General features: G+C 40.8%; 3 protein-coding genes across 4 annotated transcripts; all 3 read left to right on the plus strand.

Annotated features, from left to right (window-relative positions):
* Positions 1-3,706: 3,706 nt before the first annotated feature.
* Positions 3,707-7,604, plus strand: LOC124289965 (beta-porphyranase A-like). The gene is made up of 3 exons (XM_046726630.1): positions 3,707-3,940; positions 4,435-4,579; positions 6,145-7,604. The coding sequence occupies exons 1-3, from the start codon at positions 3,707-3,709 to the stop codon at positions 7,602-7,604; spliced, it is 1,839 nt and encodes a 612-aa protein (XP_046582586.1).
* A 43,927-nt stretch (positions 7,605-51,531) lies between these two features.
* Positions 51,532-60,573, plus strand: LOC124289976. 2 transcript variants are annotated; one of them, XR_006901806.1, is made up of 3 exons: positions 51,532-51,796; positions 53,744-53,785; positions 54,238-54,257. XR_006901806.1 is itself a non-coding variant. In XM_046726637.1 (3 exons), the coding sequence occupies exon 3, from the start codon at positions 59,167-59,169 to the stop codon at positions 60,553-60,555; it is 1,389 nt and encodes a 462-aa protein (XP_046582593.1). In that variant the 5' UTR covers positions 51,540-51,796; positions 58,661-58,805; positions 59,090-59,166; the 3' UTR covers positions 60,556-60,573. The 2 variants fall into 2 exon arrangements, 1 of the variants encoding a protein (XP_046582593.1); XM_046726637.1 differs by lacking the exons at positions 53,744-53,785; positions 54,238-54,257 and adding exons at positions 58,661-58,805; positions 59,090-60,573 and having other exon boundaries at positions 51,540-51,796.
* Positions 60,574-64,740: 4,167 nt separating this feature from the next.
* Positions 64,741-68,196, plus strand: LOC124289963. The gene is made up of 3 exons (XM_046726628.1): positions 64,741-64,986; positions 65,918-66,062; positions 66,713-68,196. Exons 1-3 carry the CDS (start codon positions 64,756-64,758, stop codon positions 68,176-68,178), a joined length of 1,842 nt encoding a protein of 613 aa, XP_046582584.1. The 5' UTR covers positions 64,741-64,755; the 3' UTR covers positions 68,179-68,196.
* Positions 68,197-72,089: the final 3,893 nt, after the last annotated feature.

Here is a 72,089-nt window from a genome sequence, read left to right on the forward strand (position 1 = left end):
AGACATATCTAAGTGTCATGGCTGGCCAGACCAACATCCTCACCAGTGGTCTTGAATCTCGCCTCACATTTTCATCTGTCAGCTCTTAGTTAACAGACTAACTGGATTTGGTGGTCAGACTCGCTGGCTTGGTTGACAAATGTCATCGGTTCTCAATTGCGCAGATTGATGCTCATGCTGTTGATCCCTGAATTGTCTGATCCAGACTCGATTATTTACAGACCTCTGCCATATAGTTGTAATATTGCTGAGTGCGGCGTAAAACTAAACTCACTCACTCACTCATTTAATTAAGACGGGGTGACACAAGCTATAGTGGAGGCCTTGTGCACAGTTTCTGATGTTTAGAGACAAATCAAGCAAAAACACATCAAGCATGTCACATTCAAGGAAGCCCTGTTCAAGAATAAAACTTTCAAACACCAAATGAACATGCTGAGAAGCGACGGACAGGATATACGGACTGAGAATCAACAAGACGTCGCTGTCTCCCATGGACACGAAGCGATGGATCGCCATCAACGGAGTCACCACTTACACGTACGGACACACGCGCATATTAAACAATTAAAAAACGCACAATATATATACATCATGGAGAAAATTTATTACAGCCCACGCGGGTACTGGAAAGGCACGGACACCCTCCCGAAACTCGCCAAAGCCGCTAGAGTCTCAGAAGACGTCACCAAATCTTGGCTTAGAAAACAAGCTATCTGGCAAGTTAACCTGCCGGCGCCTCGGTACATCCCGAGAAGAAAATTCGACATTTCGACGTCGAATTGCATTCATCAAGCCGACCTCCTGTTTCTACCTCACGACAGGGTGAGGCGCAAAACCTACAAGTATGCCTTGACAATCGTCGATGTTGCCAGTCGCTACAAGGAAGCCGAACCGTTGATGAAGAAAGATTCGAACGAAGTCGCCAAAGCCTTAGAACCCATTTACAAACGCAGTTGCTTAACCTGGCCTGCCATATTGCAAATCGATCCTGGACGCGAGTTCATGGGAGCCTTGTAGCAGCTGCTGGCCAAGCACAGAGTCCAGGTGAGACGAGACGTGGCCGAAGCACACCACAGCCAAGCCATAGTCGAGAGATTCAATCGCACCTTAGCCGAACGCCTGTTCTCACACCAGTACTCGCAGGAATCCCAGAAACAGAAACACAGAATGGGTCGAAAGCTTGCCTCGAGTGGTGGCTGCCATCAACAACGAAGTCACCAGACTCGTGGGTAAGAGACCCGTCGAAGCCATCAAAATGAAATCTGTCGCCGCAAAATCAGCAGCGGCATGTCGCGATAAAACAGAAAACAAATTACCGGACAATGTCAGCATTAGGTACTTGTACCGGTCGAAGGAATAGGAGGGAGACAGCAGAAAATGCACCACCGATTTGATATGGTCCATGAAAACAGACAACATAGACCTGGTCGACATCAAGGACGGCGAACCGAACTTGTACTACTTAAAAGACGGACCGCCGAGAGCATTTGTCCGAGAGGAGTTGATGATCGTACCTCACGACACAGTACCTTACAGATCGTCCGCTTTTGAATAATTCTCATGATTGTGTGTGTGTGTGCTATTAGTTGTAGTATGATATGTTACTGTGACTGCAAAAGCAAAGTATTTTCGCTGAGCCAAGACACACACACACACTGTGACTCGCTCACCGCACTCGTTCAACCTAGGAAAACGACAACTGTGAACTGTGACCTCTGAACTGTGACGTGACAACTCTGACACCTCGCTCGTTCGCTAGCTCAACATAGACTAGGAAAATCAATTACCAAGACCAACGGGAGCCGTGGTGGCTCAGTCCGCTAAGCTGCTGGGGTCAGCTTGCTTTTGTCCAACTGTGTGATTTGTGAGTTCGTATCCTGTCTAGCCTCTATGAGTTCCTTGCAACTTCCGGAGTAAGGTTATCTAGAACAGGGCACCGTCGTCGAGAATAAGCAGCTGGATGCAATCCCACGAGCGAGGAAGCCTTGCACATCACATCTATCTCATTTTTTCTCCCTCGTTGGGGTTGTGACAGCAGCAGACATTTTGCTAAAACATTTCAGCCTCGCTACTTTATAACAAGTACAGCAATACGTTGAACATTTAGCCTTTTGACAGACGGACCCCCATGCTCGGTAAAAGTGCTTATTTCAGAAACTATTCGACCGATTTTCGTGAAATTTTGCATACACCTCCTGTAGTAGTACACACAATAGGGGTTCCACACAATTGGAAATTAAGGCCTTGGGAAGGACCTGGTCCAGAATCCCTTTTGTGTATACTACTACTTACAAGACGATATTAAATATCATATTTCGTTACAGTCAAAATCATGTCACATTACTCCAGTCCTCACATCACTTCACTGGTTCCCCATTGAATCACGTTTAAACTTTCTCTGCACTGTCCTAATTGCACAGATTTATGCTCATGTTGTTGATCACTGGATTGTCTGGTCCAGACTCGATTATTTACAGACCGCCGCCATATGGCTGGAATATTGCTGAGTGCGGCGTGAAATTAAACTCACTCACTCACTCTTATTGATAATGATCCCAGCAGGTGTAGCCCCAAATGCAGATTCCATTAGTCTCTGAATCTTTGGTCTCCCTGGGGCTCCTGTTCAATTTATATGGGTTATTTTCTCCTCGCATAGCAAAGAGTATGCCAAATATATTAGACTAAAGCATAGTCTCTCAATATATATAATTTCGATAGTAACAAACAATAAAACATCAACATTTCAGACTCACCATTCATTGGATGTTGCTTGAGGAAAAATCTTGAGGTTTAGGCTGACACATGTTTACTTTTCATATGCTAGTTCTTCTCTTATCTCGAATGTGTTTTATAAATTACCTAAGAACTGGCACATGCTGCTTTCACATGTAGATTATAGTCTTGATTCAAACATTAAACTCACATGCTGGTGTAAACAAGTGTTATATCATCCCCAACAATGTTGCTTCTTGCTCTGAACACCTTGTTGCTGTGGGGATCGGCGTTCTCTGACACAACAGGGGATACATTCAGTTTTTGAGGCCAAGTGGGATAGCCAAGTAGATATATCATTCGGCCGTGTTCGGTTCCCCTTACAGCTTCAATATTTGAAGCCCATTTCTAGTGTTATATTGAAATATTGTTAAAATCCAGACTTATTCACATTGGGTTTGTTGTACAGATGCAAGGAACAGTGAATACCTACACCCCAAAGCCATGCAGTCTTTCTAGAGCTGATAGAAAGGGAAAATATAGCATTATACAATATGAACCCTTATGATATATCAAGTATTCTTGATGACGATATATCATTTACTTGAGTAAGTGAGTTTGGTTTTAAGGCGCGTGTAGCAATATTTCAGCAATGTTACGGTGGGGAACACCAGAAATGAGCTTCATTACACTCTATTCATGTAGGAAATCGAACCCGAGACTTTGGCGCAACGAGCGAACGCTTTCACCACTGGGCTACTCCACTGTTCCTTTACATCTAGAAGCTGAAACAAACTAAATGTCTAAAGGCTGCCCAGTCAGTTTAAATTGTACAGTGAGTTACCGGCTTACTTTGTTTACTCTTATCTCGTTTACGTTCTATTTTCTACCTGACGAATGTCACATGCTGCTTCCACTGTAGATTCCAACCTTGAATCAAATATTTATAAGCCCATGTTTGCCAACAGAATGATTAAAATACCTCAGCAGAATGTTCTTAGCAGTTCTGTGCGCCTTGTTTCTGTTGGGATCAGCGTTCTCCGACACAACCGTCACAATCTACAACGAGTGGCTTTCCCAGGGTGGACGTGTCCATTATGAAACTGAACGATGGAACAAAATTAATGGTCTCACCCACTTGAACTTAATTCCAAAGATGAAATCCATCGGGACTGCTCCTGGGCGTTGGCTTCATCCGGATCTGAGCAATGATCTCTTTCAAAATGTACGTATGGGATAAAAAAAAATACCCAAACATTTCGGAAATGATTTGAGGGACATGATACAACCCATGCATGATTTTAATGTCCTTGTACGTCTCTGAGTCGATGTATTGGTAGGTATGCTGTAATATACCATATGTTTGGCTTTCTCAAAACGAGAATTGGGGAGACCAACTTTGCTGCTACAGATTATATTTTCCATAATCAGCTCAATGTTCTTTTCTATAATCATATTGCATCGGTGTATTCTTACTAAAAGAAAAATGTCTGAAGTATAACTATGTTAATGAACATCATATAACATGATCATGTATTGTTACAGCTACCTACATATATTACTGTGTAATACCTCCTTTGTTATTCCCATATTTCAGTTACTCTATTCGGAGAACCCACATTTTCATTGTTCCTGACAATAAGGTTATGCCAATATGAACCTTTATTTTTTCATAGAGAAAACTTACAAACTTGATTTGTATTATTTCATTGTATACAGTGGCCCCAGAGCCACAGCCACCATGGTTATCCAGATCCTTCCTATCTCCAAAACCATGCACTCCAGTCAAAGACATGGGCGTCGTACATGATACAACTAAATGGCTACGGAAGTGTCATCGACAACATGATATGGGAATTAAAAGGTTGCGTAAAGACATCAAATCAGTACAAAAGTATACCCAGCTAACAAGTTGTCCCAGCGTCATGCTTTCGACTGTGGACTCCCATTTATCATTTATTTTTACGTCGTCACAATGTTAAAGTTACTTGATGCTAACGTATTCACGTTGTCATATTGTTATATTTAACGTTAATATTTGAATAGATGTCTCAGTAGTGAACGGTTCATAAGAATCAAAGCAGAAATTCACTTCAATGTTTATTCGTCAATTTGCACGTTGTTTTGTGTGTTTTCTGAAGCTGTTACTGAATAGTGAAGAAAGAATCTCAAAGTGAAAAGTGAAATCCCTATTGTGACACCAAGTTTTAGTGTAATAGTTGATCCGCAACATGTTGACAATGTATATATGTAACGTTGCTGTAACGTTGTGACATAACGTTATAAGGTGTCGTAATACTAACGTTGTGATAACTTTGTGTCAGGACGTTAACAATCTACAACTTTCCCACAACGTTGCGAAAACAGTGTGTGTTAGCTGGGTATACCAATTATTATAGACAACAAATATGTGAAATGGGTGTCCAAGTGTCCTGCGGCTTGTTCATCTTGACCTGATAAAGTGAATACTTATGCATTGCGTGACCGTGTCACAACTGGTCGAGTCCATTATTGTGAGGGGGTGCACCCTTGTCAGTTGCAAAATTGTAAAAAGGACTACTTGGACAGAAATATTGCGGTTTAACATGAAATATAAAATTTGGTATTTGAACTGGGTGTAGAGAGTGATAGCGACTGTGAATCGGATCGTGAAGGTAACTGACGCTGGTACGTTGTTAAGTTAGGAAACCAAGCCAGATAGCATATGACTGTATAAACAATTCAATTAAAACATGAAATGATTGTTCTTTCAGAAGTGTTGTTTTCCGGGACAAGTTCTTCTATGAATTAGGGGCGGTGGAGTAGCCTAGTGGTTAAAGCGTTGGCTCGTCACGCCGAAGACCCGGGTTCGAATCCCCACATGGGTACAATGTGTGAAGCCCATTTCTGGTGTCCCCCGCCGTGATGTTGCTGGAATATTGCTAAAAGCGGCGTAAAACCAAACTCAGTCAGTCAGTCAGTTCTATGAATTAATGTATGCATGCTTCGCAGGAGCGCAACATTAAAAACATTCTCTGCTCCCCTATTTAATGAAGTTAACTCGGGTCAGGCATATATAGAGTAGCTCAAGTCAAGCTGAACAAGCTCTAGCCTCCACAACAATGTCAAATTACGTGAATGGCAAGTACTTTTGGTAGGGCAACACATACTTAACCTTTTCCGGAACACCTAGCTTCATCAACGATTTTCAGTGGCCCATCAATTTACTTTTCGCCCTATACTCGTCGGTTTCTGAGGATGGTCAAGACGGTGTATTCTTTCTAACAGGCATTTTATATTCTTGGTGCCATTTCACCCAAAATATCCATGTCAGCACAATGTCAGTTATCTCGCCAACAGTCCCACCAAACACTTATTTTCTTACGAGTTTAACACTGGGTGAATGACTTTGCCATATATCTTTAAAATGTGCATGTACTTTCTTTTCAGGGCTGAACTGGCCAAGCTGGATAGATAAGTCTCATCATCAAGGCGGATTCCCCAACAACGTTGACGCTGCATCAGAGTTTGTGTCGCTGATGGTTCAGAGTTGCAAAGACTTCACAGGAGGAAGAATTCCCCACATATTTGAAGTCATAAATGAACCTGATTGGGCAGAGAAGATTATTGATCAACAAACAAATATAAACTACCACAAGGTCGTTGCCCAAAAGTTGAAATCAAGATTTGGAATGAAAATTGCCGGCCCAACCTACACCAGTATGGCCCTAAGAAGAGCGGACGAAAATAATTTCAGCTACTGGAACAGAACTGCTAAGTTTATGGACATGTCTCTCGATCATTTGGACTTTTTCTCTTTCCATGCCTACAATTACGTACGTGTATCTGGTGGAAGTCACAACTACTTTGGCATCAACGAAGCTCGTCTGGTCGCTTCTATTGACATGGTGGAGAATTACTCTCATCTCAAGAAAGGAAAGACAGTGCAATTAATTATTAGTGAATTTGGAAGGGGTAACATTTTTGGAGTTGCTCCTGATCTTGTAAATGGAATGACAGATTTTGAGCTCATTTATCAACCAAACGGCTTCATGTTTACTTTTCTCAACCTGAGAGAGTTTATCGAAAGAGTTGTTGTGTTTCTACACGACAATGAGCAACGTCCTGGCCACGATTACCTTCGAACCTCCTTGTTTACCACAGATGGTCATTCGCTTCACGCGACCAAATTTATCAATTTTTGGCATAAACTTAGTTATGCACAAAAGTTTCTTCGTGTTTCTAGTCAATACGATGGGCAGGAAAGAACGGTTGTACCTCTTGTCCTTGCAAACCCTCTCAGTAAAGAGATGGTAGTTCTTCTTCACAACTATGGCAGTAAATCTGAGAATGTGAAACTAAATTTTCCAAACAGCTGGATCAACCCTTCTACGGGTGAACAGACATGTATTGTTTTCGAAAATGGTAACCCAGCTGTTCATCCCAATAACCGTTTCAGCATATCTAAGGTTCATGGCACCGTTGGTCTGCCCGGATCATCAACCTGCTTGTACACGTTCAAAACAACCTTCAACTTTGGCAAAATACGCGCCGACAACCAGAACACATACTACGGTAAAGACATGGTCATTCCAATCAACAATGGACATGCACAGACCACCATCCATCTTCCCAGCTCTGGCTACCACTCAGCGCATCTCAGAGTGGGAGTCAGTAGAGACACGAATGTCAATACAAAGCCCAATCGAGTTGCGTTCAATGGCAACACGTTGTCCTCAAGCTACATGCTGTTTGATGCTATGAAGACTGAAGGGAAAACATCATGGACCGTATGGGAGTTCCTAGTCCCAGCATCACAGGTCCGCGCAACAAACACAATCAGCATGACATTCGGTGGGAACGGTGGTCATGTGTCATCCGTTGCGCTTGTTGTTGGTAAACTTCAGTAAATAAAGTTGTCTTGAGAAGAGATTTGTTCCGTTGATGCAGAAGGCGGTTGGGTAGCCTGGTGGTTAAAGCGTTTGTTCGTCACGCTGAAGACCCCGGTTCGATTCCCCACATGGGTAAAATGTGTGAAGTCCATTTCTGGTGTTCCCCGCCGGGATATTGCTGGAATATTTCTAGAAGCGGCGTAAAAGCCTACTCACTCCCTCACTCATTTGACGCAAGACCCACATGGCGAATCATGTTCCCAGGGATGGTCACAAGTTATCAAAGTTTGATCTACTACAGTAGTAATAAAGTATGTTTGTGTCCCTAACAATTATAGTAAACGCACAGACATGCTTCAGTCGGGCTGCTTTGACCAATTCAGGATAATAACATAACTCGTAGCTCTATTAAATGCCATCGTTATGGTGACAGCGTGAGTGAGTACATATTTACCTTCACATTGGCAATAGTTCAGCCATATCGTGACGATTCTGAAATTCATTAGTTCCCGATTTCATGGATGTGGTCAACGTAAGGTCAACATGTGGCCTCAGTAATTGCTAAGGAGGAGAAGAAAGCAGGCGGGAAGAAGATATATTTTGTAGCTAAATGCCAGAAAGGAAATGTTTGATTCTTTTTCCTAAAGGCGGAATAAGAGCATACTTCTTGCTGTACACATCATCATTGAGGGGTTAGGACATAGTTATGTACAGGGTTGGAGACAGGTGTAATGAAGGGATGGACATCCAATGTAATAAGGGTGACCAAAATAAAGATATTGGGCGTATATAACCTGTAGATGTAATGTGAAAGTATTTGCTTGTGTATGAGGACATAGAGATGCATAATGCATACAGTTAAGACATGGTGTGTAAGAATTAATTACTAAATTATACCTTGGTCCATACTCAAAAAGAGGAAATGTTTAAACTAAATTCATGTCCTGTTCAATTGGAACCAGTTGTATATGTAACAATATTACAGAAAGCAGAACAGAAAATACCCACCTAAAGGCCTGGCCATGTACACCCGTTAGACGTTACATTAATCATGGTGAGGTCTCCATCTTGAAAGCTGTCTTGTTAATAAAGTGAGTGTGTGAGTGACATCGGCAATATTTCAGCCATATCGTGACTAAAACTAGTTCTAAATTCATAATACATACATATAATATATAAAACCCTGTCAATGAAGGACAGTAAAATTACTAGATTATCACAAAATGAGTTAAAACTAGCTAGATTCTAGCATATATCTTTTAAAGTAGAAAACTATTTTGAACAATACAATGTAAAAATGGGCTATAGATCGCCAACAACTGAAGGTAGAACACCATACTACGGAGGATTGGGGACTTATAGTGCCTTTGCTACCTGCATGGACCCTAGCTGGATTTACACCATCCCTTCAAGCCATTGGCGTTTATGCTGAGATTTAGCCGTACATTATAATGACAAAAATCCTAGTATTAAAAACCTGGTAGACTTAAATTTACTTGAAATGTTTTTTGACTTACGTACCCTCTCAGGAGGACAATATTTTTACGCTACGTCAACCCCCTTCGAAGGCACAGCCACATACAAATTAAGTTTTTCATTTAAATCACCAATACTAAAAATGCATGTAAGTACAAAACATATGAATCAAAATTCATCAATCAGTTCTATTTCTTTTAAACATTCGATAATGAAATGATAATGGACATTATTTAAAAGATCCTTAACAGTTTTTACTTCGAAATATTTATCCCTTATGATGGAAAATTCAACACAGTCAAGCAGGGCATTGTTAATAAAGTGTTTCCTGTCTGGATGCAAGCTGGTTCTCTATTTCACATTCTACTGAAAGAACAGATCCGGGTTAGAATTGGTCTTCAGCAAACCATGCTTGTCGACTTATGGGATCAGGTGGTCAGGCTCGCTGACTTGTGACACATGCCATCGTATCCCAATTGCGTAGATCGATGCTCATGCTGTTGATCACTTTATTGACTGGTCCAGACTCAATGTGAAATAATTGCTTGGCTTTTTTATTTGTCTATCGCTACATTCACCAGAATGTAGTCAGCTACATCAGCAACCATCCAATGTAGTCGCCTCTTAGGTGAGGAATAGGCTTCTGTAGAGCAATTCTTGCAAATCAAAATCTCAAAGAACAACATTGTTTTGAAAGGAACTTGATAGGCCACTACGCCTGATATCAACGTATACTGTCAGACAACAGACTGTACACATCACGTTTAATAGGGTCTAAACTGAAACGCATAATCAGCTTGGGGCGCTCTTTGAAACGACAAAGGCAATGATGGTTATGTTTTAAATATGTGTTCTGTGTTTCAATAAATGAATTCTGCTTGTAAATAAATTTAAATGTTTCATCAACTGGTACATTTTTGGTGGACTGTTTATGTCAAATCCCGAACAAAGATACTCAATAACCCGTTGCACCTGTACGGTCAAACACCTGTTGCCTGACACTTGATAGCATGTGACTTGCAATTTGAGTTGTACTTCTCTCACGATCTATCTACACAAGGTCGGCAGATAAGCGTAATGTACTGTTAACAGTGGAGTTCATGGTGGTCGTATAGTGAGTGAGTGAGTATGATTTTACGCCGCCTTTTGCAATATTCCAGCAATATCACGGCGGGGAACATCAGAAATGCGCTTCACACAGTGTGTCAATGTGGGGAACCGAACCCAGGTTTTCAGCGTGACGAGTGGACGCTTTAGCCATTAGGCTACCCCACCACCCCGTTTGTCGTACAAACTAGGCTACGACTCACCGATTCAGACTGCTACACGTTGCCTGATTGTATCGTTCATACGTTTTATATATCCTCATATTTACACACTTATCAAAGTAACTCATAAACTGAAATTCATTTTCTTTTTTGAACGTCCTAATTTCTGCCTTCTCACTATGTAAACTCACAGATGGAACATCAAGGATTGGCTGTATCCTATTTTCGTTTTAGATAAACGCTATAGGTAGTCTTATGACTTTTATGAACTCCTGTTGTTGTATGAAAGTGCTACAAAAATAAGCATTTCCAAACATATCGGTAAGTCTGAAATCAGATGTAATCTTCTAATGGTCTGGGGATGCATTTTTACCTTATTACACACCAGAAATGGGTTTCTCACAATGCGACCACGTGGGGAATGAACCTGGGTATTCAGCGTGACGAGCGAACGCTTTAACCACAAGGATGCCCCTTCTGGTCAGTTTACTTCCCGTGAACATCTGGATTAGACGTGCTCTTCAGCGACCCTTACTTATCTTAAGAGTCGACTAGCGGGATCGGGTGGTCAGGCTCGTCGACCTTGTATATACATGTCACTATATCCCAAATGTGTAGATCGATGCTCATGCTGTTGATCACTGGATTGTCTGGTGCAGACTCGATTATTTACAGACCGCCGTCATATAGATCATGTTAGTCGCCTCTTATGACAAGCATCCGTTACTGAAGATCAATTCTAACCCCGATCTTCATGGGTAGATTTCGCAGTAAATATATCATGCTGAAGATCAATGCAAGAATTAATCTACAGAAGCCTATTCCTCACCTAACAGGCGACTACATTGGAGGGTTGTCATGATTGCTGGTGTACCTGACGCATTTCATCGTATCCCAGTTGACACATAGACACGGCCGGGATAGTACTGAATGAAGCGCTAAACAAGTACAAAAAGCAAACAATTATTTTTACATATATTAACAAAAATATTAACAAATTTTCTTAACTGTATGAAAGCATAATGGTAAAGAGTTTCCCACATAGATCATCAAGTTTCATTTTTTGGAGTTCCCGAGTCGTATACTCGTAAACAAAAAAAGAAGCTTCACATGTGTTACCTGCAGAACAAAGTCTGTTGCTGGTGGATAAGTCTGGTTTGTGAACATAATGAGCTTACACAGAAATGGGATTGGGCATTCAGTGTTGTAAGGGGGCTGGAATAGACAAATATCCGTCATTTTGATTTTATGACGTCATCACCACATGTGTGACCTCATTAGGCATAGCCTAGAAGCATGACCTCACAATGACCTTGGAGAACACAGTCCCAAATCCGCCATCTTGGTGACCTAATTGAACACCTGGCTGACCTCATTTCACAGGGGGCAATGACCTTGCACCCCTGTGGGAAAACGGATCTGGCGTGACATCATAGCATCACACCATGACATTACGCCATTATTTTTGACCAATCAGCATAGAGCAACTATCGAACTCACTCCGGTGTGACTCAGGTCAATGACCGCGTACCCCGTTGGAAACGGATGACACATCCAACGTGACATCATAGCATCACACAATGACATCACGCCATTATTTTGGACCAATCAGCGTAGGGCAACTATCGAACTCACTTGACCACTGACCACAAACTAGTTTCATCCGGTTTCAATTTTAACTATAAAAGGCCCTCGGAGAATGAGTTGAGGTTATCACTCGCTACATATGTTTTTTACAAAATGTTTATATTTTCCACACTCCCTAACCTTTCCTGCCGCGTGTAGAGAAAATCTGTTATCTCAAATGTCAAAGCGAGCGCCGTTGAGGCTTGGTGAATTAAACTCACTGCCTCCACTCCACAATTCCCTCGTCTCACTCAGCCAAGGTGCAATATGATACCTCCTCAAGTTGTACTCAACATCGTTGGTCCAACATTAGCCTGTCTCACGTTCCCTGAACCATATTATTTTCCCTACAGCCTAGCCCTCCCTGCAGTGCTAAGGCTCTAAATGAAGTCTAGATTCCCCACAGGTCTTCCATGACTCCTTTTCCATTTAAATAGATTAAATTACTATCAAAATTATATATTCAGAGACTAAACATTAGTCTAGTCTAACATGTGCACACATGTGTGTAAAAGAAATTATACGGGTTCAGTTCAAGGGTTTTATAACACATTTGTTCAATGCAATCAGCGTTCATTGCCACATGAAAATGGTTTGAGTTTGTCTTGACCATCACCAAATAAACCCAACTAAATAGAATTTCAAATGTATTTCAAACTTACCGGTATTCACATTCAATATTTGAATATCCAATCCATATTTCCATTGTACTACTAGCCCAGTGTATCCAATGGGGGTGGGGTGTGTGTGTGTGTGTGTTTCAAGGATGATATTGAGATGTTATACCCAAATCCCATATTTCTGTGATTGTATTGAATGAATCAACCACCAAAAACATGAGACTGATATACACTTCCATGTAAATATAACATATATGTTATATTTGGGATTGTGTGGTACAAACCGCTCTCTCACAGTACTAGCAGAGACGCGACCTGGTGACCCACATTAGCGTGTGTGGGACTATGCTGTGGCGGGGGGGGAGGGAGGGAAGAGGCGGGGGGCACTGCTGTGGCAGAGGGAGGGAAGTTTCTCGCGAGTGTAAACAACTATGTTATGGTGGAATTAGCAGCCCATGAATTACTCCCTACTCTCAAACTAAATAGTATGAATTTGTATTGATTGAATGCATCATAATAAGACAATACTTGGTGTATTTTAAAACCAAAGACATCCATAAATAAAATGCTACATGCTCGTTAGAATCAACACTAGCTAGGGCGTGTCAGCTTTGACTGTAGAAATGTGCGTTCTCGAGATTGTACGTGCGCTTCCATCATATTTAGGAATGCCACTTTCATGGAATTCATCTAATATTCCATCAGGAATGGGGTGTTTATCTCCTAATTCCAGCCCCCTTACAACAATTCAGTATATGTGTGCTTGGTGCACTATTCATAGACAACAATAGAACAATGGGATAACTTAAGAGATAAACATACTGTGTTGGAAAATCAGAGGAATATAACGTGATTATATACCTCTTAATGGTTTTAATTAACCAATCACAGTCCAGTATTAACTGAAGTCATGGTAGAATTAGGAGATAAACATAATATGTTGGAAAATCAGAGGTATATAACGTGATTATATACCTCTTAATGGCTTTAATTAACCAATCACAGTCCAGTATTAACTGAAGTCATGGTAGAATTATTGATATACTACCTACATTGGAGCTTTGTTTGGGTCCGCGTATGCAACCTGTGCCATTGCTATGGCAACATGGCGCCCAGCTCTTGAAAGTTCTAGGGATGATGTCTCAGGCAAGAAGATCTCTTCCAAGAGCATCCCATACATGTTCGATGTTTCTGAATTGGTGATCTCGATGGCCACTCCATGGCTTCAACAGACACATTTTGCAGGCATTTAGTGATCTGCAGGTGCAATTGTGCCCAGGGTAGACGTTTGTTACGGTTAAAATGTGTCGGCTCAACGGAAGGACGTTAGGCACGAAGATGGGAAGCGCACAAGCAGTTTCGTTTAGTGTGGGCACTTATGCGACCCCTGAACAGCGCGTTACTGTTTGAAATCGTGGTCACGTAGCATGTGCTGGGTCGCATTTTCACAAAAATGGGGAGAGTGTATGAGCAGATTCTAAGGAATGATCAGATTTAATCCGAAATGTCAGGTGCCACGAACGGATCACATGTTTGAACAGATACGTGCAAGGTTAAATTCATATAGTAATCTGCAGAGAAAATAGCAGTGATTACCCCATACTTCCAATTGGAGCCGAATATTCTGACTTTGATGAAATATGAGAGTCCCAAGAGTTTTTTTAACAGCTTTTAAATTCCTTGTTTGAATGGGGTTTTTTCGTGATGCATGACTTTGTACCACAGAGTATTCATATTGTCATCAAGCCAAATTTTATTTCATCCAAGAAGAGCTCTGTTTTGGCTCACAAAAAAGACACGTTCAATGCAGTGTATCATCTGCCCGGATATTGGACATAAAGACCCAGGCTGCGTTACAAGCTAAAGTAAACGCTATCTAAGTCCATCACTTTCTTTTTCAATAATAACAGAAACATACAATGTCACATGTGGAGAATCTCACCCAAATGTCTACTGATATCAACACGACTTGATAAAGTTACACAAATCATTCTTCATTAGTTTTCAGTTAAATATGTACATCTCGGTACTGCCATTAAGCGGCCTTCACATCGCAAACTAAAGTTTGGCAACATCCGGGATCGAACCCACACCCTCAGAGCCAGGCACCTAATAGCCAGCAAACAAAGTCAGCCGCCTAACCCACTCGGCCTCTGCGGCTTCCAGGCAAATGGAAGTCAGACAACTGGAAGTCTTAAACGTAGTGTATCTGTGATTTGTAAATTATCTGCTTATTCTTGTTCCTTCACTCCGTTGAACCGGAAGCTGGCAGGGGTAATGGAGGCGAATAACGATTTGTTGTGGCACGAGTGGCGCTTACAATGTTGAATTAAATATGTTTTACGTGAGTAATTATTAAATATGAGGTTGGAGATCTGAGAGCACAACCCTGTGACGAAATTGGTGTATATATTTGATGGTGGCGAAAATATTTTTTGAACCGAAGCGACGGAAGTACGTTGCAAACCTTTGTTCGCATGTAGGAAGACTGGTCATTCCTTATTGTTGCGCAACCCTATTTGCGCTACAGTTTGCCTGTGGTCAAACACTTGCTGTCAAACTTTTGTGTTATTTGAGCGCCATGTCTGTATCAGTGCGGTCACGTGATAAATTCGTTGACTGCGACTGGTTGTTTCTAAACAAAGACGTATATATATATATAGAGAGAGAGAGAGAGGTTGATAACACCGAAAGTTTGATGGAAAAGTTGGTGAGAATAGAGACCGATCCTATTTCTCGACAACAGTTTGACAACTATGAAATGGCGAGTTGTTGGAATGTTCAGTCTCAAACTCGAGTTTGACAACATGTGTTGTCAAACTTTAGTTTGCCGTGTGAAGGCCGCTTTAGACTTACAGTGCAGCGATGTCATACCATTGTGACGTCATCAGGTTCATGACGTCATATTATCATGGCATTGTACAAAATCTACTGTCCTAAGAGTTAACGTTTGATCTCACACAAGCAATATCTCCTGTGGAACAGTTTTGGGTGATAAAAATATCGTTTCTGCAGGGGATTCATGGTGCAAAGAATGAGTGAGTTAAAAATTTAAGTCACATCGGCAGTATATCGGCCATATCGTGACTATATGAAGTTATGTATTTATAAGTATAGGTAAATTATAAAAACCTGTCAACGAAGGACAGTAAAACAACTAGTTTATCACAGATATAATTTTAAAACTTTTAATTTAATTTAAAACATTTTAACTATACGTAGTGCAAAGAATACTTACTAATGTCCAACGGATACAAATGACAAATAATCTGCTACAGTTCAGAATTGACCTTGATCTGTTTCACTCTAAACTTGTCCTTGCTGATTATTCAAAGAGGCCATGGCTAAGACGTTTTCATGAGAAAAACTCTGTGAGGTCAAATATTCACTTCGCGATTTATAACTATCCAGGTCAGGGCTGCCAGGTCATATTGAAGCGGTACCGAGTACTAATAGGGCCACTGTATGCACGTGGCTAACGTGGAACTCACTCATGTTATACCATATATTCATAGCCCAATGAGTATATAATGAAGCCAAGTGGGTGAGAGGGTTAAGCTTTAAGTCACATCGGCAATATTTAAGCCATATCGTGACTAAATCAAGTTATAAATAGTTATTAACAATTAAAGGTAAATTATAAAATTCCGTCAACGAAGGACAGTAAAACAACTAGATTATCACAGATATAAGTTTAAAGCTAGCAATAAAATCTAAAATATTTGAACTATACATAACAATACAATATAGAAACAGGCTATAGATAGCCAACAACTGAAGGTAGATCACCATACTAGGGACCATGGGGACTTAAGTTAATGAAGCCAAGGATAATCTCAGTTGATAATCATCCTATACTGCATGGTTATAAGATACTTCACTTTGAATATCAAAATGTATGAATTTTTCACTAAACACAAATTTTGAGTAATTCTCCATCAAGACATTATAACTGATTCCTCATGTGTTTGTTTGTTCACCTGTGTTAGCTCACCTTATCATACTTACCCAACATGTTTAAGTGCCACCCGAAGTCATGAAAGTTCTCATCATCAAGTTAAGTTCATTATTAGTTACAACATATAGACATTTCATTGTTCGCTTTGTTAAGTACACCCGTGAAGGTCCGGGTTAGAATACTGATCTTCAGTAACCCATGATTGTCGTAAGAGGCGACTAACGGGATCGGGTGGCCATGCTCGCTGTCTTGGTTGACACATGTCATCGTTTCCCATTTGCGCAGATCGATGCTCATGCTGTTGATCACTGGATTGTCTGGTCCAGACTCGATTATTTGCAGACCACCTCCATATAGCTGGAATATTGCTGAGTGTGGCATAAAACTAAACTCGCTTACATCAAGAAGCAGTGTATCATTGGATATACAGACCCGAGCTGTGTTACAAGTCAAAGTAAACGGACTCAAAGTCTAGGACATGGAAACATACCGTATCACATGATGACGTTCCTGCCACAGGCCTTAGTGTCTTTGCGAAGATTAAAGATTTGCCAGGATTAAAGATTTAAAATAATAACTAGAAATGCTTCACAGTGCAATAAACCATGACGTATTGAACTGCGAAACATTTTGAGTTGGGGGTGATCTCAAATTTTCATATATACTTTCTCTTAATCTTTAATCCTGGCAAAGACACGAGGGCCTGTGGTTCCTGCATGTGATTCTTGCAAAGAATACTCATTATTGGCACACGGATACAAATAACTTGCTAACTGATATTCAAAACTAGACCTTTATTTGTTTCACGCCAAAAATTGTCCTTGCTGATTGTTCCAACGTGGCCATGACTAAGACGTTATCATAGGGAAGAACATTATCCTTTCTTTGACCTCAAATAGTCACGATTCAAAACTTTCCAGGTCATGGCTGCCAGATCATGTAGACGTGGTAACAAATAAGAATAATTCCACTGTCTACACGTGGAAACCTCTCATGATATAAGATTCATAGCTCAGTGACAGAATCGCGTTTTTCTAGAATTCCTGACATTATCAACAAATATTATCTAGAAGAGGTCCCTTGTGACCTCCTTACTTCGTGGGCTTTTCGCATAGCCTCAAAATACGTTGTGGCCTGTAACATCGAAGTTATTGTACATTCTATCAATTTCAGCATTATCTTACAGAAGCTTAAAGTAACAATTTACAGGGAATAGTAGTTGTATACTGTGGATGAACAACAGGCACCGTGCAGTATGACCCCTGGCCATTATTATTAGTTTATTACCAAAATGGGAAGGGGGGCACAGGGTAGTATTTTTCCTGTAATACCCCAGGGAGGTTACACCTTTTGGTGAACGTTGATTGGCTGTTTCAGAAAAGAAAACAGCCAATCACGCGTAGGGATATGGGGATTGCCCACATCGCGGGTTTCCTGATGGAGAATACTGTTTTCATTTTAGCGATTTTTAGATTGTAAAATGATATTATAAGGCAGGGACCAACAAGTACCATATTCTAACATTTTTTTTACTATGACGCGGTCAGGGATCGAACCCGCGACCTTCCGCTCTCCGGGCGGACGCTCTAACCACTACACCACAGAGGCGGTCCGTCCACGAAGGAGAGTAAAATAATTAGATTATCACAGATAGAAAATTGAAACTAGCATGTAACTTAAACATCTAGGTTTAACATCTATTACAGATAATATTATTGGAGTTCAACAAGTTCAGAGGAGAATATTCTGATGAGTTTGAGACACCTGGTCTTATCATCCACTTTGTCTACTCTTATCTGAAATACTTGGAATATCTAAAAGTGTCACCTGCTGCTCTCCCATGTTTGAAAAAACATTTAAAGCTACTGCTGGTGAACCGACGTATCATACTTTCACAACAGAATGTTGTTACTGCTTCTGTGCTCCTTGTTTCTGTGTGGAGCGGCGTTCGCTGACACAACTGTCACAATCTACAATGAGTGGCTCTCCCAAGGTGGACGTGCTCACTATGAACCTGAAAGATGGAATAAAATAAACGGCCTCACCCAACAGAATCTAATCCCAAAGTGTAAATCTATCGGGGCGGCTGCCGGACGGTGGGTGAACAGAGACCTGAGGGATGGTCTTTTTGCCAATGTACGTATGAAGTAAAAATTGTTATGCATACATGACATGAATTTAGGAAATATTATCATTCATGTATGCTTTCAACGTCCTGGTTCATGTGTCCCTACCGAATTTATACCCTTGAGGTGTTGACGTAGTTTCATAATCAAAGGGAAGATCGTTGTTAATATTACAACCATTAAATTAATGGGTTTTTTTGCTTCAAGTGTTTGTTAGCTCCAGACTTAAATGAAGAACCATGTGCACAGGAAACAAGGGTGTCACTTTCTTTGACACTGGTACAAAATATCGCCCAATGGCACCAATAAGCCAAAATCCACGCCTAAGACTCTAAAGTTTTAAAGTTTATACCTTTGCTCACTTAGATTTTGTTTGTATATTTGTTTGTTGTTTTTTTCAGCCGAATGTGGGGGGAATCTGTGAATAATTGAATATATGATAATAATATAGTCGTGCAGTGACACATGTCTGATCTAATCATTTTCTATCCGTTTACAAATTTAAGTGGACCCCTGAAGAACCAGGTTAGAATTTGTCTTCTGCAACCCATGTTTGTTGTAAGAGGCGACTAGCGGGATTGGATGGTCAGCCTTGCTGACTTGTTTGACACATGCCGTTGTATCCTACTTGCGTAGAACGACACTGAAGATGTTCATCACTGCAATGTCTGGTCTAGCCTTGATTATTTCAAGACCTATAGTTGATTACGGGAACCAACAAACAATACTTCATGGAATTTGACTTTACAATTAAATATTAGCAACAATTTTTACATGTACAGAATGGTATTGACTGACTGACTGAGTTTGGTTTTACGCCGCTTTTAGCAAGATTCCAGCAATATCACGGCGGGGGACACCAGAAATGGGCTTCACTCATTGTACCCATGTGGGGATTCGAACCCGGGTCTTTGGCGTGACGAGCCAACGCTTTAACCACTAGACTACCCCACCGCCCCATAATGGTATTGAAGTACAACTACCTGAACATATCAGGGTGTAATAGTGTATTTGGTATTTCAGATTTTGTCACCCTATCAAAGCCGTTTCCAAATACTGTCCTGGGACAAGCTATGTTTATGTAATCCTCCCATGAAAGTTATGCACATATTAACATCCTATTTCATTCAGTGGCCACAAAGCCCTAGTCACCCTGGTTACCCAGACCCGACGTACCTCCAGGACCATGCACGCCAGACAACGACATGGGCGAACTACATGATGGAACTGAATGGCTATGGGGATAACATCTCTAACATTGTCTGGAACATACAGGGTAAGTCATTAAGTGTTTGAGTGAGTGAGTGAGTTAAGATTTTAAGTCACATCGGCAGTATTTCAGCCATATCGTGACAAAATCAAGTTACAAATGTGTTAACAATTAAAGCTAAATTAAAAAGTTCTGTCAACGAAGGACAGTAAAACAACTAGATGATCACAGATATAAATTTAAAACTAGTACTTAAATCTAAAATATTTTAACTATACATAACAATACAATAAAAAAAACAGGCTATACATTGCTAACAACAGAAGGTAGATCACCATACTAGGAACTATGTTAAAGTGTTTGAGGTATAAAAAAAAGAAACGTAGATAAGGCAAGTTGGAGTTGTTTAGATTATATAACTCTCTAGAAAATATGTGCAGGATTCTTTATTTGACCAAGAGTTGTAAATATTTGCATCGATCACCCATCCAGACACTATTTTACATAGACGCCAGAGAGTGTGGGGTTTGAATCTAAAATCTATAGTTTACTGAGAAAGTGGAATCCCAAAAATATCATACACCACACAGAAGTTAGCTTAAAGCAGAATGAATGAGAATGACCTACTTGTCTCTTATTCTCATTTCCAGGTTTGACCTGGCCAGATTGGATGAATACGTCACAACATGAAGGCAAATTCCCCAATAACGTTGATGCTGCAGCAGAGTTTGTGTCACTGATGGTTCAGAGTGCAAAAGCCTACATAGGCGAACGAATTCCCTATATATTTGAAGTCATCAATGAACCTGATTGGATGGGAAAACAAATTGACCCACAAACGAATATAGACTTCCACAGGGCCGTCGCTGACAAACTGAAATCAAGAATTGGAATTAAAGTTGCTGGACCATCATACACAAGTATGGCTTTACGACAAGCGGACGAAAATAACTTCAACTACTGGAAGAGAACTGCTCAGTTTCTGGATATGTCTCTTGATCACTTGGACTTTTTCTCTTTCCATTCCTACAACTATCTCCGTATATCAGCTGGAAATTATTCTTACTTTGGCATAAATGAAGCTCGTCTAGTTGCTTCTCTAGACATGGTGGAGAATTACTCTTACCTCAAGAAAGGGAAAAATGTTCAGTTAGTTAACACAGAATTTGGAAGAGGTAACGTTTTCGGGGTCAGTCCCAATTTGGAAAATGGACTCATAGAGTTTGAAACCATTTATCAACCAAACGGCTTCATGTTTACTTTCCTTAATATGAGAGAGTTCATAGACAGAGTTACCATATTTCTCCTCTCAAATGAACAATTCCCGGGTCATCCTTCCATCCGGAATTCCCTATTTACCGTTGATGGTCATCCTCTTCAACCAACCAAATTCTTCACGTTTTGGCAAAACTTTACTAATGACCAAAAGTTTCTTCGAGTCTCAAGTCAATATAGTAAACAGGAGAGAATGGTTTCACCTCTGGCCCTGGCGAACCCTCTCACCAACGAGATGGTAGTTCTTCTCCACAACTATGGCAGTAAATTTGAGAATGTTAAACTGGACTTTCCAAACAACTGGCTTAACCCTTCCACGGGTGAAGAAACATGCGTTCTGCTCGAAAATGGTAATCCAGCTTTTCATGCCGATTACCATTTCAACATATCTAAGCTTCATGGCATTGTTGGTCTCCCCGGATCATCAACCTGCTTCTACAAGTTTAAAACCAACTACAACTTTTCTGGAATACGCACGGACAACGAGACCACATACTATGGCAAGGACATGATCATCCCCATCAACAACGGACATGCACAGACGATCGTAAGTCTCCCCAGCTCTGGATACCATACTGCTCATCTTAGAGTAGGAGTGAGCAGAGACCTCAAGGTGGATGCAAAACCCAATGCAGTTCAGTTCAATGGCCAGACTTTGTCTTCAAGCTACATGCTGTTTGATTCTATGAAGAATGATGATACTTCACGTAAAACAACATGGAACGTTTGGGAGTTTATGGTTCCCGTACCACTGGTCCACACAACCAACACCGTAAGCATGACCTTTGATGGAGATGGTGGTCACGTGACATCTGTCGCACTTGGTATTGGCAAACTTCTGTAGATAAATTTCACTTTCAGCATATTTTGCTTGTTTTTATTCAAATCACACATGAGAAATGACATCCCAAGAGCGGATGAATATTTTGATTCATATACCAGATTAAGAATGATGCATAAAGTGAAGTTGAGTTGACGATAAAGATGAGATTGACGCAGAGCCAATTCCATCATAAACCCAATATTAAGCAAATATAATCCCATTAGCAGGAACTCTTTCTAGTAAGTGCCGTTCATTGATGATGCATCTACTCAGTCACAAACGCCGTAAAACTTACGAATGGCACTATATCATCAGTGTGTCGTCACATTCGTTTCTGTGTCAACACAGTTACTATAGTTAATCTGAATATTTGAGAACAAAGACTAAAAGCAAAACAGAAAATTGTTGTCTTTCGATAATAAAAGTATCACATAATAGGAACTAACTAAATGTACTTGCTGGTATAGTTCTTAACATGTGAGTGACTGAGTGAGTTAAAATTTATCGTCACATCGGCAATATTTCAGCCATATCGTGACGAGAACAATAAATTTCTTAGGAGGACAATTCTTAACATGTGAGTTTTACAAACGTAAATACAGAATATATACAACCAATATTCCCTGTATATGGAATTAGCCAACCTGTTGACTATCAGTGAGTGGACTCCCATTTACGTTGTCACAACGTTGTGGCCTGACGTTGTCATACACAATTTTTACGTCAGCAAAAGCTAAGTTATTTATGCTAACATATTTTACGTTGTATTAACGTTCTATTTAACTTTAATCGTTGAATAGATTTCCCAGTAGTGAGTGAGTTAAAAGTTTTAGTCACATCGGTAATATTTCAGCCATATTGTGACTAAAATCCCAGTAGTGAACAGTACATAAGAAATAAAGCAGAAATTCACTTTAATGTTGTCACAACGTTTTGTCATGACGTTACCAATCCACAACCTTCCCACAACGTCACGAAAACTCAGCGTGTTAGCTGAGAAAATGACGTAAAATCAAATAATTCTTATTAATTGCATAGCTTTCAGAAAGTGTCCGGAAAAGGGGTCGAGTTGTTCAAGGGTAAAAGCGACAGAAAAAGCAGAACAATTATGCTTTTCTCTCAGCGTTGAATAAATGTGAATAACCAATCACATGTCACCCGAAGGTGAAGATGTTACTTTACTTACCCCATAGCAACATATATAAACTACCATATCATATCCATATATTTACTACCATTCCAATCACCTCCAGTGGTGGGGTGAGTGACTGAGTTAATACTTAACGTCACATCGGCAATATCTCAGCCATATCGTGTCGAAAACAATTTATACAATAAAAGTGAAAATGTCCAGTGGTGGGAAATTGCTCAGATCAGAAGAAATATTATATCAGAGTAAATATCACAGACCGGTCTTTTTCGCTGGTCTAGGTTACGTGGTGACATCTTGTGATGAAAAACGTACAGATAACAGATCTCATCTTCTTTTCGTGGCATATCTCTGGTTCATGCCTCAAACCTACATTTAAAAATTGCATTAAAGCTAATAGATCTTATTAAAATTTTATGGGAGTTAAACATTTCTCGAGCTGTTTTGTTTTATTCTTTTAATTTGCAATTTATATTTATGAAATGGTGGTGTATTGTAGCATGACCATGCTGGTGTGCCCGGTTATCATATTGCTGGTATATTGTTGTAAAACCGCACTCGCTCACACACTCAGTCACTCAGAGTTGTTTGTGGTCAGGGTAGCTTCAGAGATTTGGATGACTGATCTTGAGGAAAGATAGTTCTAGCTTTTCAGATTTCAAGAGGTATTGAACTGTCTATTCAACCCATTTGCCCTGGTGTGTCTCACACTCCCTCGACCATATCATTTTCCCTTCTGCCCAGCCATTTCTGCAACGAGAAAGCATACTAGCAATTTTCAATTATTTGCAGATTTCATATATATATATAATATATTTATTTATATATGTATATATATATATATATATATATGTCCTATCTCACAGGGTCTCATTTTCAATTGAAGTTTAGTTGGACTTTAATTGTAATGTTTTCCAGTGCTATCATAAAATGTAGTTCATGCAGTGCTATGAAGTTCCAGTACGTATTTTGTCTTTTAAGGGTTTGCTATTTTTGCGAGTATGTATAGTTAATATTAATTGTATATTTTATAAAATAAATACTATTGAGTATGTTACTGTATTGAAAAATAAAAGTTTTAACTTTGTGTCACATGTTTATATTGATACGGTCCCTAAGTAATCCCTTTGTTTGGCTATTTGGCATGCCTGATTCCTGCAGTAATGATGAACAAAAGGTGCCTGCACTATGAGGAGACCCCCATTTACTACCTGCATGGACCACAGCTGGATTAACGTCATCCCTTCACCCGCTGGCGATTTTGGTCAAATCTAGCAATAATTTACAAATCACAGATACATTACGTTTAAGACTTCCAGTTGTATGACTACCATTTTGCCTGGAAGCCGCAGAGTCCGAGTGGTAAGGCGGCTGACTTAGGCACCTAATCACCAACACACTGACTCTGAGAGTATGGGTTCGAATTGCGGATGGGACTCAATCTGTCAAAGTACTAAAATCTGTACTTTGCTTAAAAGTGTAATCCCAAAAATATCATGTGTTACATTTGATCACATTCCAAATGGCATTGTGTATTCATAGCTCTCTGCCGTAGAAGCCGTGCAAATTTACACTTATCAGGAGGTACACAAAGTCCGCGGTCAAGACTACCAGTTGTCCGTCTCCCATTTTTAAAGAAGCCGGGATTGGGTTAGGCTTTTGAAAGACCTCTGCAATTATAATGAGCAACTGTGTCACGGTTGCTCAATTGACGATCTTCTGCATGATGTGAGGAAGAGTTCTTGCTCCTTCTTTCCTGTGTGAGACGACGTCTTCCTCCGTCTTTCCTGTTAGGACAGGGTAATTTCCATGTTTAGAGGTCCACATGGGTTCTCTACAGGAACTTCTGAAGGTAATGGGATGGTATGTGACTGTTTTCTGTTTAATTTCTTTCCCTTTTTTTGGTGAATGCACAGCGTCAAGCATGCAGGTAGCAAAAGTACTGTAAGTCCCCATGGCCCCTGATATGGTGATCTACCTTTAGTTGTTGGCAGCCTATGGCCTGTTTTTATATTGTGTTGTTCTCTTTAATAATATCGTTTTATGATAAGATACTATTTTTGCCTTGATATATGTGATACTCTAGTTTTACTGTTCTTCAAATTGTATTAACATTTGATATATTACACTGGAAAAAAAGTCCATGTTTACAAGACATTTTCAATTTTGGAAAGATGAGGTTTCCAAAGATTTACAATTTGGGAAATGTCCACAAGGGGAGATAACTGGTGGGTGATGGTAAATCATTATTATTTGCACGCCCCGGGACCTAATCCCTTGTTGATTGATGAGTGAGTCAAGGCAGTTAATAGTCACCAATTAACAAGGCCTACTGCCTTGTTAATTAACAAGTTTTTATGCCTCTTAAAGAAGCCTCTGGAAGTAAGTTAAATCTTTGATGGGCATTAAGAAGTGAAATACATTACTGTGACCTGATTTTCACCTGATGAAGGAGCAAGCATATGCTCCGAAACTTCGTGTTATTCACAATAAAGAAGTTGACATCCACAAATCTTACTTTTCTTATTAAAAAGGTAAGTTATTAAAATCTGCTGAGCTGTAGGCTTGTTAATCATATCGCGGTGTGATTATCGCTCTAACACACCTGAAAGATTCGTCAACATGTGGTATGCACAGGCGGTGAAACTTGTATTGTATTACATTGGGTTGGTTGCATATTGTTTTGTGTTATGCTGTCAGTTTGTATGTATGTGTGAATGAGGAACCTCACATATTATTACATTGAAAACAGACTAAACTTAACATTTATTCCATGGTCAATATCGCAATGTTAGTGATATGGTAGTATACGAAAGTTTGTTTCACAGTTTTGATAATACCTTCTTTTATGCAGATAAAATTATTAAAAAATGAACGAATAATGCCATGCTTCTCTAAGAGTAAGGGAAGATAATTTATATACTGATTCTGATCAAATTAGATATTTCTTTATCGTCCGAACAGAATTAACAAATTACGGATGTTTTGTGTGGGTGTGGGTGTGTGTGCATGCACGCGTGGTTGGAACACTTGAGGAACAAAAATAATTTCACTCTTCAAAAGGAACTGGAACAGTAACATTTTTCATGTTTTCACATGAGCTTCAAAACATTGAATGAAATAAATGCTGTATGATGAAATGGATCAGAGAACATTATCATGGCATAAATGACGTGTGAATGACACATGTAATGGTCAAAAATATATAATCACTATGTTAGTTAACTCTTGACCAGACACGTCAAAGAGAATTTATTCACTGAAGTTTTCCAGCAACGAGTGCAACAGATGTTACGTGGCCACCGTTCCCATCAAAGGTGAAGGTCACGGTGTTTGTTGCGTGGACCCAAGAATGAGGGACCATGAACTCCCACACATTCCATTTCGTTTTCCCCTCAGTCTTCATAGAATCAAACAGCATGAAGCTTGAAGACCACCTATGGCCATTGAACATAACCGCCTTAGGTTCTGTATTAGCATTCTTGACTCGGCTGATTCCTACTCTACGATAAGCCTCATGGTAGCCAGAGCTCGGTACACTGATGGTTGTCTGCGCATGTCCGTTGCTAATAGGGATGATCATGTCCTTGCCATAGCATGTGTTCTGGTTGTTCGTGTTGAGTCCAGCAAAGTTGTAGCTGGTTATAAACTCCACATGTACACATCACAGCCGCGTCGCTCAATTACCAGGAACATGGCTGAAGTATGTCAGTATCCTGGGATTGCATCATCCGAAGCTGGGCTGCGTCTAACTTGCCGCTATGACACTACTGTGGCACTACTGTAGCTATAGAAAGATAGAAAGGTTCTAAAAAGTAGTAAAATGTCCCCGGCAGCCACAATTCCCCAAGGGTGAAATCGAAAGATGATGTTGCGCTTCTCCCAAGGGGAATTGCGTCGGCTGCCTTTCTCTCGCCATGAGAGTGCCCCACTCAGCTAAGTGCTTTTCAGCGACCCAACTGATATGGTCTTGATTCCTTACCAAAACACCTCACATAACACAAAGTTGCAAGGAATCTCCTGAGGCAACGGCGGGATACGAACCCACATGTATAGCTCGCGCAAATTATACATAATGGGCGGCACCACTCAACTGATTGAGCTACCGGGGACTTAGCTGAATAATCTCGGTTTAACGGGTCTATCCTGAGATAGTGAACTAGCACTTTCCTGATCACGTGATATGTTGTGTTGACCTCGAGGAAACAGTTTAATGTGATACTGGGATTATTTTGTTTACTTCCCGGCCGCACGTGACACTATGCCGTGTTGACAGGAGGTAACATTGTGCCGTACGGTACGATCAATAATTCCTGTCTAACGAGCCCTCTACCTGGCCCATCCCTCAAGTAGTACCAGTTAGGCTCGTCTGCTTTGATGTCCACTTTATCTATGTTGTAAGTTTTGACTGACCATATAGGATCGGTGGCTTGCTTACAGCCATCACCCTTGTGTTCCCCCGGCTGGTATAGATACCTCACTACGGCCCTATCTGGTATCTGTTTCTCTTTCCCATGCAATGGAGTAGCCGATTCTGCCACTATTGATTTTAGTTTGATAGAGTCTACCGGTTTCTTACCGGTGAGACGGGGTGACTTCATGGTTGATTGCCGACACCACCTTAGGTAACCTCACGACCCATTCAGTCGATCGCTTCCCCGGGTTGGCCATCTCCCTCGCATACTGATGCCCGAATAAGCCCTCAGCCAAAGTCCTATTGAATCTCTCAACTATGGCTTGGCTGCGATGGGCTCCGGCTGTGCCACGCCTGACCTTTGTATCGTGTTTTGCTAGCAGTTGTGACACGACACCCATGAACTCCCGCCCGGGGTCAACTTGCAGCTCTGTTGGCCACGTCAGCGGACTGCGCTTGTATATGCGTTCGAATCCTCTGGCTACCTGGGCAGAATCTTTCGCGGTCAAGGGTTCGGCTTCCTTATAGCGACTGGCTACGTCCACTACGGTTAAGGCATACTTGTACCTCTTGTCGTGGGGTAGGAATAGGAGGTCGGCCTGGTGAACGCTATTAGGTATGTTAATACCAAACTTCCTTCTAGGCACGTAGTGTGGTGCCGGTAAATAGATCTGCCATAGGGCTTGTTTTTCAAGCCACGCTTTGGCCTCCTCCGGGGGTACTCGCGCCATTTTAGCCAGCTTATCTACAGCGCTAACTCCTTTCCAGTACCCACGTGGGCTGTAGTAAATAGCCTCAAACTTTCTCTGGTTTCGTGACATATATACATCTATGTTCTTGGTTCAGTTTTCTCATGCCCGTACGCGTACGTGTTTATCCCATCAATAGCTATCCAACGTTTAGTGTCCATCGACGACAGGGACGTATATCCTATGCCCATCACTTCTAAGTGTGTTCATTTTATGTCTAAAGTCATGGGTCTTGAACAGGGCTTCCTTGAATCTGGCGTGTTTGATGTGTTGTTTAACCACATACTTCTTAACACCCTTAGCCTTCCGGATCTCACTATTGTCGGCCTTCAGGATGGAGTACATCTTAGGCCTCAAACCTATGTACTCGGCTATGGGCGTGCCAGCACACTCGTCCTTCATCTTACCTAGGACCTTTTTATTTACCGTGCTGTGTATGGCATGGTCCTTGGGGTAGTCGCTGGTGTCGTACAAATCGAGGTGTTTTTTCATGTCCTCGTACACATCCTCGGTTGGAATCTCCATCAGCAGGGAATCCGTGTCAGTGTACAGCACTTCACACCTGTCGTCGTACTGTTTCTTAAGCTTGTTGTAGTAAAAGTCGTACATCAGGTGTTTGGATAAATCGAGGATGCTCATCCCCACGTAAACAGGCCGGTTGAATTTTATGTGGCTTTTCTTCATGTGTAGGGCAGCCAGGTCGTCGGTGAATATCTTGCTCCGGTTGAATGCCGGGCTGGCTATCAATCTCCTGAGCTTGTCTTCCTCATTCGACCGAACCAGCTTCACGGTCACGCGTTTCCTCAGGTTCTCCATAGTCTTACCGAACACCGAGTTGTTCATGAGCTTATAGAGATTTTTCTCAAAGTCACTGGTGGCAAGCTTTCGGAGGTGTGTGTTCATTCTGATATAGGGCTCCATCCATGGGCTCTGGTTGAACATGAGCACCCTGTGTATTTTGGTCAGCCTCATACCCAACGACAGGTACAGCTGTAGGTTGCAATAGTGAACGATGTACTTGGTCTTATTCATTAAGTTGGGCACGAGTTTTTTCAACGTCTGCCACCCGCCCACCTAACAAGTTATGTTGGTACTCAGACATCCAGTCTGGGTTAACCCTCATACGTTCGGGGGCCAGGGGGTAGCTGTTGTGTGATGTGTGTAATGCCTTGGGGTATTCTAAGTCAACCTCGAGGACATAACCTTTGTTCGAATCTGGTGCGATGCTCATAACATCAATGGGTGACGCCCATTCGAATCCCCCTGTGGGTAGATACTGGCTCATAGCCCAGCCGTACAGGTTGTTGGCGTCGAGGTAGAGAATATAATAGGTTGGCTTGCTAGGGTCGTAGCCCTTCACGTACTGATTATTTGCTTTCGCGTATCGTTTGGTTGCCATGGAAATCCCGCCTCGCAAGCCTTTCTCAATGAATAGGTGCATGTCATAATCTGTAAGCGATTCCAACTTAACTCAGGTCTTTTTAAGCAAGGCATCCCACGACAGACCTGGGCTGGTGTAATACCATGCGGGGTCGAGTTTATACTGCTTGAAACATGTCCGCCTAAACGTCTCAAACACGTCGGCTAACAGCAGTACATCTGTCCTCAAGTACAGGTCGTGATAGTCACCCAGATTCTTACAACCTAGTTTATTCCATACATTAATAGCGTGTGAGTAATCATCTTGGGATATTTCCGAGTCGGTCAGATTGCTGTAAAATTCTCTGATGGGGGGGTAGTCTGGTCTCGGCGAACTTGGCCCAACCATCCATGTACTCATAGGGGTACACACCCTTCCTCATCAGCAGGGGTCTAGTCTCGGCGTCTGTGTATCGATCGGTAATAGGGAAGGTATCGTTGGCCTTGACCAGACTGTCGAGTGACGACAGTAGGAACTGAACCGAGTCAATGAACCTAAGGCCGTTTAAGCTGAAGGAGATGTATCTCTCCATGTTGTTGGGGATGCACATTATATTACATTATATACATATTACATTATATTACACATTATGATTAAGTGAGAGTCGTACCCTCTCAAGTTGTGAAAGACCATGGGGATGTTTATTGTCTTTGGGGTGAGGTTACACGCGCTGTGAGCGGCGCCTCTATACTTACCGGTTACGTGACAGTGATCTCTCACCGAATCACCGTTAAGTTGTGAGTCACACACGTGACAATTAGTGCTACAGGCGTGAGCTACTCGGTCGGCTCTGGTCATACACATGGGAGCGATTGTATACAGTGCATTCCTAATAATTTTTTCTTCCTCCTGCAAACACTTTAGAAACCTTTCAGACGCGTCGGGACCCCTGTACAGTACCGGAGCTTTCGTTTCCCCGTCACAACGGACGACACCGTATCCAAACCCACAGGCTTCATGCTCCTGTGTTTTCTGTGTGAAGCTCTCGCCTGTGGGGATACCCCCGGCAGCCTCAACAGGTTTGACCAAGGCTTCAAAGTCGGCGTAGATGACATAAGGCACATTTGGTTCTTGTGGTTGCCGAATTTTAGGATATTGTCACCTTCCTTAGGCATGTCGACTCGTATGGCCGTCTGCCCCACACCTTGACAATCCTCCCGGTGGGATTCTAATAAATCAGCTCGTGTGAAGCCATGTAGGCACCGTTCGCAGAAGTGACTCTTTTCTCTGTGTGCCGATTGGTCATACAACAGCCTGCTAAAGTGTTTTATCCACGCGTAGTGGTACTTATCACCTCGCTGAATCATGAATATATTGATAACGCGGTGGGATCCCCCCAACGGACTGACCCTGTGCACTACTGCTGTGTTACCTTCATGCCCAAAGACGTTTATGGCTAGATTATTCTGTTTTTCTACTTTAGTGATCTGGGATATGGGGGTTGGTTCATCTATACCATCCCAGTTGAGTCCATCGTCCTGGGGATAACTAGAAGGCCTGTTCGAATTAGTGTCAGCTGGAAACAAGGCTGACCTGATAGCTAACCTCAGGCAATCGTCTCCTCTATTCTTGACGTTGACCATGGCCTGTTTTTTTCTTATAGTAGGGGGGCAAGTTTAGGTATGACCCGCCTCTGAACGGCACGTAGTTAGCTATGTGTAGATAGACATTATCGCCCACCCGGACCCCAAGTGTGTGTAGCGTTCTAGGTATTCTCGTATCTGCTGAAAACTGGTATCGATTGATGCGTCTATGGTCTCTGTATGCGTGACGACCTCTTGCCTACCTCTGAAGTAAGGCTGAACGTATTCAGTGACCCCATTCCCTTCCTGCTTATCGAGCGACATTTTAACTGTGATCTGAAATTTGATACTTCCAAGATCGTTTAGTTCCTGGTTGACCTTATCAGCTATCAGAGGCTTGATATCTGTGATGTCTATATTCCTATCAACATGCATGTGCCAGCCTCTCAAATAGTTCCCTACAGCGCGCTCAGTGCGCATGAACTGTAGGTCAACAGCTCTATTCTGCCGTAATAGTTCTACAAGCTGTGGCTTCCTCATATGGGAATATCCACCTAACCCCAAATTACGTACCTCGGCTTGTAATTGTTTTTCAGTGGGAGGTTTTGCTACGGGGGCTTGTGATAACAATGCGACTAACCCGGCTCTCCCCAGGTTTGAATAACCCGTGAGCCCAAGCTGTTTTGCTTGGACTTTTGATTGTTTTACCGTGGGAGGGGCTTCTAAACCTAGTAATTTCAACAAGGCTGGCTTCCTCATTCGAGAATAACCGATCACACCACGGCGTCTGGCGATTTGTTTGAGCTCACGTATAGTAGTCATAGTTGCGTACACACCTAAGAAGATCAATGTCTAATTGGACCGCCGTAAAGGTAAAAAATTAGTAAATATTTAGATACACCTTATCGATTATTCCCTCGACCCACCCGGAACATGCACAGCATAGTAGTGTGTTTTGTATTACTTGCAACGAGTCGTCAACAAGTATATCTATCTCCCCATGCACATCTACTCGCACCCCATCAAAGTAATTCCAAGTGTGTCCAGCCCATGGCACATCAAACCCTACTTTTACCATGATTGTAAACGAGCGCCCCTTATATAGTCATGGGTTTGAGGACACTGATATCTATACTTTTCCCCACATCCATCTGCCTGCAACCTTCCCTGGACTCAATTTCCACAAATATAGCTATACCTAGGTGTGCACAATCTCTAATTGGGCCACTGTCAAAGGGAGGTAACTCTTCAGCCTTACACTGCTATCCTGAGAAGTCGCCTACGTTCTTATGTAGGCCTTTGTATTCTCGTAGATGAGATGATGTCTGACTATGTTCGCCCCGTGCGCTTTACATAGGGCAGTAGTGCCCTTTAACCCCTATACCACACACAGAACACGTGTAGTTAGGGCTTCCCGTGTGGAAACAACAGTACCCCTCGGTCCTGCATCTCCTATCACAGGCTTCTTTCTTCCCCATAAGTATCGAATTGTGCTTTTTGTATTTTCTCAATAGCGAGGTTATGTCGCTTCCTTTCTACCTGTATTTCAGCCGCGTGTGACTCTCGTAGTTTCGAGAAGAGGAAATTACTTCCGGAAAATGCTAGGGCATTTACTAACGCACCACCGACCATCATGGCAATCGTAGCCATCCTATATTTACTTCATAATAATTTCAGGTAGTATCCCTTGTTTTACTAGGATGTCCTTTGTGGCCATCGCCATACCAAGGTTCATTATTAGCATACCCATATCCTGCAGGTTGAAATCTAGCTTGATAGTCGGTTGTTTAAGCACCATTTTGGTCAACCGAGCGTATCCTACGGCTAGACTGGCGACCACGGTGGCGTGGTATGCGTCGTTGACGGACGTTTTCCCCTCAGACATTATGTATATGATATAATAATATTAAATTATAACATGATATGTGGGTTGACCTCTAATTGTGGGGCTTTCTCCCTGTGTCGTGTATATAACCACGAGATAACCACGGCAGCAGTTACGCCTACAGCCAACAAGAGTCGAGTCGGGTGAGTCACCGTGATAATTTTATGTTGGTTACACCACCTTTTTTTACCGGCAGCTACTCTCGTAGGATTCTTCTGCCTGGTGACTGTAGGGGGTTGGGGTTCCCCCAACGTGGGGGTTTCCTCGGGAGGGTTCACCTCCTTGGGGGTCTCCCCCGTCTCCTCTGAAGGGGTCTGGGTTGGGGTCTCCTCCTGTGCAGCATCCATCCTTTATGCTATTATTACTATTTTTCCCCTCCTTAAATTGACAATGCTTTGCCGTGATAATCACCACCATCACCGGGGCTAGCAACATACCGTATTTGTGGTACAGCACGCAGCTGATAGAGCTCAAGGCGTGTTAGATAAAAGGGTCTTTCTCGAGGTCTTCCCACAGGTAAAGTCGGTGCTCCGGGGGGATGGGAAGGAAATATGATGCAATACCAGTGTATATCTGGGTCATAGCCGATCCTATTGTCTTCGTCATTTCTGCCCCGAGTCTAGACTCGTATCTAGCGTGCAGCTTATCGATTTCTTCAGCTGACATTTTGTGAATTTTATCGGGAGTGTACTCCCCAAAGTAATGTTTGGCTTTGCCACCAACAGCCAACGCCACCAGTTTCTCTCGCTTATCATTGTCCCCTCGCTTATCATCACCCACTGGCACCAACAGTTGCTCTAGCGATTCCTCACGCTCCATCTTATAATGTAACAAGTAAGTTTTAGTTTTAACAATATAATACCCTATGCAGACAAAACACAGAGAAATGAAGGTTAAGTTGCACATGACGAACAATTCAAATACCATAGCTATAACTAAATGCTAAGCATTTGCTAAGCATTGCTAAGCTTTGCTAAGATTTTGCTAAGCATTGCTAAGCTAAAACACCCTATAGGCCACTGGTTGGTCGGTCTTGAGCACGAGCTTAGCGTGTTTAGTTTCAGCGAGCTGTTTCTTCACCCGTTCCCGTTCTAATTTACTCATCACATCGTTCTCTCTCAAACACTCCTCGAACGAATCCCTGTCCTTGCAGTGAAATAAGGCCACCCATCGCGTCTGCTCCCTGAGGTCTTTGAACACCGAGTTGAACTTCTGCGTCAGTACCCAGACGCTGTGATTTGCGTGACGGCCAGAGAAGGCCAGGTACGATAGCATGTCTCTCTTTTTGGTTATGTCACGATTAGAGCTGCAGTTGTCCAGTATGAACAGCGTCGACTCCCCTTTAAATTTCATATGGTAAGCTTTCAACCAGTCCTGCAGACGTGTTCCCGGATTGTACGTCCGGGTCCGTCATCACCCAAGGTCTTTCCATGTACGTTCTATTCATTTGCAGAGTAGGGCACATGATAACGATGTTGTCGAACACATCCCTGTAGTACCCCTCCAACATATCCAACACGAAAACGGTCTTCCCACAACCAGTCTGCCCACACATTATGGCGCTGTGTGGGTCGCGTGGCAAATCAGCAGGCAGTGGCCTAGTAGATGGCTTGCCGCCATCAGTAGATGGCTTGCACGAATCTCCCATTGTCTATATTAAGTTGCGCGTCCATAATAACGTACAGATATAATTTCAACTTGCCAGCGGGTTCAGCCTTCTTGGTAATCTGGATGGTTATCCCCTCACTGCCGTTATCGATGCGGCGACCGCCTCCGATCCGTGGATCGCATGTCCAACCACAGCGCGTACTTGGTGGTCAGGTATTCACCGATTTACACGGAGGATAGGTCCAGGTCTTTGGTTATGTATGGATGTTGTTTGATGGCCGGTAGCTTTTTTTATCTCATCCCACTGCTGGTATGCTCTCATACCATGACTGAACAGCTGGTTGGGCACGCCCTCGATGGTCACTTCCACCTTTTCAATCTCGGGGTTGAAAAACTTCTCGCTGTCCCTCTGGAACTCCAGAGAGATGTTGTCTATGGTGTAACTGGCCTCATCGCCATTCGGCGTACGCACTACTTTGCTGTAGTCGTTAACCGTTAGCTCGTATTCAAGCCTATCCCCCAGCGCGGCCTGGTAAAACGGCGCGTGTGAAGTGAGCAACTCGAAGTCGAGCGGCACGCAGAACCTATTCCCGTACGCTTGAGCGATGGCTTTGTCACCGTCCGATATCTTGGCTAACTGGTCTGCCGTGATGGCATACCCAATGCGCAACCTGGTCGATTTGCTGATGCCGTGAAGGCATACCCAATGCGCAACCGGGTCGATTTGCTGATTCCCTGGTACACGTCATTGACGCGTTCTCCCCTCACTTTTCCAGAGGTCCTCGTAGAAGTCACTGTCGTTGATGCTCAGCACCTCGTTACCACTGATCTTGATGGTGGTTTTCTTGATGATGGCTCGACCTACGTTCCGCACTAGCTCGCGTTTGTCGTTGTCGGAGGTCAGCGTGAGGTTGAACGCCAGTCGAACCGTGCCTGGCACAATGAGGTCATTCTCGCCAAGGTTTGGGAATCTAACCAGCAGCGTTTGATTCTGGTCTATCTTGCTGGGATTGTTGGTGATGGTCACCGACTGGCGCACGCCTCTGACACCTAGTGGCTCTCTTGATCTTCTGAAAGGATCTAGTTTTCTACCATACATTGTTATATAAATGAAATAGATAGATAAGAAGGGCACGCTGTGATTGAGGGCTCACCCGGAGATCGATCTCATGAATAAGCGCACGAGAGAACCGCTTGCCTTATCAACACTAGGCAGTCGCCATGGGGGTGACTTGATCTGCGATGAACTAGGTTTCATAGATTACGGTGGCGCACGACCTAAAGCCCTTCCCCAGGAGGCAGTTCAAGATCTGCAGGCCGTCAGGGGCGGCACATCGGATCAAGACATGACTGATAACATTCAAAAGCTGTTGGCCACCTACCATGACAAACCCTTACCCGGGTTCGAATTTACCGCTCGGGAACTGCGGGGGCTGGACATGGCCATGCAAACCATTCGCGGACATCTCGTGAACAACACGGCCAAACTGGACGCGATAGACGACCACATCGCCCATGAAAAGGTCAAACTCGGTGAAACGGAGGATGAGTCTCTAAAAGCCACCATCGACGAACGAATATGTAATTTGGAAGAGGAAAGGAAGACCCGACTGGAAACGGCATCCACCTTCCGAGACCAGCTTCGATCCCAGATCAGCCGTGCGCGGGAAACCGTTGATCGAGTCCTCCACCAAGACACCACGTTAGCTGACAGGATTCGGATCCTGTTCCGGGAGCAAGGGATCACCATCGCCAGCATTTTGACTGCATTGGGCTTCATCATATCAACCCTGGTGGTGTCATCGAGTGGGGGGTACCCCCACACCACCAACACCAACACCACCAAGTGGTGGGGCGTCAAAGACTGGGTAAAAAAACTCGGGGAGGCCCTGGCTAAACTGGCTGGTAAGGCTGCCAAAGCCCTACCCGGCATCCTGGGTAGCATCATCTCGTGGTTGCTGGGTGCTTTGGCTAAAACTGCCACGTGGCTTAGTCAAAACCTGTGGGCAGCCATCGTCGCCGTGGCGGGTTGGTGTATGTAGCGGCTAAGGAATTTTTAACCAAATGAGTCCCAACCCGACCGCGACCCCGCCAACCACCAGGGCCGTTTTACGATCGATGTGCTTCTGATTGGACGCCTGAACGTGTGCAGGCTGGGGCTGTGGGGGTATTGGTTGAACCCTAGGCTCCGGGGGTGGCGCCACTATACCCGTTTCACTGGTCGTGGGTGGTGGGACGTGGGGGGTGTTAACATCGAGGTTGACGCCAAACTTTTGGTCCGCCGTTGCTTTGACGATTTCGTTGTTGTAGCCCACCACTTTTTTTTTACTCTCAGTTGCATATGTACAACCCCACGTTGAAGACGTAGTCGACTTTCGACCTGGCGTATTCCAACACGTTTTGGTAGCATTTGATGGCACTCGGTAGATCAACTGGACCATTGATAGCATCCTCAACGTTGACAACGAACTGTTTCTGAGCGTCGTAAGCAGTCCCCTTATGCGTTTGCGTCTGCGCACCCAACAGCGCCCACACGTACGTTCGAATCGAGTCGTTTAACCTGATTACCCCGGGCACGAGTGAACCCTCTTGACGTGTCCAGCATGAACATTTTCCAGTCATCCGCTGCCCCCTGCTCAAACCTCCAGACTCGGTAATCCTTGCTGTTGTCGAAAGCCATGTAACGGTCATCCCACTCGTTGGTTGTGAGGTGATGATACGACTTGTATCCCCATTCTTTCAACTTCTCGCTGGCTTCCACGAGGGGCATGTTGTGAACGATGGGGATACCCAACCCGCGGTTCGGTCCTGGCAAACGCCAATCCGTCTTCGTGTTCAGTTCGAATTCGCTGCAAATACGTTCGTAGGCCCGTCTATCGTACTGGTTGTTTACTGGGTTCCACGCCTTTTCCTGTGGGAGCGGGGCGCTGATCTCTTTGAGGATACGCCTGACCTGGTAGTACACGTGGAACGTGAACACAGACTGACTCAGCGGTCCACGCCGAGTTTCGGCCAATGTCACATCACACCCCGTTGTAGCGCACCGCACGCCGAAGTTGAGTTGATTCTGCCAGAACTGCATCGGTTTGTTGAACCAAGCGTGAACTACCTTAGCGTTAGTCACAGAAAATTTATACTTGTCGAACACATCTATGAACTGGGCGTCGAAATACAACCCAACAGCGACCACGATCTTCATGTGGGGGAAATCTACGTTCAGTTTAGGGTAAAACACACCAGGGGAGTACATTTTAAAACTATTATATAATGAGTTTATATACTCTAACATGTACATAACACTTCCAGGTATAACGAGCGGTGAGGCCGTTCAGCTGACACACGCGATCGATAACATGTCGGGTCAACTCGAAGTAGCACTGTGCGATATCACCTACCTACCGCGATGGACTAACATCAACGCCAACAACAATAAGCTGATCGTCGGTGGCACTCACAACCAGATAACTCACGGCTACTACAGCGTGTGCTCGCTAAGCGACGAGGTCTTCAAGCCCCTGGGAGTCGAACTCAAGATTAACGACTCAAACGGCACAGTTGTGTTAATCAACAACGGAAGAAACTCCTTGAGGCTCAGCCGACCATTGGCGAGGACACTCGGTATGCCGCCGGATGAGATAAAACCAACAACTACCGCCACAGGCAAGAAGTTACCCGACCTAGTACCGTAACGAGAGCTGTGCATTCATCTCAACCAGGTGAGCACAACGGACAACATTCAAGGGGGTCACCCTTCCACTATACTGAGAGCAGTACCGGTGAAAACGGAGAAATACAACGACGGTAGAACCGAGTCGTTTTCACCGCGCCAGTATAAGAGGTTGACTCAGGGCAACATCCCTGAGCTGATAATATCGGTGTTAGATATAAATCATAATCCCGTGAATATAGGATACCTCAGCATAACACTGCACATAAAATGACCAGCGCACAAGGCCCTGGAATGAAGTTGAAAAAATGTATCAATGCGGGGATCTCCGACCTCGGGGACACACGCGGATTCGACGACCCCGGAGTAGATGGTAAATTGTACGCCTTGCAACTGAAAAACAACATTTACAAACGCGTTGAAGTCCCCTCCATCGGTGGTACTAGCAATCTAAGTGATATAGTAGATACCACAAGAGCGACAGTCAACACTCGGTACACCCTAGTCACCACCGGGGATGATAAATGGATAATATACCCATCGTTCGGGGGCAAACTGTTCAACTTAACCGATGGTAACAAGTGGGTGTTATTACCCGATAAAGACGACTGGTTTCTCAATATTAGGCTTGGCTCCCCCTACGTGTTCACTGATAACAAAGACAACCACCTAAACAAAGTCGTGAACAACGGAACCCTGCTCGTGGCTTACGTCCCGACTCAGAGACGTAGCGTAGTCATCAGTCCACTCGCCAGTATGGCAGCCCATATGCTATCGAATAAACCGGGCATGCAAAACGTGGTATTGCAGTTGGTGTCTGAATTCGAAGGCGTGGTCAAGATCCTGGAGAGTCTACCGGTTAACTCAACACTGGTCATCCAAGTCTACCTAGGGGAACAATTGCGGAATGATGTCGAGATCGTGAAGGGGGTCAAACTCCGGTAGGGGAAACAACACCAGTATCACGTTTGCAACGTCTACGTGCGGGTGGGTGTCGACTCCAAAACCAGTCTGCAGGGTGTCACCTTGATCGTGGAAGACATGATATCACTAACCAAGATATTCCTACCTGACAACATACACTTCATGGGGGTGAAGTGCACCCCTGAACTATTATCAGAAAACCAGTTGGAAATTATATCGTAATAGTATTATAGCAATGACCAGTCATCGTCCCAACGCTACGCTTAACGACCTAGGGGACATGGAGGGATTCGATCAGCCTGGTGAGGAAGACACCTTATACATCCTGCACTTCAAAGACAACGTGTATAGGCGGATGTCGTTATCAGATTTTAAAGAGCCTGAATGGTTAGTCAACTTAACCCTCACCTCACCTTATATCACCTGGAAAGAAAATAATGTTATCTCCGAGATTAAGAACAACGGCGTGCTTCTAGGAGTGTTTGTTCCGGACTCTCCTTTACCAATCACGGCATTACCGGACTTCTCGAGTAACATGTTATTTTCCAATAAGAAGGTAAAGACAGAGCTCATTTATAGTAGTTACCGATTAGATAGAAGTGTCGCGGAAAACTACACATTAATCATAGACGTCTATCTCGGAGATATAGCTAATGAGTATATTTACATTACAGAGGATATGGTGATAAATTGGGAAGACAGCTGTAATAACCAACGTTGTCGTATTACTAAGGTATCGGGAAACAGACCTTTAGCAAGCCTTGAGGGAGTTCGTCTCCTTAATGGACTTAGATTTAAGATCCTGCTTTTTTTACACGCACCCTAATCTAAGTATTATCAGCTGTAAGTACATTAATCGAAGGTTAAATGAAACCCAATTAAAATATCTTTCGTAATATATATTATAGGATGGGGCTGTACCCAGTCGTAGAGGAAGTAGCGAAGACCCTGGAAACCGTAGACGGGTTCCGCTTGAGGCAGTTATGTGATGTAAAACGCCAACTAGAACAAGACCGCGACACGCGGAAAGCACTATATAAGAAGTACCATAGAGCTTTCAATGCCGTGGACGGGACTGATACTGCCCTTATGGCAACCAGCATGGGACTAGGGGCGGTAGGTGTTGGGTTCATTAATGAAGGGTCAAGCTATTGGTAACACTATTTCTTAAAATTTGTAAAATCTTCGTTTATGCAACTGAATGTTTTATAAACTTTCTTAACAGTATGGAAAAACACATCATGTCTTTGAAATGTCGTTAATACATTTATTTAACGTCCGATACATACTGTTACAAATGGCACAGTTTTTATTCAAATTGTCAAAATGGAAATTCCAACTGCCACGTAATGTCAATGACTTGCACTTGCAAGTCGGTCTATTCATGGAAAGTGAAGGACAATATACATGCATTGATGCCTTTTCACTGTTCAGGTACCTGTTTGAAATCGCAGCTTAAAATGAGACGTGTTTTGACACTTGATGAAGGGGGTCAGACTATAGCCCTTTTGGAATCTGGTCAAACTTAGTGGCAGGTAGCTGTCCGCGTTAATGTGAGTCAAAGTGTTATTGGTAGACTGTGGCAGAGATTTCAAGCAATTGGGTCCGTGGAATATGCATGTCGACCCTGAGTTACAACAGTCCGACACCATGATTTCATGATTAACACTGCGTTACATAACAGATTCCTTAACGCAGCAGATCTTCAGACAGAACATTTCAATGTTAACAATGTAAGGATATCCAGGAGCTTCGGTCGTTGACGTTTAAGGACAGCCAGACTCCGTTGTGGCGAACTGCAGTTTGTCCACCACTAACACAACGTCACAGACAGGCTGGCGTTCGAGATGGAAAAGACATTATGACCGCTGGACTCAAAGCATATGGTATCGTGTGCTCTTCACAGATGAAAGCAGAATCGATTTGTCCTTCCATGGTGGTCGGCAGATGATTTATTGTCGCAATGGAGAGCGAATCAGAGATGCAACTGCGGCCACGCATAACTGATTTAGTGAGGGTTCGGTCATGGTTTAGGCAGGGATATCTCCTACAGGACATACTCCACTGCACGTGATCGACGGTAATCTTACTGAACAGCTGTATTAGGATGATTCGGGCTCCTATAGTACTATTCCTGCAAGCTATGCATGACTTTTACGGTCGACTCTCTTTACTGCAAGGCGACAACGCTATGCCACATAGGGCCAGGTTTGTCACGGAATTCCTCAGGCAGCAGAGTGTAAAGGGGATGGATTGGCCAGCATGCTCGCCAGAACCTCAACTCAATTCAGCATGCCTGGGATGAACTCAGTCGAGGAATGGAATACGATTCCGCAAGGTTTCTTTATGAACCGGATAAGGAGCATGAGAACAAGGTGCACCTGTATCGTGGACGCGCGAGGAGGGTACACAAGATATTGACTGACCGAATTCTTAATGTCTGTCATTTTCATTTTGGGGGGATGGTCTATACAACTGATGTCTGCTGGTGATGTTTGAACCTTTTGTCTGTATGTCACGATGTGTCACGTTTGTCAACACATTAAACATTATGAAGACACTCTTAGTTCTATTGTTTCTGAGACACTTTTCTTTACATGTGCTCTTTTTCATTTGGTAAGTCCCAAAACTTTCAAAGTTAAATTTAAACTTACCAGACTTTTAAACGTAGTATTTTTGTTCTTTAAAAATTCGGCTTAACTATTCCTACAATCGCCAGCGGCTAAAAGGATGGTGTGAATCAAACTAGGGTCCATGCAGGTAGCAAAGGCACTGTAAGTTCCCGTGGTTCCTAGTATGGTGATCTACCTTCAGTTGCTGCGATCTATAGGCTGTTTTTATATTGTATCCTCCTCTATTGTTAAAGTATTTTAGAATTAATTACTAGTTTTTAATACGTATCTGTGATAGTCTAGTTTGTTTTACTGCCCTTTGATATTTTAAAATGATTACCTTGTTTTCATCGCTATATGGCTGTAATATTGTGATGTAAACTTTTAACTCACTCACTTTAAAATTTGACCCTGTATTAATGGACAGCATGATCCCCATTTTCAAAAGTTGTAAATACGCTTGTTAATGATGCACTATGGTAAAAATACTTGACATCAAATTTTCCTGCTACCTATTGGTAAAAGTTAAGATATTGCAAAATACACTGAGAGGAACATTCTCTTGAGCATGACACCTATACTTTGTCTACTCATATCTGAATTTGTTTATTACAGGAATGCCTAGTATTAGTAGTATTATAGCAATGACCAGTCATCGTCCCAACGCTACGCTTAACGACCTAGGGGACATGGAGGGATTCGATCAGCCTGGTGAGGAAGACACCTTATACATCCTGCACTTCAAAGACAACGTGTATAGGCGGATGTCGTTATCAGATTTTAAAGAGCCTGAATGGTTAGTCAACTTAACCCTCACCTCACCTTATATCACCTGGAAAGAAAATAATGTTATCTCCGAGATTAAGAACAACGGCGTGCTTCTAGGAGTGTTTGTTCCGGACTCTCCTTTACCAATCACGGCATTACCGGACTTCTCGAGTAACATGTTATTTTCCAATAAGAAGGTAAAGACAGAGCTCATTTATAGTAGTTACCGATTAGATAGAAGTGTCGCGGAAAACTACACATTAATCATAGACGTCTATCTCGGAGATATAGCTAATGAGTATATTTACATTACAGAGGATATGGTGATAAATTGGGAAGACAGCTGTAATAACCAACGTTGTCGTATTACTAAGGTATCGGGAAACAGACCTTTAGCAAGCCTTGAGGGAGTTCGTCTCCTTAATAGACTTAGATTTAAGATCCTGCTTTTTTACACGCACCCTAATCTAAGTATTATCAGCTGTAAGTACATTAATCGAAGGTTAAATGAAACCCAATTAAAATATCTTTCGTAATATATATTATAGGATGGGGCTGTACCCAGTCGTAGAGGAAGTAGCGAAGACCCTGGAAACCGTAGACGGGTTCTGCTTGAGGCAGTTATGTGATGTAAAACGCCAACTAGAACAAGACCGCGACACGCGGAAAGCACTATATAAGAAGTACCATAGAGCTTTCAATGCCGTGGACGGGACTGATACTGCCCTTATGGCAACCAGCATGGGACTAGGGGCGGTAGGTGTTGGGTTCATTAATGAAGGGTCAAGCTATTGGTAACACTATTTCTTAAAATTTGTAAAATCTTCGTTTATGCAACTGAATGTTTTATAAACTTTCTTAACAGTATGGAAAAACACATCATGTCTTTGAAATGTCGTTAATACATTTATTTAACGTCCGATACATACTGTTACAAATGGCACAGTTTTTATTCAAATTGTCAAAATGGAAATCCAACTGCCACGTAATGTCAATGACTTGCACTTGCAAGTCGGTCTATTCATGGAAAGTGAAGGACAATATACATGCATTGATGCCTTTTCACTGTTCAGGTACCTGTTTGAAATCGCAGCTTAAAATGAGACGTGTTTTGACACTTGATGAAGGGGGTCAGACTATAGCCCTTTTGGAATCTGGTCAAACTTAGTGGCAGGTAGCTGTCCGCGTTAATGTGAGTCAAAGTGCTATTGGTAGACTGTGGCAGAGATTTCAAGCAATTGGGTCCGTGGAATATGCATGTCGACCCTGAGTTACAACAGTCCGACACCATGATTTCATGATTAACACTGCGTTACATAACAGATTCCTTAACGCAGCAGATCTTCAGACAGAACATTTCAATGTTAACAATGTAAGGATATCCAGGAGCTTCGGTCGTTGACGTTTAAGGACAGCCAGACTCCGTTGTTGACGAACTGCAGTTTGTCCACCACTAACACAACGTCACAGACAGGCGCGTTCGAGATGGAAAAGACATTATGACCGCTGGACTCAAAGCATATGGTATCGTGTGCTCTTCACAGATGAAAGCAGAATCGATTTGTCCTTCCATGGTGGTCGGCAGATGATTTATTGTCGCAATGGAGAGCGAATCAGAGATGCAACTGCGGCCACGCATAACTGATTTAGTGAGGGTTCGGTCATGGTTTAGGCAGGGATATCTCCTACAGGACATACTCCACTGCACGTGATCGACGGTAATCTTACTGAACAGCTGTATTAGGATGATTCGGGCTCCTATAGTACTATTCCTGCAAGCTATGCATGACTTTTACGGTCGACTCTCTTTACTGCAAGGCGACAACGCTATGCCACATAGGGCCAGGTTTGTCACGGAATTCCTCAGGCAGCAGAGTGTAAAGGGGATGGATTGGCCAGCATGCTCGCCAGAACCTCAACTCAATTCAGCATGCCTGGGATGAACTCAGTCGAGGAATGGAATACGATTCCGCAAGGTTTCTTTATGAACCGGATAAGGAGCATGAGAACAAGGTGCACCTGTATCGTGGACGCGCGAGGAGGGTACACAAGATATTGACTGACCGAATTCTTAATGTCTGTCATTTTCATTTTGGGGGGGATGGTCTATACAACTGATGTCTGCTGGTGATGTTTGAACCTTTTGTCTGTATGTCACGATGTGTCACGTTTGTCAACACATTAAACATTATGAAGACACTCTTAGTTCTATTGTTTCTGAGACACTTTTCTTTACATGTGCTCTTTTTCATTTGGTAAGTCCCAAAACTTTCAAAGTTAAATTTAAACTTACCAGACTTTTAAACGTAGTATTTTTGTTCTTTAAAAATTCGGCTTAACTATTCCTACAATCGCCAGCAGCTGAAAGGATGGTGTGAATCAAACTAGGGTCCATGCAGGTAGCAAAGGCACTGTAAGTTCCCGTGGTTCCTAGTATGGTGATCTACCTTCAGTTGCTGCGATCTATAGGCTGTTTTTATATTGTATCCTCCTCTATTGTTAAAGTATTTTAGAATTAATTACTAGTTTTTAATACGTATCTGTGATAGTCTAGTTTGTTTTACTGCCCTTTGATATTTTAAAATGATTACCTTGTTTTCATCGCTATATGGCTGTAATATTGTGATGTAAACTTTTAACTCACTCACTTTAAAATTTGACCCTGTATTAATGGACAGCATGATCCCCATTTTCAAAAGTTGTAAATACGCTTGTTAATGATGCACTATGGTAAAAATACTTGACATCAAATTTTCCTGCTACCTATTGGTAAAAGTTAAGATATTGCAAAATACACTGAGAGGAACATTCTCTTGAGCATGACACCTATACTTTGTCTACTCATATCTGAATTTGTTTATTACAGGAATGCCACCAGCAACTTTCACATGCAGATTGCATCAAACAGTTGAAACCCACGTTGGTGATCAGAAATATCATTACTCCACAGTGAAATGTTTTCACAGGTGCTGTTGGCGGTTTCTGACACAACCGTCACAATCTACATGGAGTGGCTTTCACCTGTGACAGTCACGTGCAGATTTCAGCAAACAGTTAAAAGCCCAAGCTGGTGATAAGAAGTATCATACTTTCACTGCAGAATGTTGTTACTGCTTCTGTGCTCCTTGTGTGGGGCAGCGTTGGCTGATACAACCGTCACAATCTACAACGAGTGGCTTTCCAAGGGTGGACGTGTCAACGTTACTGCACTCACCCAAATGAACCTGATTCCAAAGATGAAATCTATCGGAGCGGTTTCTGGGCGTTGGGTAAACAGAGACCTGAGAAAAGGTCTCTTTGCAAATGTACGTATGTAAACACCATCTTCAATGCTAGACGATTATGAACGTGGTATGATTCATGCATGATTCGTATGCCCAGTGAATCTGTATATTGTAAGGAGCAGTATTTATACATATGTTAAAAGGAAATGTGACAATTGGAATGTATGACGGTATGAGACTATATGTTTTCATGTTGCAAATCATTACGCAAAATTCATACTATACCATGACACTTTTGTTTTGACAAGTTATAAAATGTCCGAACGAGTCTTGACGCCGTGACCGTCAGCTCAAAAGTATAGATCAGTTCATTTGGATGGAGGTTAGGACAATACAGGACTATACAGCAGGACGCCTTCCTTACATATTTGAAGTCATCAATGAACCTGACTGGTACGAACAGTATATTGATCCACCAACGAATATAAATTACCACAAGGCCGTTGCAGACAAACTGAAATCAAGATTTGGAATGAAAGTTGCCGGACCATCCTACACCAGTATGGCTTTACGACAAGCAGATGAAAACAACTTCACCTACTGGAAGAGAACTGCCAAGTTTATGGACATGTGTCTTGATCACTTGGACTCTTTCTCTTTTCATTCCTACAACCATATGAATGATGCAGCAGGTCACTCCTACTCTGGCATTAACGAAGATCGTTTATTTGCCTCCCTTGACATGGTGGAGAATTATTCTCATACCAAGAAAGGAAAAAGTGTTCAGTTAGTTAACACTGAGTTTGGACTAGGTTTAAATAACCTAGGCCTTGGGGCCAATTTTGAGAATGCAATGACAGACTTTCAGACAATATATCAAGCAAACGGTTTTATGTTTTCTTTCCTTAACCTGAGAGAGTTCATGGACAGAGCTACAATATATCTCCTCGCAAACGAGCAATACCCAGGTCATACTTCCCTTCGGAACTCCTTATTTACTGGTGATGGTCATCCCCTTGAGCCAACCAAATTCTTCCTGTTTTGGAAAAACTTCATAAATATTCAAAAGTTTCTACGGGTCTCTAGTCAACACGATGGACAAGAGAGAATTGTTTCACCACCTGCCCTTGCAAACCCCAACACCAAAGAATTGATAATTCTTCTCCACAACTTTGGCACAAAATATGAGAATGTTAAACTGGATTTTCCCAACAACTGGATCAACCCTTCTTCAGGTGAACAGACATGTATTCTGTTCGAAAAGGGTAAGACAGCTGTTCATCCCAATAACCATTTGACAGGTCTAAGCTTCATGGCAGTGTCAGTCTTCCTGCAACATCAACCTGCTTCTACAAGTTTGAAACGAAATTCAACTTTGCTGGACTACACACAGATAATCAAAACACATACTATGGCAAGGGCATGATAATCCCCATCAACAACGGGCGTGCTCAGACAACTATCGGTGTACCGAACTCTGGCTACCGCGAGGCCCATCTTAGAGTGGGAATCAGTCGAGGCAAGTATACTTCTACAAAACCTAAGACAGTTGTGTTCAATGGTCGCACTTTGTCGTCAAGCTACACGCTGTTTGATTCTATGACGACAACAAACAAGAGGACAACAACATGGAACGTGTGGGAGTTCATGGTACCTGCATCACTGGTGAAAACAACCAACACCATCAGCATGACCTTTGATGGGAATGGTGGCAGCGTGACATCGGTTGCACTCGTTGCAGGAAAACTTTAGTGAATAAATTCTCCAGAAAAATAATTTGTTTGTATTGATCCAGTTGCCACATGATATGCAAGAAATAAGTGATAGGGAATGGAGGATGCATATCCTGATTGGGTTGATATGTCATCTGATTGTCATTACAAAAACCAATGCTCATGATCCAGGTACGATTTACTGACTACTGCCATCTGTTGCATATAAAGATTTAAGGGTGAGTGAGTGAGTGAGTGAGTTAACTCATTAAGGCCGAGAGCCGCATATATGAGGCAAATTAATCCGCTGCTCACAGCGAGTGGCGCGTTTATGGGCAGGTAATTGAGAGTTTTAGTTTTTCACAGCAAGAGCCGCATATATTCGTCAATAGAAGGCACTCAATACGTTTTAGAGCCAGAATATATAGGTGAGATACTTTTGTATCCCTATACAGAACTTTTCCTTCTTAAGGTCACCCTCTGTGGCATTTTGCAAGTGAATCACAACTCTGATTCTTTGGGGAATTTTTGAAAAGACAGCAATTATTGGCACTTGTGGGAACTTAAATAAGAAGTGTGTGTTATCCTGACATATTTTTACATACATGTAATACAATAAAATTACAATATGTCTTGCAACTAAATGTATGACATGTACATCGATGAAGGAGTAGTACATCGATGCCTTGTGAGCCTCGTTTCCTGTATTGACATCTATCGATTCTACTGATGACCACTGTCCTAACCTATTTGAAACTCATTGATTAATGGCGTAATGTGTGCATATTAATGAGCTTATTAATGATGCGGAATTGTAGGTTTTCCCAGCAGAAAATGTATATAATCATGATAATTACGTGAAAAATGTATTAATCGTAATTTTCATACCTGTTAAATTTCTAAATATTTGCAACCTTACTTCAAGTGAGGAATTTGTTTTCATGAAGTTATTTTACAGCTGCTAACCATCTGACTGAATCTAGCGTTACTGTCAAATTTTCAATAGATCCCGTTAGACTGTCCTTGTAGTTCATATTCCTTACTGACCAAAGTATACGTCAACTGTAAATACGATCAGTGCTAACAGTGTCATTTAAATATTCTGTCTTAACTGGTTATTTTTATGCCTTGTAAATGTCATAAGACCATTTGTCCAGCGCTGCAGCAGTAATGTGAGGATTCGTGAATCGTGGGTAACACTTTGACGTCGGCCGTGCAACCTTCATCTTTGTAGTCGATTGAGAATCGTCTGTCCACTCAGTGGTACTCCTGAAGCTCTGTGAATATTATTTCCGATTTGAGAGACACTTTGGCCATTGTCTGGTAATTCAGTCGTTCTTATGAAACGGTCCTGTACGTTTGGTCGGTTATTAACGTCACTTTTCTATGGATATCGTCATTGCAATCTGCTATCTACTGACCATGTATTTTGGTCTTGTTGCTATGGAAATCAGGGGTAGATAATTCAAAGTGAGCTAACTCTGGATGAACCAATACATTGCAGAATCTGAACTATATCGCGATAATCATATTGCGAGATACTGTACTGTATATATGGGTTTACTGGTAATATTGCACATTCCTAGTGCAGAGTCAAACTCCAGACTGGTAGTAAATGTCAGAATAATATCTTTGATCTTGATGGAATATTGCAAAAAGTAACACTATTTCTTAAAATTTGTAAAATCTTCGTTTATGCAACTGAATGTTTTATAAACTTTCTTAACAGTGTGGAAAAACACATCAGGCCTTTGAAATGTCATTATTACGTTTATTCAACGTCCGATACATACTGTTACAAATGGCACAGTTCTTATTCAAATTGTCAATATGGAAATCCACCTGCCACGTAATGTCAATGATTTGCACTTGCAAGTCGGTCTATCCATGGAAAGTGAAGGACAATACACATGCATTGATGCCTTTTCACTGTTCAGGTACCTGTTTGAAATCGCAGCTTAAAATGAGACATGTTTTGACACTTGCTGAAAGGGGTCAGGCTATAGCCCTTTTGCAGTCTGGTCAAACTTAGTGGCAGGTAGCTGTCCGCGTTAATGTGAGTCAAAGTGCTATTGGTAGACTGTGGCAGAGATTTCAAGCAATTGGGTCCGTGGAATATGCCTATAATATGCATGTCTACCCTGAGTCACAACAGTCCGACACGAATGGCACATGATTAACACTGCTGTACGTAACAGATTCCTTAACGCAGCAGATCTTCAGACAGAACATTCCAATGTTAACAATGTAAGGATATCCAGGAGCACCGGTCGTTGATGTTTAAAGACAGCCGGACTGCGTTGTTGACGAACTGCAGTTTGTCCACCACTAACACCACGTCACAGACAGGCGCGTTCGAGATGGAAAAGACATCATGACCGCTGGCCTCAAAGCATATGGTATCGTGTGCTCTTCACAGATGAAAGCAGAATCAATTTGTCGCAGTGGAGAGCGAATCACAGATGCAACTGCGGCCATGCTTAACTGATTTAGTGAGGGTTCGGTCATGGTTTGGGCAGGGATATCTCCTACAGGACGTACTCAACTTCACGTGATCGACGGTAATCTTACTGAACAGCTGTATTAGGACGATTCGGGCTCCTATAGCAGTACCATTCCTGCAAGCTATGCATGGCTTTTATGGTCGACCCTCTTTACTGCAAGGCGACAACGCTATGCCACATAGGGCCAGGTTTGTCACGGAATTCCTCAGGCAGCAAAGTGTAGAGGGGATGGATTGGCCAGCATGCTCGCCAGAACCTCAACCCAATTCAGCATGCCTTGGATGAACTCAGTCGAGGAATGGAATACGATTCTTTATGAACTGGATAAGGAGCATGAGAACAAGGTGCACCTGTGTCGTGGAAGCACGAGGAGGGTACACAAGATATTGACTGACCGAGTGCTCAATGTCTGTCATTTTCATTTTGGGGGGTTGGTCTATACAACTGATGTCTGCTGGTGATGTTTGAACTTTGTGTCTGTATGTCACTATGTGTCACGTTTGTCAACACATTAAACATTATGAAGACACTCTTAGTTCTATTGTTTCTGAGACACTTTTCTTTACATGTGCTCTTTTTCATTTGGTAAGTCCCAAAACTTTCAAAGTTAAATTTAAGTCTAGCAGATTTTTAAACGTAGTATTTTTGTTCTTTTAAAATTTGGCTTAACTATTCCTACAATCGCCAGCAGCTGAAAGGATGGTGTGAATCAAACTAGGGTCCATGCAAGTAGCAAAGGCACTGTAAGTTCCAATGGTTCCTAGTATGGTGATGTACCTTCAGTTGCTGGTGATCTATAGCCTATTTTTATATTGTATCCTCCTCTATAGTTAAAGTATTTTAGATTTATTTACTAGTTTTAAATACATATCTGTGATAGTCTAGTTGGTTTTACTGTCCTTTGTCGACAGATATTTTAAAATGATTACCTTGTTTTCATCGCTATATGGCTGTAATATTGCGATGTAAAATTTTAACTCACTGTCTTTTATATTTGACCCTGTATTAATGGACAGCATGATCCCCATTTTTAACATTTGTAACACGCTTGTTAATGATGCACTATGGTAAAAATACTTGACATAAAATTTTCCTGCTGCCTTTGGTAAAAGTTGAGATATTGCAAAATAAACTGAGAGGAACATTCTCTTGAGCATGACACCTATACTTTGTCTACTCATATCTGAATTGGTTTACTTCAGGAATGCCACCTGCTACTTTCACATGCAGATTGCATCAAACAGTTGAAACCCACGTTGGTGATCAAAAATATCATTACTTCACAGCGGAATGTTTCCACGGGTTCTGTTGACGGTTTGTGACACAACCGTCACAATCTACAACGAGTGGCTTTCACCTGTGATTGTCACGTGCAGATTTCAGCAAACAGTTAAAAGCCCAAGCTGGTGATAAGAAGTATCATACTTTCACTGCAGAATGTTGTTACTGCTTCTGTGCTCCTTGTTGTGTGGAGCAGCGTTGGCTGACACAACCGTCATAATCTACAACGAGTGGCTCTCCCAGGGTGGACGTGTCAATTATGAAGTTGAACGATGGAACAACGTTAATGCACTCACCCAAATGAACCTGATTCCAAAGATGAAATCTATCGGAGCGGTTTCTGGGCGTTGGGTAAACAGAGACCTGAGAAAAGGTCTCTTTGCAAATGTACGTATGTAAACACCATCTTCAATACTAAACGATTATGAACGTGATATGATTCATGCATGATTTGTATGCCCAGTGAATCTGTATATTGTAAGGAGCAGTATTCATACATATGTTAAATGGAAATGTGACAACTGGAATGTATGACGGTATGAGACTATATGTTTTCATGGTGCAAATCATTGCGCAAAATTCATACTATACCATGACACTTTTTGTTTGTCAAGTTATAAAATGTCCGAACGAGTCTTGCCGCCATGACCGTCAGCTCAAAAGTATAGATCAGTTCACAGCAAAAAAAACTTAGTTTCCGTTCTTGCGGAAACCTAATGGATACTGGGTAATGTAGGTTTCCGCTAGGTTTCAGTATGCGGAAACAGACAATGCGAGTTTCCGCATAGTTTACAAAACTGAAACTAACAAATCTCGGTTTCCGTCAGGTTTCTACAACTGAAACTATCATTATGCGTTTCCATTTAGTTTCAGTTCGCAGAAACATTCATAGCAAAATGACTTTGTTTCCGTTATTGCGGAAACCTATTGGATGCTGGGTAATGTAGGTTTCCGCTAGGTTTCTGTTGGTTTCAGCTTAGATGAAATGGCAAACTTAGCTTTTTGCTGTTCCATTGGGGGACAATATTTACTTACTGTTATATTTGCAAGATAATTCCTATATACAGAATCCAGCTAGGGTCCATGCGGGAAGCAAAAGTACTGTACGTTCCCGTAGTCCCTAGTATGTTGATCAACCATCAGGTGTACATTTGTGATAGATTTTTTACTGTCCTTCGAAGACAGGCAAGTACATAAGTTTGTTTTTATTTCATGTACACATTTGCAAATTTAGATTTACGACTTTCCTAGTCACGATATGGCTGCCGATGTGACTTTGTAACTCACTACCATTCTGCATAACTTGTGAATGTACCATTTATTACAATGTACACGAAAAACCACAAACACAGTAACACAGTCATTTATATGATTCGTCTGTTTCATTATTTTGAATACTAGTAGCTGACATTTCAACAGAACCCAACAATGTAGGTAGGTAGGTAGGTAGGTAGGTAGCCACATCAAGAGGGAATCTTCAGCATTGGAGAACACAACTTCTGCATGAATATGCAAATACAAATATGTCAAAACCCTACAACATTTTATGCATATGATGAAATGATGTCTACTAGTGCAGGCATAATATACTTGCTGAGGTATTTATTAAACAGATTTCAAATTCAAATGTTTATTGTATGAAAGGTCATGGGCCCATATACATGAAATGTACATTTGAAGCTGCCTCAATGTATCTTAACATATACACACTAACAATCTCACATAGTAAAGACTTGGCAACTTGCTGACAATCATACGGCTTCTATTGCACTCATACTGAGCAGACAGCCATCCTCTGATCTGGTACATATGAAACAGAGCCTGAGATGAGACATTTGTTTTGCAACACAGAGAAAGGGGAAATATAACCAAGTTGATTACAACAAGGCTTGAACCAGTCCACAACCACAAACAGATGGTGTATGCTCTACTTAAGATCTGTGGGTGAATATGAAGATTTCCTGGTTGATGTCTGGCACAACATCGTTGCCATGCTCATCGTCCCGAACAGACTCTGCATCATCCTACAAATACAATACATACAATGCGTAGTAAAACTACAAAAACAGCCAAAGTAACTCATGTATACATATTCAAAAACATGCACAGTGGTACATCTGATCACAATGAAATTATAAAATTAGAACGACTAATTTGTAGATGTAACCAAAAGATCTTTTTCACAATTGCAAAGGAAAGATCTGTAGTATACATGAATATTGTATCTTCCATTGGACATGTCACTTATTTGATTGATTGGTACCTGAAAATAGTAGCTAACCCAGTATTCTGAAGCAAATTGTGGTAATATTTATTACTGTTCTCATATTCAAGGTAACGTCTACTACCAAATCGCCGAATGAAATCTAAGCATAGGTAAGAGCGTACATACATATTTTAAATAGATACGAATCATGTTTAAACACTGAATGTAACACCTGATTATATATGTAATCTTATTCATTTCAAATTGACATGACCAACTCAACTGAGAAAAGCATACAAAACCTAACGTTTCCCATGAATGAAAAAATCGTGGGTATTTCTTAGTTTTATCAACCCTCTAAGGAAACATTCACATCAATATAATAACATAAAATATTATTTTTTAATGTGACCTTTACTTTAATTTAAAAACTGTAAGATGTGTAACACAACTTGTTCACTTTCAGTTACAGTTACATATCTGATATACAATAATTAAATATATTCGTTTTTGATATATGATGGATAACAAAGGGACAGATCAAACTGAAGTCGTTATGTGAAACCTATGAAGTGAAGCATCTTTGACGACTAACCTGATGAGAAACTGCCGTCCATTCCAGGCGGATTCCTTGTTTCCTTGAAACAAACGACTGGCAGTGCGGACAGAAAACTTGTCTTTTTTCGGAACTGAAAAACATATCAACTTATAATTACACTGGAATCCACGCACTGTTACATTTTGAGTGATTATATGTTTCACAAAGATAAAGAAATTTATTCTAAGTATCGATTTAGTGTTTACTTGTTCTTGACTAAATGCTGATGAATAAAAAGTATTTTTTAAGATTTCCTTTAATGAAATTAGGAGCATGGAATGGTGTAACTATAAATGATTACCAAGCCAAGCCTCTTGTCAATCTCCAACAAGTCAGTGGATCCACAATACGTATCTGTAAATTGAAAAAATGATTATTTTAGAAATTTATACGTGAATTGTGTCAATGCATTGTAAGGCTAAGAGGTTTAATAATTGATTACACAAATTATTACACAAAGCTATGAGTGTAAAGTATATGTAATAATTGTTTTAATGGTTATAAAATGATAAAATAGTTGCTTGCTTTCCTATCATGCTGCATACTATTCATTATTCGTTTTGTTCGCGTATCAATGGAATGGAGAGGTATTCAAATAAGCCATTGCGGCTTGTTTACCAATCCTTGTTCAATTTGTTTTGAATAAAATATGTTTACACTAAAATAGATGAACTGGTATAATTGGATAAATACCTCCATATAGCTGGAATTTGCTGAGTGCGGCGTAATACTAAACTCACTCACTCAGATATAATAAGCTGACATTACATATAGACTAGCAATAAGTAAACTTATAATGCATGGGAATAGTATACGTAGATCTAGGTGTAGAACTGAAAAGAATAACATGATGTAAGCATGTCTAATACACTTGCATGTTTTGAGCTCAATAGGTAAATTACTTACATGATGAAGTTTTACGTCTAGCAGAAATATTTTCGTATATTGCCTACTCCTGACAGGGTTTTGAAAAATCACCTATTTGCCACTAACACAAGTTCTCATGAGTAGGACTCATGAAGCTCGATCAGGACTTTTAAAGTAACGTGAATATGTTTTCAGATTTATTCACTGTTAATTATCTCTAGGCCTACATGTTGATGCTTGACACTGAGGAGGAGCAATTAGTGCCCATAATGCGATGAAAAGACCCTTAAGCTCATAACAGCCCACTGTTGTCACTTTGGGTACTCACATTCAATCTGCTCATTTCCACCTTTCACGGTCCCCTTTGATGTCGGCAAAACAAATGCAACAATGGCGACCGGATCACGTCCACGCGAGACTACCTAAATCATTATAAAAACACAGCTGACATTTTAGGTGTATAGTGTATGTTTATTTTGTTGTATAACGCGGAAAGATATTGTCAAACTGTAATGTTAGATTTAGATTGAAAAAACAACAACAAAGTGTTTTTCCCGTGAGTCTTTGCGAGACGTCATTTTCATAGCCGCCTCAGTTCGCTACCTGGAAAAGAAAGATGGAAATGGCTGCGAAAAACTCGCGGTACAACGACCCTGTCAGGTAAGACCAAGTTATTTTGTTGTCAAATAACGTTTAATGAATTATTATTTACTTTACGTACTGAAATCCTGATTGGTAAACAAGCTAATCTGTCGAATTACTGCCACTGGCCATAGGTATTCGTCACTATTCATTATTCGACTTACATGTTAATTTGGTGCAGCTAGACATTGAATTTATTTAATATCCGTTTGATATTGTTCATATTTTGCACATGGGTCATGAATCATCTCGGCTACAAAGACATAATTTTCGTTTTATTTTTAATGCAGTGCGTGTCATGGTTATGGCATTTTTTAACATGGCGGTCTATGGGGAAAGAATACGCAATGTTGTATATATGTTGCTCATGTAACTACAATGTGGAAAATTATGTATCTGTGACCAAGATGATTTCCTAACAACCTGCAAAATTACACAGCTTCACTAAAATAGCATGCAAGTCTATGAGAATTTTAAGTATATTTAAGTCCCACGACTGTACAGTTTTGCTCGAACTAATTTCAAACGATGGTGAAGTAATATAAGTCTATCTAAAAATACACTACAAGTTTGAAAAATGTAGCAAATAGATTATATATTAATGGATTTGTTTTATTCATTTAGGCTGTTGTGAGGAAACGTGTCACGACTACTCCTGGAGGAAAAGATCACCCTCTCTTACTGAAGGTAAGTGTTTATGGAACTACGAAACATAGACATAATTTTACTTTGAATATTTTATTATTATGCTTCCCTAGATACATTTTCACAAAATGAACCATACTAAAGTTTCATTTACAAATGAATTTGAATAACCGGTAACTTAATCATGATTTCAAATTGGACCAATTAAATCTTAACTTCACACCTGTGTGAAATTGCAGTCAAACTCACCCCTTGATTTTACAATACCTTTTTAGAAAATAAGATATTTCATTCGGTCAATGACGTGTGATGAATTGCATAATTTGAGTTTTGAGAAAACTAGTGCAAAGTGTGATTGTTCAATTATGTTCTCTTTTATTCAAACTTCCTTTTGGATTACTCATTTTAAATCAGCTTTGTCAGTTTCTTGTTCATTGATGTTTGTGTAATTTATCAAAATAACCTAGTAATTCGTTATTACCTGCCATTTTCAGAAACTTGCACAGCGCCTAAACAGACTTGCATCTATCGATTGGCCAGATAGACGAAAGAAAAGGTAGCGACAACACTCACCATAGACATGACATCACCAGTCGTGAGTGACGAAGTTGATGTCAATAAATTGCATTCCGTCTCCTTTGTCTGGGAGTCCAGCAAGCTTAGGGCATACACGACGATACTGAACTTGGAAAGAATCTACACCTCTACTGCTCTCGTCATGGCCAACGTGAGGACGAGGATGAGGCATCCAACCAGCCGGAGGGATCTCCGCCCAGGGATGCCCCTTATTGGGCTAACTGACCAACTCTTGCAATATAATTGAATTTATTTTCAATTTCATAATGTTATTTTTATTTTATTTTTGTATTGTAAGCTGTATGTTGTGCTATTGTATGATGTATATCATAGTGGATGTTTGGCGATAGTTGTGTGTGGCAGAATACCAAGGCGTGCAAATATATGTCCAATGCAGCTATGTTTAATTACTGTGTTAATTTGTATGTTATTGTTTTTTTTCACCATTAGCATGATTTTTAAAATAAATTTCATATCTAACATGCTATTTCAAGATAAGTGAATGAAAGTTTAACTGATGAAAAATTACTACTTTGTTATTAATGATATATGATTTCTTAAATTGGATTGAGTTATGCCAAAATGGTTTGCTCTGTTTTTGAGTGCTATATTACTAGTTATATGTATGATCTTTATTTGCCTGAAATGCTAATTCATATTCATGTTGAGAAAATAAAACAATGAATCTTATTATATATTCTGTTTTTCTTTAAGTAAATGTCATGATAATAACAAATTGCTTATATTGTTTTTAACACGAGTATATGATATGAATAAAGAAGAATGGTTAAATTCGACTCTTTGAAGCGTATATGAAAACCTGTGAACCTGAAATTGAAACGGGTAACTGAAACTCTGCGGAAACTATGTCGGATTGTTGGTAACTGAAACTATGCGGAAACTATGTCGGATTGTTGGTAAATGAAACTCTGCGGAAACCTGTTGGAGTCTTATTAATAACTGAAACCTTGCGGAAACCTGATGGATTCAAAGTTAACTGAAACTCAACGGAAACTTGTCGGAGTGTGGGTAACGGATACCTTGCGGAAACCTGTTGGATTGTGGGTAACGGAAACCTTGCGGAAACCCTTAGAAAGTGGGTAATTGTAAGTTTCCGTTATTGCGGAAACTCAATGTAAAAGAACGGAAACTCACTGGATTCTAGGTGGAAACTTAAGTTTCAGTCCACTTTCCAGCAGGTTTCCGCATTGCGGAAACCAAGTTATTTTTGCTGTGGTTCATTTTGATGGAGGTTAGGACAATATCTGAACATGAGATTTTCAATTGAAAATATCTGGCTCTTTTTCCTAAACATAAACGTTAGAAATAGTAGCGACAAACCCCTTTCCGCATCCTTAAGAAATGTCTGCTGTACAATTGTGACTTTATGATGACTGTATATAAAAAAGGAATATAATATTTATGAGCAAAAGAAGGAATACATGTTAGGTACGTAGTGTCTCTTGCTGCGGTACAGCTGACCTCAAAATCTGAATAAAGCTACAAACAGTGCACCTTGAAAGAGTTTGGCACAAAACCACCTTTTTCATTCGATCAGTAAACAGTTATATATTTTCCTTTGCTATATGTTTTTGTCATTCAAAAGCTGCATATTTGTTTTAAAGAGACGCCGTAACAAATGTAACTGTTTATCTTTTAATTCTTCACATAGATAAAATCGACGATATTCTGTGATAGTATTTTTGTTTTTATTCAGTGGACGGAAAACCCTCGTCACCATGGTTATCCGGACCCCACCTATCTCCAGGACCGTTCTCTCATGCGACAGACCTTTCTAACATATGTGAAACAATTACAAAACTTTGGGCCTCTTGCCGCAAACATGGTCTGGGAAATGAAAGGTTTCTCTAGTCATTTAATCATTTTCAAAAGTCAAACAGGTGTCAAACACTGTGTTTAAAGTTGAACTGACAGCAGCATCATTCATTGGTCGGTATTAGGAGTCCAGTGTTGATCCTCATGTCCCTGAAAGCATATTACACGTGGTTCTTCATGTAACCCACAGTTGTAAATGTCAACAACATAACCTACCCACACTCATGTACGATATAGTAGTAACATTTGTTGAAGCCTTAGCGTAAATTATCACTTAATTTCACTTACAATATATGTTGCTTCTTTACAGGTCAGTCCTGGCCCGGCTGGTTATATAAGTCTCAGCATTAAGATGTATTCCCAAACAACGTCGACGCTGCATCAGAGATGGTGTCACTGATGGTTCAGAGCTGCAAGGACCACACAGGAGGACGCCTTCCTTACATATTTGAAGTCATCAATGAACCTGACTGGTACGAACAGTATATTGATCCACAAACCAATATAAATTACCACAGGGCCGTTGCAGACAAACTGAAATCAAGATTTGGAATGAAAGTTGCCGGACCATCCTACACCAGTATGGCTTTACGACAAGCAGATGAAAACAACTTCAGCTCTTGGAAGAGAACTGCCAACTTTATGGACATGTCTCTTGATCACTTGGACTTTTTCTCTTTCCATTCCTACAACCGTCTGAATGATACAGCAGGTCACTCCTACTCTGGCATTAACGAAGATCGTTTATTTGCCTCCCTTGACATGGTGGAGAATTATTCTCATATCAAGAAAGGAAAAAGTGTTCAGTTTGTTAACACTGAGTTTGGACTAGATATAGGTAACCTAGGCTTTGGGTCCAATTTTGAGAATGCAATGACAGACTTTCACACAATATATCAAGGAAACGGTTTCATGTTTTCTTTCCTTAACCTGAGAGAGTTCATGAACAGAGCTACAGTATATCTCCTCGCAAACGAGCAATACCCAGGTCATACTTCCCTTGGGCATTCCTTATTTACTGATGATGGTCATCCACTTGAGCCAACCAAATTCTTCCTGTTTTGGAAAAACATCACAAACATTCAAACGTTTCTACGGGTCTCTAGTCAACACGATGGACAGGAGAGAATTGTTTCACCACTTGCCCTTGCAAATCCCCACACCAAAGAATTGATAGTTCTTCTCCACAACTTTGGCACAAAATATGAGAATGTTAAACTAGATTTCCCCACCAACTGGATCAACCCTTCTACAGGTGAACAGACATGTATTCTGTTCGAAAAGGGTAAGACAGCTGTTCATCCCAATAACCATTTTGACAGGTCTAAGCTTCATGGCAGTGTCAGTCTTCCTGCAACATCAACCTGCTTCTACAAGTTTCAAACGAACTTCAACTTTGCTGGACTACACACAGATAATCAAAACACATATTATGGCAAGGGCATGATAATCCCCATCAACAACGGACATGCTCAGACAACTATCGGTGTACCGAGCTCTGGCTACCACGAGGCCCATCTTAGAGTGGGAATCAGTCGAGGCAAGAATACTACTACAAAACCTAAGACAGTTGTGTTCAATGGTCGCACTTTGTCGTCAAGCTACATGCTGTTTGATTCTATGAAGACATCAAACAAGAGGACAACAACATGGAACGTGTGGGAGTTCATGGTACCTGCATCACTGGTGAAAACAACCAACACCATCAGCATGACCTTTGATGGGAATGGTGGCAGCGTGACATCGGTTGCACTCGTTGCAGGAAAACTTCAGTGAATAAATTCTCCAGAAAAATAATTTGTTTGTATTGATCCAGGTGCCACATGATATGCAAGAAATTAGTGATAGGGAATGGAGGATGCATATCCTGATTGGGTTGATATGTCATCTTATTGCCATTACAAAAACCAAAGCTCATGATGCAGGTACAATTTACTGACTACTGCCATCTGTTGCATATAAAGATTTAAGGGTGAGTGAGTGAGTGAGCTAACTCATTAAGGCCGAGAGCCGCATATATGGGGCAAATTAATCAGCTGCTCACAGAGAGTGACGCGTTTATGAGGCAGGTAATTGAGAGTTTTTCACAGTGAGAGCCGCATATATTCGAAGCACTTCCTATTCAGCGAGTGTTATTATTGTAGCTATTATTTCAATCAATTTAGAAGTACTGAGCAAAGATTAGCATTTCTTACGTGAGATGCTGCCTTAAGTGGATCACAGGAAGAATTTAGAGTGTTTTGATAGCAATTCCTAATTATTATCATAGGCTTATACAACGTTTTGTAAATGAACACGGGATTATGAGATGTTTTTACAGAGGTAAGTGTCTGGTACTCTTCATTGGAAGTGGATATGTTGTAAGTTTCCGTTATTGCGGAAACTGAATGTAAAAGAACGGAAACTCACTAGATTCTAGTTGGAAACTTAACTTTCAGTCCACTTTCAATCAGGTTCTGCATTGCGGAAACCAAGTTATTTTTGCTGGGATACTAACATACTTTTTATACACATTGATTGAATTAGATGTAAAGGTTTAGAGGTTACTGGAGAATATATTTTCTTCAACTACCTAAAAAATACGAAAAAAGGTACGAACCTTCAAGGACATAAAAAGAATTAAAACTCAATAGTTTGAATTTGAGTTTTAGGTATTATTACGTTGTCATATTTTATATAATGTATCGTAAACACAAATATCTGCATGCAAGCTCGAATAGAATAGACTAGGCATGAATTAAGTTACCAATGTAAAGCTGACTGGATTGTAACTATTTCTTTTCATACTGTAAAGTTGATAATGTTACCTAATCAAATATAAAGTGATAACTCGCGCCTTTGCATCGACACATAATACATGTATATGTACATGTCAGTGTTATTACAACACTGAAATCTTTTTCTACGTTTGTTACTAAACAGAGTTTGTAATTCAAAATTCTTAGACATAGATAGAAGTAATGTAATATGTAATTACAAGTAAACCATATAAAGGTATTTCATGCATTGTGTTCAAGCTGTTGAAAGTTTCATAGTGATATTTCATATTTCTATGCAATTTACGTGATCATTGTGTACTAAACTTTTATATGTGATCTCTGTGATTATCTGATCCGGTGTAATTATTATTTACGTCACATCGGCAATGTTTCAGCCATATCATGACGAGAACAAATTTGACATTGATAATTAATTTGTGTATATTATAAAACCTGTCGTCAAAGAGCAGTAAAAGAACTAGAGTATCACAGTTAGAATTAAAACAAGCATGTAAGGTTCAAACTAATAGCACTATTTGGACAATACATAATCTAAAAACAGGTTGTAGATCTCCAACAACTGAAGGCAGATCAGCACACTAGGGACCATGAGGACTTGCAGGGCTTCTGCTACCTGTATGGTCCCAAGCTGCATTTACAACATCCCTTCAGGTGTCAGCGACTCTAGTGAAATTTAGCCGAACCTTAAAAGAACAAATATCCTACTATTAAACGGTAGGTAGATATAAAAATACTTCAGATGAAATGGGACCTACGTATTCTCTCAGGAGGACAATAATTTGACGGTTCTTCAACACCCATAATTAATCTCCGTTAATAATTATGTCCTTCCAAATATTGTAAAAATCATAACTATGTACATCGAAATTTATGAATTAGATCTATTTCTTTTTAAAAACCCAAGATTACATGAGAATGAACGACATTAAAAAGGTCCTTTGCTGTTTTGACACTATAACATTTATCCCATGTGATGGAAACATCTTTCATCACAAGGGATGCAAAAAGGAGGATCCTCACCTTTCAACAGGTATTCATGAGTATATCTACAGTGGGCAATACGACATCGCCTTAAGATGACCTCTTCAAATCTGGACAGACAACCCAAATACGTGTACCCGATAGGAACATAAACAAACATCGAGGGTACATCAGCCAATGTCCCCCTCCAGACCAGAGAACAACTTATAATATCTCACCTACAATCTTTTTTCTGTACATAGTACACATTAATTACTAGCAGATTCAAATAACTTTCTGCCACATCCATTACCTGGGTTTGACCTTTAAGATCTCTTGCAGCAAAACCTTTACCTTTTTCTGCACTGTTGCCACATGCTGAGTTGCAAATTGTCACACATATTTTCTCTTGAACAACGTATTAATGGGTCACGTTTCTACCATAAACTGGAACATGTGTTTGTCATTTTCAATCTACTCTTGCATTCAAAGATGATGTTTATGATTTAAGGTTAGAGGAATGAGGGGCCAATTTAGATATCACAAATACCTTTCACTGGGATTGATGAATTGTGGGACCTTATTTCTGCCACTGTCAATGCGGACTCTTCTGTGCATGATATTAAATGTTGCGTACATGCTGCTGCTAGATGGGTCAATCTGCTAAAGACAAAGGGTCGAAAACTGTAAATAAACAAAGTCATCCAAAGACAAGCCAAATGAACCTAAATAAGAAAACAATAGACGTTAAGAATTATGTTCCTAGGGCACCCAATGACCCAACATCAACTGTTGATGGGGGAAATATGGAAAACGAAAATACAGAAACTCTAGAAAACTACAAAAGTCAGATTTTTTATTCGTTGTAGGCAAAGTTAAGGATTTGGACAGAATAGAAATGGAGTGAGTGAGTTTAGTTTTATGCCGCCCTCAGCAATATTCAAGCTATATGTCGGCGGTATCTAAATAATCAAGTCTGGACCAGACAATCCAGTGTTCAACATCATGAGCATCGATCTACGCAATTGGGATACAATGACATGTGTCAACCAAGTCAGCGAGCCTGACCACCCGATCCTATAAGTCAACACTTACGAAAGGCATTGGTTACTGAAGACCAATTCTAACCCGGATCGTCATGGGCTGAATAGAAAAGGAAACAGACAAGTGGGACTCGAATTTATTTGTTTGTATTTGGGGGTTTTTTTTGAACAAAATAAATACTTTTAGGACTCAAAATGAGTTATTCTATTAATTTGTCTATTTCTGTATACATCCTCGGCATCTAGTGGAAATCTTGTTCTAATTTGTAATAACATATTCCTGTAACGTTGATCACTATTCTAAAAGAATAATTAACACTGTTTCTAAAAAAATGTAAATCATTTCAACAATGACCGAAAAATACTTTTAGTGCTCTTATTGTGTAATGTAGAAGGGTTACATGTCTTTACTGGCGCAAAATACTTTCTGGAATTGATACAGTAATATCTTACATATATGTTTTCAAACGATAAAATTATATTTCCTTACACCATTTATTAGGTTTGTCACAAATTAGAAACAGATTGAGTAGTTTGTTTTAAAAGTAGCAAGCTCAACAGGCCTACCTTGGCGGAGTTGTTTTTGGTTTCACTTACATTACAAGGGATTGTGTGGTTAAGCTCCATAAGGGCATTGTTGTAGCCGAGTGGGTAGAGAGTTTGCTTGTCTAGATTAAGTTTTCCTTTCAGACATGTATGATATGTGTACATGGCATGGAATAGAACACGAGTCACAGTACGAACAACGGTGTCATGGCACAGCAAGGACATATTTCTGATATATTTGCATATGTTGTCTCTTGATATAATTTATAAAAACACATTGTTATAAAATGAACGTGATGTCTATTGTTAAACGTTTAGAAATTGTACCACGAACTGGGAGGAGCATTGTGTTGAGTCTGTGAAACCTGTACTTCTCGACTCTTATCTTGGGGCAGTGGGGTAGCCTTGTGATTAAAGCATACGAATGGTACAATGTATGAAGCCCATTTCTGGTGTCCACTGCCGTGATATTGCTGGAATATTTCTAAAAGCGGCGTACAAATAAACTCATTCACTCACTATTCTTATCTCAAAAATGTTTCAAAGATTACTTGAGGAATGCTACACCTGTGACTGTCACATGCAGATTTCAGCAAACAGTTAAAAGCCCAAGCTGGTGATAAGAAGTATCATACTTTCACAACAGAATGTTGTTACTGCTTCTGTGCTCCTTGTTGTGTGGGGCGGCGTTGGCTGACACAACCGTCACAATCTACAACGAGTGGCTCTCCCAGGGTGGACGTGTCAATTATGAAGTTGAACGATGGAACAACGTTAATGGACTCACCCAATACTACCTTGTTCCAAATATGAAATCTATCGGAGCTGTTCCTGGGCGTTGGGTGAACAGAGACCTCAGAAAAGATCTCTTTGCAAATGTACGTATGAAGTAAAGCCATCTTCAATGCAAAAAGGATTTTGGACTTGATGTGATATGATTCGTACATGATTTGTATGCCTACCGAATCAGTATATTGTAAGGAGCATTATTTCTGTCTTAAACTCAGAATGAGACAGATGGAATGTATGAGCTGGTGTATCTGTATTTTTCACGGTGCAGTTCAGTGCTCATAATCCAAACACGTCCATGCCAGCGTTATTTTATATATGTTAAAAATAGCCAAGTCTGTTGTAACTGCTAACAACGTAATTATTTGTGGAAACCTCCTCTGAACGAGTCTGGCCGCCATGACTGTCAGCTCAGATGGGTCAATGCAGATGAATTCCTTGGAAAGGAGTTAAGGACAATATCTGAATAAGTGCTGTTAAAAAAATAACCGTCTTTTTCTGAACATTTAAGATATATAACAAAGGAATAATTTGTCAATGGAAAATCGAAAATGATTACCTGTGTGCTGCCTATTTTGCTTTGGTTGGGTACAGCTGATCTCAAGTGCAAATCCGATCTAAGCCACATCACATCACATGGTCAAAGAGTCTGCCATGAAACCACTTTTTCTGTTGATTCGTGGGGCGGTGGGGTAGCCTAATGGTTAAAGCGTTCGCTCGTCACGCCGAAGACCCGGGTTCGATTCCCCACATGGGTACAATGTGTGAAGCTCATTTCTGGTGTCCTACGCCGTGATATTGCTGGAATATTGCTAAAAGCGGCGTAAAACCAAACTCACTCACTCACTCTGTTGATTCGCTTACAATGTCAATGACATGTCGAAACTTTTCAGAGTTTATTGTCTTTCAACGGCAGCAAACTCATTTAAAGTGATGCTGTACAAGACGTAAGTGTTTATCCTCTAATTCTTCATAGAGACAACCCATCACTTTACTACCATATTGATATATTTTATTCAGTGGACTGAAAGCCCAAGTCACCATGGTTATCCGGATCCCACCTATCTCCAGGACCATTCTCTCCAGAGAAGGACATTTCTAACATACCTGCGACAATTGCAAAACTACGGGCCTCACACCACAAACATGGTGTGGGAAATGAAAGGTTTGAAAAGTCACATAATCATTTTATAAGTTTATAAACATATTTTTTACGTTTTTGTTTCAGTCATAACTGAAGACAGGAAAGGTGTCAAACGTATTTCACTGTGTTTAAAGTTGAACTGAGAATATTCACATTTCACTGGTCGGTATTGGGAATCCCACTCTGGTCTTTAAGTGTGTGAATGAGTTAAGATTTTAAGTCACATCGGCAATATTTCAGCCACATCGTGACTAAATCATGTTATAGATTTATAATAACTAAAAGTAAATTCTAAACTAGTAATTAAATCTAAAATACCTTAACTATAGAAGACGATACAACATAAAACCGTCCTGTAGGTCGCCAACAACTAAAGGTAGATCACCATACTAGGGACCGTAGGGACCAGTACTTTTGCTACCTATCTGATCTTTAATGTTACCGACAGTTGAAATGCAACGGGACTTAATACTCCACAGTTTTTATTTTTTTTATTTATAAATTTACAACTTTCCTAGTCACGATATGGCTGAAACACTGCCGATGTGACTTTAAATTTTAACTGACTCACTCACTAATACATCCACACTCATTTGCGTTTCATAACTGAACACCCGATAAATATGCTGGAAATGAAAATTTCATTTGCAATATATTTTGCATCCCTTCAGGTTTGGCCTGGCCGGGCTGGATAGATAAGTCTCAGCATAAAGATGTATTCCCAAACAATGTTGACGCTGCATCCGAGTTTGTGTCACTGATGGTTCAGGCTTGCAAAGACTACACAGCAGGACGCCTTCCTTACATATTTGAAGTAATCAATGAACCTGACTGGGATGAAAAGTATATTGATCCACAAACGAATATAAATTACCACAGGGCTGTCGCCGACAAACTGAAATCAAGATTTGGGATGAAAGTTGCCGGACCATCCTACACGAGTGAAGCCTTACGACTAGCAGATGAAAATAACTTTAGCTTCTGGAAGAGAACTGCTAACTTTATGGACATGTCTCTTGATCACTTGGACTTTTTCTCTTTTCATTCCTACAACCATATGTTCAATACGTCTAGTAAATCCTACTATGGCATCAATGAAGATCGTCTGTTTGCTTCCCTTGACATGGTAGAGAATTACTCTCATATCAAGAAAGGAAAAAGTGTTCAATTAGTCAACACTGAATTTGGAGTAGGCTTACTTTCCCTGGGTGTGGCGTACGATTTTGAAAATCCACTGATAGACTTTGAGACAATTTATCAGGCGAACGGTTTCATGTTTTCTTTCCTAAACCTGAGAGAGTTCATGGACAGAGCTACAATATATCTCCTCGCAAATGAGCAATACCCAGGTCATACTTCCCTTCGGAATTCCTTATTTACAACTGATGGTCATAGCCTTGAGCCTGCCAAATTCTTCCTGTTCTGGAAAAACTTTATTGATGATCAAAAGTTTCTCCGGGTTTCTAATCAACACGATGGACAGGAGAAAATAGTGTCACCACTTGCTCTTGCAAACCCCCACAACAAAGAGATGGTAGTTCTTCTCCACAACTTTGGCAATACATTTGAGAACGTAAAACTGGACTTTCCAAACAACTGGTTCAACCCTTCTACAGGTGAACAGACATGTATTCTGTTCGAAAAGGGTAAGCCAGCTGTTCATCCCAATACCCATTTCGACATATCTGGGGTTAATGGCACCGTCGGTCTGCCTGGATCATCAACATGCTTCTACAAATTTCAAACCAACTACATCTTTAACAGATTACACACAGATAATCAGAACACATACTATGGCAAGGAAATGCTCATCCCCATTAGCAATGGACGTGCGAAGACAACCATCAGTGTACCGAGCTCTGGCTACCATGAGGCTCATCTTAGAGTGGGAATTAGTCGTGGCATGAGAGACAATACAAAACCTAAGAAAGTCGTGTTCAATGGTCACACTTTGTCTTCAAGCCACATGCTGTTTGATTCCATGAAGAATGCAAAAAAGAGGACTACAACATGGAACGTATGGGAGTTCATGGTACCTGCATCACTGATAAAAACAACCAACACCGTCAGCATGACCTTTGATGGGGACAGTGGCAACGTGACATCCGTTGCACTTGTTGCAGGAAAACTTCAGTGAATAAATTCTCCAGAAAAATAGTTCGTTTGTTTTGATTCATTTCCCACATGATAAGCAACCAATTGTGACAAGGTAGTAGAGGATACAGACCCTGACTTGTTTGATATTTTTTATTTTTTTCGATCTTTTGAAGTTACATTTTCCCATCCATTCTGAGCATTCATAAGTTAAGTGTGCATCAGACTTTATGGCTACTGTTGTAAATGTATTAGCAACACATACATAGATACACATACACATATATGTGTAATGTGTAAACATACATATGTGTAAACATACATATACAGACCGCCTCCGTGGTGTAGTGGTTAGAGCGTCCGCCCAGAGAGCGGAAGGTCGCGGGTTCGATCCCCGACCGCGTCATACCAAAAGACGTTAACATATGGTACTTGTTGGTCAACAAGGACTGGTCGGCTCGGAGTCAGTATACTGTGTCTGAGTGGGGTATTCATGCTTCACTGCGGCATGGTATCTCAGTGAGCTAGCACTATAAAACCAGCTTAAGTCCGGGCTAGTACAAGCAGCCGCACATACACATACACACGCATGCACGTCGTCATATGAGCGAAATATTCTCAAGCACGACATTAAACCGAATTTCACCTCACCTCACATACATTTACATACATACACACATACATGCATACACACACATGCATACACACATACATGCATATATACACATCCACACACACACATGCATACACACACAATATATATATATATATATACATACATATACACACGCGTACACACACATGCACGCAGACATGTATGTATATATATAATTTTATAATGTATTCAATTTTCAGGAATTAGTGTAGAGGGTTCTAAACAGTAAATGGAAAGAAGACCAGAAAGCATGAAAGCTTGCAAAGTTACAATTTGAATATGCAATAAACCTTGAGGTTTCGTAATTTCTTACTGTTTCTTTTTGAAAGGTTAAAAAGATTGGTTTAGTCATTTTTCTATTAAATTTGTAAATGAGAGATTTTGTTATCATGATAATAACATTCAAAGGATTATTATGTTCACCCTTTAAGCCAAACAATATATGCTCTTTACTTTAGGTGATTCTGCCCTCTGTATAATTTCCAATCCATTCTAGTAGCTTTTCCCATATATCAACAGAATATAAACATTTACAAAAGATATGTGAAATTGATTCATTTGGATCGTTACATAAGGTACAAGCAGCAGATGGTACATAACCAATCTTAAACGAATAACTATTTGTACTCAGGATATTGTGTAGAACCTTCAACTAAAACCATCTTAATTCACTACTTGGGGTACATCTTTTTACCATCATATTATAGTTTATCCATTCTGTATCAGTATATGTTTTCCCAGGGTAGCTTTCCCATTTTCTGTACGTCTTAAGTTTTGTAAAATTAGGCTCATGCAAGATTTATAAAGTACCTTACATCCAGATTTATTATGTATTTTTGAGATGTTGAATGGCAAATACTGGTCCTTGAGAAGTTTTCACTAAATGATTCTTATTAATATTTTGTAAATAACTCAACATAGCTTGTTTGATTCCTCGATAAGTGACGAAATTGGTTCTAATTCTATATTTTAACAAATTCATCAAACTCATATATTTTACCATGTTCATTAATAAAATCATTCAGAAATGTTATACCCTTTTTATGCCACTGTGCAATATATATGGGCTTACCATCATTTTTTATGGCATTGTTATACCAAACAAGTAATTGATCAATAATTGTAAACACTCTTTCATTTTCTATAGTTTTGTCTTGATACTGTTCCAGGGTATCGCTTATTATTATTTTTTTTAATTTCCACATATTTCGTATCCTTTAACAGGAAATTCATGAACTTCCAGAAGCCTTTCCCTCTTTGTATATCTGAAACTATAATTGTGAGTGACAGTATCGAGTGATCTGAATTAATACTTGGTTTCTCTACAGAATTGAGAACATTATGGGGAACTAAGAAATAGTCTAATCGAGCTTGCTTTAGTGGTGTTGGTTGTCGCCAGGTAAACCTTCTTGTAGAAGGATGCAATTCTCGCCATGGGTCTTTGAGATCTAGGAAATCTATTGTCTCTAACAATTCCTGCCTTGATTTAGGGTTATTTATGTCTAAAGTTGAAGGTATCATTATCAGGATTAATCACCAAATTCCAATCACCACATATAACAATATTTTCACCTGTTAATTCTTCTGCTATTTCTCTATTTTTTTTGTTATGAATTCTGGTTTATTGGAATTTGGCGCATATAAGTTAATCAAAGTGTATATCTTATCATTGATAGTCACATCCACTGCTACCTAGTTGCCATCATCTTTGTCAGTTATTATTTGCATGACCTTAAATTAAAAATTATTGTTAAATAAAATTGCTTTCCCCCTTGCATTACTTTTAAATTAACTTATGTAGCCTTCACTATAACCCCATTGTTGTTTTATTAGTTGTTCCTGATCAGCTGTAAAATGAACATCTTGTAAACCATAGATTTGAGCCCTTTTTTTCTCAAGAATCTGAAAAATTGTTTCCGTTTAAAGTTATTATTTAAGCCTCTACAATTCAGCGATAATATTTTAAATGCTCCCTTTGCATCATCTGTCATTGCAGATATTCATTCTTAGTCCCCATGGTTCCTAGTATGGTGATCTACCTTCAGTTGTTGGCGATCTATAGCCTGTTTTTATATTGTATTGTTCAAATAGTGCTATTAGTTTGAACTTTCACGCTCGTTTTAATTCTGATTGTGATATTCTAGTTGTTTTACTGTCCTTCGTCGACAGGTTTTTATAATATACATATATTCCATTTCAATGTCAAATATGTTCTCGTCACGATATGGCTGAAATATTGCCGATGTGATGTAAAATCTTAACTCACTCACTTTTAGGTAGTATATTGTAAATGTAATGTCTGATAGCACACTGATTTTGTCTAATGGAAAATGTAGTTTTTATCAAGTAAGATCAAGCAAAACTAAACGAAGTATAAAACATAAATGCTTCCGTTTGTTCCAAACCGAAACCGCTCTCATTAACAGACAAATTTACATTGAACACACAATGCTATATGTCCCACCGTCCAGTACAAACCGATACACCATCTTGCTCAAACATTGTCAAATTACATTTTGCCATAATGTTTACTTGATGTCTCATGACAAAAATGGTCAGTCAAACAAAATCTTACTTACATATTTACAATCCATAAGTAGCGATTTGCTGTCTCAAGCGTCACTCACAGTGACTTGATTGATGTGTCATCGTATTGTCGTACTGCATTGTGGCAATGTGACATTCGTTGCACTCGTTGCAGAAAAACGTCAGTGAATCAATTCCCCAGACGAATACTCTGCTTTGATTCATATGACGAATGGTATGAATCGGTAAAGGTAACAAGTTGTCAAATATTACAGATCCAAGATGATACAGTTATGTTCGTGAGGCACAAAGTTTAACTATTTAAGGAAAACTACACTGTGTTCATTACACAGAGCGATGTTTTGATGTAGATTCTGACACCGTTATCAAGACAAACGTGATCACCGTCATTATGATAAGATATATTCCAATATTTATTCAGTGCAATACTGCTTTCCGTTTAACGCCAAACTCATCCTGTCGCCTGTGCATAAAATGGCCTGGACCAGACAAATCCCTTAAGGACAAAAGTAGCCACGGCTCACACCGAAACACACATAATAACCAAGCCAATCAATTTTGACCAATATAGCTTGCTCGGAACTACGCGCATGTTCAGTTAATTCGAACAGTATGTTTCGTGAGTACTCCGCCAGATGTACCTTTACTTTACATTAGGAAACTAATATACCTGTATATTGTTGATATGGACTGTGGTATTGAACTGTCGTGCATATGTGTTACCTGGCAGGTGGAAAATGTGGTCCTTAGTG

This window comes from Haliotis rubra, unplaced genomic scaffold (assembly GCF_003918875.1).
Source record: "Haliotis rubra isolate DU_JTF1 unplaced genomic scaffold, ASM391887v1 Scf453, whole genome shotgun sequence".
Lineage (NCBI taxonomy): Eukaryota > Metazoa > Mollusca > Gastropoda > Lepetellida > Haliotidae > Haliotis > Haliotis rubra.

Bases quoted from the DNA above. Each gene is read 5' to 3' on its own strand.
- LOC124289965 (XM_046726630.1), top strand. From the start codon at position 3,707: ATGTTCTTAGCAGTTCTGTGCGCCTTGTTTCTGTTGGGATCAGCGTTC. The intron at 3,941-4,434 runs GTACGTATGGGA...CATTGTATACAG, and splicing joins GCAATGATCTCTTTCAAAAT to TGGCCCCAGAGCCACAGCCA. The intron at 4,580-6,144 runs GTTGCGTAAAGA...CTTTCTTTTCAG, and splicing joins CATGATATGGGAATTAAAAG to GGCTGAACTGGCCAAGCTGG.
- LOC124289976 (XM_046726637.1), top strand. From the start codon at position 59,167: ATGGTGTCACTGATGGTTCAGAGCTGCAAGGACCACACAGGAGGACGC.
- LOC124289963 (XM_046726628.1), top strand. From the start codon at position 64,756: ATGTTGTTACTGCTTCTGTGCTCCTTGTTGTGTGGGGCGGCGTTGGCT. The intron at 64,987-65,917 runs GTACGTATGAAG...TATTTTATTCAG, and splicing joins GAAAAGATCTCTTTGCAAAT to TGGACTGAAAGCCCAAGTCA. The intron at 66,063-66,712 runs GTTTGAAAAGTC...GCATCCCTTCAG, and splicing joins CATGGTGTGGGAAATGAAAG to GTTTGGCCTGGCCGGGCTGG.